Here is a 72,089-nt window from a genome sequence, read left to right as displayed (position 1 = left end):
TTACAAAACTTTGAACTTAGCATCATAACATGCACGAGGGATTATCCTAATACAAATATTGACAGAATCTCTCTATACATGAATAATTCGCTTCAAATTCAAATATTGGGTCCTTCTCTATCTCTCTCTCTCCCCCTTCTCCATGGATGGTACTTGACAGTGTCCGGTTATAATTTAATTTGCGCGGAAAAATCCCGTTTTCTGAGGTCATACTTTAGGTAAGTTTAATTTGCTTTACATGTATCATGATGATCCTTTTTACAATAGATGTTTAATAGCTGTCATACGGATTATGAAAATTAGTTAAAACTAATTATTCTTATTAAATATGTCCGCATTTTCAATCATTTTTTAAGATTACGCATTATTAACGAAGTTTATTAAATTAATGTAGTAATCGCTATCTCTATATAATTAGAGATAATGACAAATAAGGATCTTGTAAAAATATTAACGTCAAATTAATACTTTTCAACACTAATATTCCCAAATTTCGATACTTCTTTTATCATGTTTCAATTCTAAAATTCTCAATTTAGTATTAATGTTCTTATAAGATTTTTATTTGTCATTGTCGCATATAATTAAGGGTACTTAAATAAAATACTAAGTGATTGATATTTTTTGAAAATGTGTAAAGTCAATTGTTATAAAAAAGATAAAAAAACTTTTTGACAAATTATCTTTTAAAAAGAATTGGACAAAGTATATATATAACTAGATAGTTTCCTGTGCTTTGTATGAGTTGAATTTAAGGAACTTTAAACAATTATCATATATACCATTGATATTGATATATTTGAAATCGCTAAATTTTTTGAATTTCCTCTATTAAATCATTTTTCTTCTTCTTGGATATTTCATTTACACACATCTTCTCTTTGATTCTCAAGCCTATAGTGAGCTACATAGAGAGTTTGAAAAGGTCAAATATTTGATGATTTCATCATACATTATTGAGTTGCGAAAACTTCTGGATAGGTATCTTACATGTAAACTAAATTTTTTCTAGTCAAAGAATCTCTTTCTAGTTGCTTTGAAACAATTAGGAGTTTCTCTAAGAAAAATATGAGGTTCTATCTGCGACGACAACATGCTATGGGTTGATAATTTCACTTACGGGGTGAAATTAATTACAAAATAAAATGCCATATATGAATGAAATTTTAACAAAAAATTAATTATATCTTTGTGAAAATTAGAAGTTGGAAGGCCAAAGCATAATAGTTGTAGGTTTTTCATTTGACCACATTCTTCTTTGTCTACTATTGTCGTTCACTCGAAAAGTAAGTTAGAGAAAACTTTTTAATCTTGATATTTGAAAAATGAATTACTTGACATAAACTAAGGTTCATTAAAGGCTTCTTTGTCAACTACTTGCAAACATGCAACTTTTGAGATAATTAATTTTGAATGGATTTAGCTTCTGAAGAAGCACTGCAATGTCAATGAGAGACTTTTGGTTGAAAAATTAATTTTAGTAGTAAGAGTAGTTAGAGGGATTGGTGTAAAACATATATCAATTCAATAGTGAAATATTAGAAAAAATAATTTTGCAGGTTCCAATGAGATAATTAAGAATTTAAATATTTAGAATTTAATTTTTTCTAGTATTCAAAGTGATTGAGATTTAATTTTCACTGTCAAGCATTAAAACTAGTATTGACAAAATAGTTTTATAGGTTCCAATGAGATAGTCAATAATTTAAATATTTAGAATTTAATCTTTCCTAATATTCAAAGTGACTAAGATTTAATTTTTACTGTCAAACATTGAAACTGATATTTTACACACTTGACCATAAATGTTTATTAATAGAGTGATGTGAGAATGTGTGAATGAAAAATGGAATAATTAATCTTAACGAGTTAGCTATAATGCTTTTCTTTACAAGAAAAAGGATGAGTAATAATATAAATAAAGACAAATCTAACAGAGTTATAGTGGAAATATGGTTTTCCAAGTTTCAATTTTTGGTAATTGAATATTATTAGGTGGTTTTCATATTTAGATTTTAATGGAGGATTTTAAATTTAAAATGAAAGAAGCAACAAAAAAATATAAATTTGAAAGGCTGCGATTTTTCAATTCGTGCAAGTTGAGCAAGAAAAATTATTAAAACAAAAATAATACCTTTTATTTTATAATTGGGTTCTTGTGCTCTTCATCCGATATAGTAAAATCAATCAAACAGGTTCTTATGACCTTCAGTAAGATTCTTTAACTCTTCAACTTGATTCCATTATTTCCTAAATTGGTTGAACAAGGCTCTCTCAATTATGATTAAACCTACCAGACAATTTTTGAAATGAAACATATGTGAAAAAGAGAATGTTGTTGGGCAAAAAATCAATGATGGTTCTGAAATAAAACATCTGCGCAGACGAGGTGAACGTGAATAGCATCATTTCAAACACTTCCTTAAAGATTTTTAAGGGGAGTAAATCAAAAAAACAAAGGGGACCAAATGGAGTATTATTGGAAGAACCATTAGGAACAAGGAACATCATAAATGAAGCTAAATAGATGGTTGAAATAAATGCTCCCGTTTGAAATGAGAATCGATAGAGGATTGATGAAACTAGGAAAGATAAAAGAAATGGTACAAGAATAAGTTGACCGAATCAATTGCATAAAAGAATTAAATTAAGACCAAAGTAAATTGATCAATGGGATTGAATAAGAGTTTATCAATCAAAGTCCTCCTACAAGATTTGTTAATATATAATGATAATAAGAAAATTAAAGATAAAGGGAAAAATACTAAATTATGAGAGGCGCATGGAAAACTTGAGCATGACTTTGAGATTTTTTTTTTTTTTAAGCCAGACAGCCTTCAGAATATTTTGAACATAACACTTGCAATGAGTTGCACTGTGGATCATGCACTTCGGAAAGACGCGGTGTCATAATTACTTGGTGAACCGTGACTAGGAAAGGGAAGCGATCCATAAATCACCCTATAACAACAAATTTAAATCGTCTGAATGAATTTAGGATTGGTGAATTTTTGTTATGTTTTTTTTAAAAAAAAGATATAGAAGATTTTATGTTTTATAGAAGATAATAAAATGTATGAAAATATTAAAAAAACTTTACTTAAATTTATCAATCATAATTTCAAAAAACTGAAATCCATAAACAACATTACTAGCTGCCTCGGGCCAAGAAAGGGGGGTGAGCAAAGAAAAAAAAGATAAATAAAAAAAATTATTCTTGAATTTTAAGTCTAATATTGTATATAGATTATAAATTTTTTATTGTACAAATTATTCTTTAATTTTTAAAAATAGTATAATGTAACTCTTATCATTAATAAAAGTTAATTTTGATTATAAGTATTAAAAATTTTCAACAAAAAACAGAGAGAGTGCTTCATCATAACCTGTGTTAGTTTCTTTTTTTAAAAAAAAACCTAAATGGAAGAAAGAAAATGTCAAGAATGGCATTATAAGCATGATGTGTGTGTGTCTCTCTCTATAACGTGTTATATGCTTGCTAATTAATTTTTGCTCTCGACAACACGTTGACAAGTTACCGGAATAACAGACCCAACATTGTGAAAAAATTGCCCAAATGGAAAAACCTTCCATCTCCTCACATTCCACGATGAAATCAATATCCTCCCTTCCGTCCTTTTTTTTTAATTTTTAAAAATACGTCCTTTAAGGTTTGGTTTTTTTTTTCAGTTAAAAAAAAAAGGTTTGGTTTTTTTATTAAGGAGAAGTTTTGTAAAATTTAGACAATTTATTTTTTCCAACAATTAGACAATCATTGATATATTTCCTAGAATTCCCCCCCTAAAAAGGTGCTTTCTGTTAATTAAGATAAAGAACCAGAAGTCGAGAATTTAATGAAAACTAAAAAGTATGAGAAAACATTAGTGTCATGGGAACCCGCGGCCTGGATGGCACTTCGACCAGTCAAAAACCGGTTCCGTTATTTTTGAAATTTTTTATTTTTAAAAATGTTAATTGTTGTTTATAAACTACTTATACATATTTATATTTAATAAACATTGACAAATGAAGAAAAAAAATACGTACGCAAGAAATATGTATATTAAGTATTTATATTACATACGAGGCACTTTTCAGTTCAAATTTTTATTTTCCCCATGTTGTGGAGGACTATTTTCAAATTGATTCAATTCTCATTGATGATGAACCCTGGTCCTCTTCCAGGCAATGACGGATCCAGAAAAAATTATTAGAGGGGGCAATATTTGCATTTATATAAATACTAATATTTTTGAAGAAAATATAATTTTAAATAATAATTAAAATAATATTTAAATAAATAATATGAGAAGTCCGAAATGTCATAATTAATTTTTATTCTAAATTTATTTTTATATTGAATATAAGAGTATACAATAATTTTAAATATGTATGATGAATAATTTTAAACGGAATGTGGGGCAATTCATGTTTATGGAAGGCATGTGTAGTTTTAAAGAGGGGACAAATGCAATTTTAGCTCAAAAGTAAGTGTGATTTTTTCTTATTTTATGGGGACAATTACCCCCTCTATGTTCAATGTAGGTAAGTCCCTGCTCCATGGCATCCACAACAATGTATTCGCGTAAAATTATGTGTGTGAGAGAGATGTAAAACAAAAAGGGGAGAGTGGAAGGGAGAGAAGAGAAAGAGAAGGGAGAGAGAGAGGGAACGAGGGGGAGAGCTAAAACTATCAAAATCTCTTTTCAATAATAATTAAAGTTAAATACAAATAAAAAATCTAAATCTATTTATAAACCTTTAAAATAATAAAATAATAATAAAATCATTAATATACATCTAAATGCTCAATCAATTTAAAAATATACTGATAGTATAGTAATATACTATTTCATTGAACATGATAAATTTAAGATAATGATAAAATAAAATAATAAATCATAATTCTAATATATAGATATTCTTTTTTAAATATCCTTAATATATAATCCTAATCTCTTAAATAAACCCTAATTATCATAATTAATCATTGTCCCATATTTTATTATTTTTCACTCGCTTGAAGAACTCATCTCCCAATAAATTAAAATTAAGGCACAAATTACTCAAAGAGGGAGGGACAAGATAAAATTTTATCCACATGCATAAATCTAGAAATCCTTTTCAACACTGTATCATGTAGAGGACAACATTAATTATTTAAAATATATGAAAAAACTTTCCAATAAACAAGATATTTATTGAATCTTCCCATTAAGTGATAGGATATTCTTGGTAGGTATAACTTGTAGATGAGGTCAATCTATAGTAAGGTAAGGTTGGTCTGGCCAATCACAACTTGAGAAGGATCTAATTGTATAGCAAGTAAAGGAATTTTTGTTGCAACTTTTAATAAAGCTTATGTGATAAAGGTGCTAGGGTGGACAAACCACTCTTATGATTATATATGCTCCACAAGAGTTATATTTGACTCCTTTGATTCTAGCATTAGAGTTTCAACATATATGTTCATTGGCCAAATTTTGGTTACTCAGTGGCTCAGTAATCCATTAGAACATATTTATGAAGGTGCATTCGATGGTGATCAATGCTAAAAATGTGGTGGTTTAGGTAAAATCAAAGAGCTAAAGATATTTTGGTAAGGATAGTGGTGCGATGGCTAACGTTTAGAGGGTTGTAAACAAATTATAATGATGATGCTAGAGGGTGGAGTTTTTTAATGTCTTGTTTGATTTTGGGATTTCAATAGATATCAAACGAGAAAAGCAACATAGAAAAAGGCCAATTAATATAAGACATAGAGGGAGAGTAGAAGAGAGAGAAGAGAGAGAAGAGAGAGAGGAGGGAGGGATAGAAAGAAGGAGGGATAAGGTCAAAACTTTCAAAATCTCTATTTAATAATAATCAAAGTTGAATGTAAGTGAAAACCCTAACTTTAATTACAAAGCTCTAAAATGATAAAATAATAAATCTAAATCTAAATTTTAGATCTAATTCAAAAAGATAATAATAGGATGATAATATTTATTGAACATGAATAAATCTTAGATAATGATAAAATAAAATAATAAATCCTAATCCTAATTGATAAATATTATCAGTTAAATATCCTCGATGGATAATCCTAATATTTTAAATAAACCTTAATTATCATTGTTAACTATTATCTCATATTTCATCAATACATGCATGTATACAAGTATTCTTGTATTTTTTAAAAAGGCAAAAGAAAAGGCCCCCGTAACGACTACATGTGCTCAAGAAAAAATATGTGGTGTTTTTTCTTATTGCTGTCATAATTATTCCTTAACAAATATCATACAATACGAGTAGTGTAATGCACATTTTGGCTAACTGTCTCAATGAAATTGTCATGTTCCAGCAGTTGTGAGGTGCCCTACTTGTTAACGTGTGGAGGTAATTGCCACCAGCACCCCACAAATCAAGGAAAAATTTCATGAACTATCTTTGTTAATTGCATCTGCCCACCCTAAAGCCAAGATTTGTGCACTTAATATATTTTTGTTTAATCAAATCAAAATAGCTGAATTTTAATGTATTAACAATATTAGTAACAATAATTTGTTATAGAATAAATAATCTATAAAAGATATGTCTTGATTTAATTAAAAACAAGTACATCAAATATACAATGCTAAATATGTAATTTTTTTTCCAAAATTCAATTCCCCCTCTGTCCACAAAAAATCAGCTGCCCCTATAGGAAATAATTGCTCGTCCTCCCAAAAAAAAAATTAATTGACTCAAATCTTATCTATACATTTGGTGTTGCTCTCTCTAGTCTTATTTATAAGATGGAGAGAAAATATTTTTTATCCTATTTATACATCATTTTATTTAATTTTTATTATAATTTTTTTCATTTAACCTCCATTAAGTGTTGGAGAGAAAAAATATATTGTTAAAATATATATATATGTTAGAAACAAAATTAAAAAATAATTAAATTTTCAAACAGAGTTAATAAATTTTAAGATTTCTTTTAATTTTAATAAAATATGTTAAAAGTATTTTATAAATAAGATTGGAGGAGTATATCATAATTGAAGAAGAGTGTATATATTTTCAACACTGTTTATTTGTTTAATCAGTATAAAAATCGAAGATTGAACTGTTGGTAAAAATAAAAAATCGAAGTGTGAAAATCAGTTTTTGTACAAACACATCGATCAGCCTGATCTAGTCATGTTTTTGGTTGAATAAGGCCTCGGCTTCATCATTGAACCCGAGTTTGTGCCAGGCTGGGCTTTAAGTCGAATGTCAACTCGATCTAATCCCACCCATGTACATCCCTCGTCTTATCATTATTTAAGTGCACAATTCTTCAACCTCGATTCAATCATATTTCTATAAAAGGTCAGGCATGTGTCATGTTATATCTCAATAAAGGGTCTTGAAAATGTGCAATAAACTTTATCTTTATCAAAGCAGTATAATTTTTCAAACACTCAAATTTAATATTTGGTTTCTTCAATAACGCGGAACAATTTATTTCAATAACAAGGCAGAACTTGGATCGGGCTATAATTTAAATAAATAAACAATTCGGTTCAGAATTACATTTCCATCACCGATATAATATACAAATCTCTAATGAAAAGCATTATTTATAAATTGAAAATAATATAACTTAATGTTCCAATTCTGAGGTTCACATCTAACTTACGTGATGAGGGCAATTTAACTTGGAAGATAATTTTCAAAAGCTTTCATGCGACGAAGAAAAAAAATCTCAAAAGCTGACAAGCATTCAAGCTAATTATCCAGGAATTATGGATCGAGTCACTTAACTAATAAACTTTTCCTGTAATAAAATTAAAAGTTAAAAGTATAAATTTGCTCTTAAAATTTTTCTGAAGACACGACTGACATTTTAAAGTATTGAAAGGCATAATATCAGCCTGATATTTTTCAAAATGATACAATTTTACCTTGGATTAACATATTCATATTTTGACCATCAGTTCGACTATTATATGCCACATGGCATATAGTTTAGAAATTTGAAAAAAAAAAAAATATGAGGCCTTTCTCCTCAACTAGACCGTTCGTGTTCTCATTTGCTTTCTTTTCCCCGTTTGTATACCCAGGTGCCTCCTTTCTTTGACGCTGAAGAGCCCATTCCCTCCGTCTGTCTCTTCCTACGCTGCCACTGAGTTGGGTTCGTCGGTGATTTCCTTTGATCTCAATCTAACCTTGCTTTTCTGATCTCCAATTGATGAGGTGTGTGGTACGCAGACCTTGGTTTTCCGATCTTGATCCGGTGAGGTGTGTGGCCCACGATTTCTCTCAGTTCAGATCCAGTGACTGCGAAGCTACGCCAAACATTCAACCTCCTAGGACTCAGCAAAGCCCCTGTTCATGCCCTGCTCTCATCCTCATTATTGCCATTAATATCTTCTATGCGCTTCTCTTCCTCATTTGCTCTCTCGGTCACCTCTCTTCCTTGTACCGCCGCACAAAGTTCATCAAAGGTGAGCTATTTTTTATTTGTGATTTCTTTGTGTGGTGTTGTAGTTTTCCCCCAACTAGCTTCTTATATTTGCTTGCTCTCCTACTGGCTTGCCAATTTGGTTTTCTAGGTTGTTGATTATTGCTTGTGGATCAAGGTTTTTGAGTATTTCGATTATTGCTTTGTATTTCTTATGGAAGATATACGCTGGATTGTGTGATGTTTTGGTTCTTTACAATCTTGAGCTTGGATGCATCTTTGTTGCATTAATCTAGGGTGTGTGAGAATTGGGGTTGATGTTGAGCTTCCAAGTTGGTGATCTAGGTCCTGTTTGTTTTCAGTTTAATTTGTAAAAACCGTTTTTTTTTTGTCAAAAATTTAAAAACTTGTTTGCACAACTGTTTTGATTTAATTGTTTTTAAAATTATTTTTATTTTTTATTTTAAAAAATAGAAACAATTTCATGCTATTTTCATTTCATTTTTTCTTTCAAAATACAATACATTTGATTATTAAAAATTATAATTATCTTGACTAATTTATATTACATATCATTGCTATTAACTATCTATAATCATCACTTTCAATTTATTTTTAATTCTAAAATTATTTTTAAAAGAATTTTTATTTCATTTTATTTTGAAAAACAATTCTAAAATTTATATTACAAAATAGTTTTTAAAAATAAAAAATGAAAACATTAATCAAACAGGCTCTTATTGTTCAAGACCGTTAATTATTTGTGAATGGTAGGTTTTACTTTGTTTGGCCATTGAGAAAACTGAAATTTTCTTGTTTAGTTTGATTTACTCTAGTGTCTCATGCTCTTTGGCCAAGCTCTATCATTATCGGTGTCGGCGGATGATGATCGGTGAGATTGTGAATGATAGGAGAAAGATGATGATGAGATCGGGATGATGAAGGTGGGACTTACTTGTATTTATCATAATTATTACACCTCAGCTAAGTCTTAATACAAGGAGGAAGAGAAGGATGATGCTTATAACTTATGGGCATGCCACATCAGCTCGAATGGCTCAATCAACAGTCAAACGTTTGGTTCTACCACGACAAGCAAAAATTTGACTATTTTTAAAAATAGAGATAATATTGTACCTTTAAATATTTTTAGATATCATCAATTGTGCTTTGAAAAAAACTTAGAGGCTTATTTATACTTTAACCCAAAAATTAATTATTTCACCGATCAGCTACTACGTATTGAGAACCAAAAATGGTAATTTAGTATGAAATATGTATTAATTGATTAATAATTGTAAAATGGGACAGAGGGTTGGTGTTGTAGAGAATAATTACCAAAAGTCAAAAAGTTGGCGTCCTCAGCACTATACACGCGTCAGCAAGACAAAACTCTGCTGTCTCGCATTCGACATCTCCACTGTTTTCCATGCGTCGATCTCTCATTTGCAGCCTCCAACCTCTCCTAATATTAAACAACTAACTTTCCTCGTTTCCCTTGTGCTTCTTCACTTTCCAAACACTCTGAGGGTTAAAACTTAAGTTATTTTTATCAATTTTCTCAATAATAAAATAAAAAAATAAAAATGTATGAAATTTTAAATATATTTTTATGTAATAAATTTAAAAAATGATATCATATTATTTTTTTTAAAAAATAATTTTAAAAATATCTTTTAAATATTACTTAAAAAGCCACACCATGATTTATAAATGAAATCAAATAAATCTTATAAAATGTACCTTATAAGTGAAATTAGAGGAAGTAGTAACTACTATCTGTATTTCACTCTATATGTGTGTTTAAAAATATAAAACATTTTTAAGTGATACCTTTGATTAGTTTGTTAATTGTCATTGAAATGACACCATTTTTTCATGATTATACTCATTTAATATGGTATCTAGCTTACTTGTAAGTGACTTGGTGAATTGTTTATTAAGAATATTTTAAAAAAACTCATTAATTACGTGTTAAAAAACTAAAATATTTTATATTTTTAAATATTCAAGCCCAAAAAAATATTTTTTAGCAGATAAAGTATCATTTAAACTAGCATCACGCTCTCTCTTAGTGCACATATAAACTTGGAAACATTTCAATTAATTAATTAGGTCATGATTGGTGAAAAATAAAAATAAAATAGAAAATAGGAATGAACAATATTTTTTCATTAAAAAAAGCACTCTTCGCGTGCAAGCAGAAAATAGAAGAAATTTGCTTGCTTTATCTCATTGTTGTGTATAGATAATATGATTTTCTATAAATTTTGTGTCATGTGTTAATTGATTATCTTCATTTTGAAAGTAATTACGCAACATGTGAAATTCAGCTACATAGAAGAAAGCACACAGCATATCAAATCATTCATAATTTGCAAACCCTTCCCATTTCAATTGCACTCTTTAGTTATGTGATAAATATAGGCACGATCTAATTCCTATTCAGTGCATAAAATTTAATTTGTTTGAATGATAATTATGACATATTCTCAATAAAAAATTTAAATAATATGGAAATATAAAAATATATTTTATTGAATAAAAATAATTTCAATCGATGCTACATGTAATAACGAAATCATTTGAGTGTCTAAGATTTCTTGGGAGGTGTGTATGAGAAATATTATTTGAAAAGTGACAACTCTTTGAATAGTACTTAAATTTTTGGAAAGATTTAGTCTCACAGTTGTGGATTGTCAAAATACTTTCAGGGGAAAAAAAATCAGTTCACTGTTCGCTTACTCCTTATCTACAAAACATTATTTTTCAACGGGTTTCTATTTTTGAGACAGCCATTCTTCCTTTCACAAAAATATCCCAGGAGACTTTTATAGTTATAAAATTATATCTCATATTTCAACATTACTTATATCCTATTATACTAGAAGCATAATAAGATCTATATTTTGTCTTCTATTTAAATACTATTGCACGGACACAAGTAACAATAATGTGAGAATAGCTATAAATTCCAACAACGGGGTATTTGGTGAAGAAAGAAATAAGCGAACCAAACTTTCCCATGGAGGCACCAAGGCCACCCCATCCATAGTGAAAAAAGGCGCAATAATAAGCACCGTTCTTAGCTGCAAAAAGCGAAAGCGAAGGGTTATAATTAATATAATATAATCTCCTAGTACCAATACAAGGGAGAGAGAGAGGGGGAGAGGGGGAGGGAGAGAGAGAGAGGGCATATTTGATATTACATACGCAATAGGCATACACACTTGCTCACAGACATGGGACCATTGTCCTTCGCTTAAAATTTGAGCTTTTTCGTGGACGACACGATCCGAGTCTGCCGCTTCTCCCCTCTCCTCCTTCTTCTTCACTCTTTCTCACTGTCTTCTTCTCCTAAGGCCTCACTCCCATCCCAGCTTCCTCTTCTCAGCTTCCCCAGAATCCCATGGAAATGGAGGATCACCACAACAATCACCATCATCCCCAGCAATATGCCATGCCGGATCTCAGGCAGCTCATCAATGGAGGTCCCAGGTCGACTGCCACCCATTTCCCCTCCATACCTGCGCAGCCCACGGCGGAGCTCTTCCAGCCTCATCGGAATCTCACGCCCGCCCACCATCAGCACTATGACATGATGATGTTTGGTCGTCATGTCGCCGATGTAATGCCTCGTGCCCTCCACGACTTTGCCTCCGATTCACCTCCCGCCGCTGCTCCACCCACTAACAATATCACTGTAGCCACTCCGGCTACCACCGCCAGCGCTTTCACTCCTCCGCTCAGTGCCTTGGAGGCTGATACCCCGGGCTGCCTCGCTGGGGATGCCTCCACCGGAAGATGGCCCAGGCAGGAAACACTCACTCTTCTTGAGATCAGATCTCGTCTCGACCCTAAATTCAAAGAGGCCAACCAAAAGGGCCCCTTGTGGGACGAAGTCTCCAGGTTCTCATTTCCTTCTTTCTAATTCTTCAATATTCATTTCCAATTCTTCTACTCGCTTCTTCTGTTTTCAATTTCTTGTGCTCGAATAATTTAAAATCACTGTTTTTCTTTTCCAGTTTGTGAATTTGAGCTGCAAACAATTAATTCAAGAGAACCGCCGACTAAATTAAATACCAGTTTATGTATATATATCTATAGGCTGCAACTCCGTGACAATTAATTAGTAGCTATATTAAGATGAGTGTACTTTTTGTTAATTTAATCGGGGGCTGTGATTTCTGGAAACTGGGATAGCTATCGGGCTGTACAGTTTTGTCAACTGTTTCCCGCTGGAAACTGACAACACTGGCTTCAGTAGGATACCCAGGTTTTGTTTCTCTACTCAATCTGTGATTGTTGCTTGCGCGGTACTTGGAGCACTAATAAGTTGATACATGAAGACTAGTACGGTACTACCACTGACTCGTTTTCCGTTTTGAAAATTTGTACCCTTCATTTAAGTGCAAGTTTTCCCTTTTTTCTCAAGTTTTCAGTCTCTCACTGATCTAGAATTGATTGACCTCTTAGATACCTCTATGCACCCGTTTTCTTATTTTATATCGTCTGAAATGACATCAACCACGGGCTCTTGCTTCAAAATCTTATTTCAATAGCAAGTTGAATGGTCATATATGCTTGGTTGTATTTACCATAACTAGGTAACAAGAACGAACGATGGTAACGTCAGTGCATGGCATTTCTTAAATATTAATTAATTACCCAAGAATATCGTCACATGGGCCTGCATCGTAGGGATTATTTTTCGCCCACCCCTCTAGCTAGGGTTCTAATCATTTCCTACGATTAGGCTGATGATGTCTTCCTCCATCTCCAATTCGTTTTCACTTCTGTTGATGATGATCAGGATCATGTCGGAAGAATATGGGTACCAAAGGAGCGGGAAGAAATGCAGGGAAAAATTCGAGAACCTGTACAAATATTACAAGAAGACAAAGGAAGGTAAGGCGAGGAGACAGGATGGGAAGCATTACAGGTTCTTCCGGCAACTGGAAGCTTTGTATGGAGGAAACAGCAACTCAACATCAGTACCAGAAACCAATTATGGTAGCTGCGGAATTCGCTTCCAGACACCCTCCCAAACAAATCAAGACATGTTTCAGTCTCACAATCACAAGACTTGTGATAGCCTCAGCCTCACAAACTCAACGGATTTCGGGACTTCATCATCGGAGGACAACAATCTTTGCAGCATGGAAAATGATTCCACGGAAAAGGGGAGGAAGAGGGGCGGTGGAAGCAGATGGAAGGCAAAAATAAAAGAGTTCATTGACTCACAGATGAAGAAGCTGATCGAGAAGCAAGAGGCGTGGATGGATAGGCTCGTGAAGACGCTTGAGCAGAAGGAGAAGGAGAGGGTTTTAAGAGAGGAAGAATGGAGAAGACAAGAGGCTACAAGGCTGGAAATGGAGCAAAAGTTTCGGGCTAAAGAGAGAGCATGGATTGAAGCAAGGGATGCGGCTCTAATGGATGCCTTGCAGAAGCTAACGGGAAGAGAGGTAAAAGCTCAGTCTCCAGTTGATCAGGCTCTAATCATGGCTAATGAAATTCAGAATCAAAGGGAGAACCAGAACGAAGAGGGAAGTGAAATCCTAAATGGCAGTCATAGAGGCGGTGACAACTGGTCAAAAAGTGAGATTACAAGGCTGGTGGAGTTGAGGGCGGAGATGGAGTCCGGGTTTCAGCAAAATGGGTGTTCGGAGGTTCTGTGGGAGGAAATAGCCAACAAAATGGTTTGCATTGGCTACGAAAGGACTGCTTTGATGTGCAAACACAAGTGGGAAAGCATAACCAACTATACAAATGCCAAGGAAGGAAACAAGAAGCGCAAGGAAAAGTCTAAGAGCTGTTTTTACTTCGACAGCAACATCAATGACCAGCCATCCTTGTATAACCAAGGAACTGCTACGTTTTGTGATATCAACGATCAACGGCACGACAATGAGAGGCTACAAACAAACGATGGCTCTTCACCTTCCAATGCCAACGCGGTTACGGCTGACGTTAACTGCTTTCCCTTCTTTATTAGCACCGAAGGATCAGAAAATTTGTGGGAAAACTATGGGTTGAAGATTAATAAAGGAAGTCAAAACCAGTGAGTCAGATCATGGTTGAGTCTTTACAGCCACGGAGATTAATTTGGCACTTTTTTTCTGATATGTACGCAAGAGCCAACTGAGGATTTATATATATAGATTGATGAAAAATAGCCAAGTAGGCGGTCCATCCAGCTCATTATATATTAGTGGGCATTTAGGACAAAAATAACGAGTCCAACTGTTGTACGTTTTATGAGGGAGATGAAGTCGCACGGGTTCACTTAAATGTGTTCAAATCAAATGTGACTCCAATTCAGGTGAGTTTCTTTCAACCCATATTTTCCGTTTTCTTGTAGGCATTCGAATGGAGTCGCATTAATTTCGTGTTACTTGCACCATCAATTAATGTCTATATTAGTTGGTCTTTTTTCTTCTTTCCCTGTAAAGTCGAGATAAGTGAACTGTGCGTCTCTGCAGCCTGTGCCTGTGTACCGAATGAAGATGAACTGTGTATTTCTGCATCACTTCTTTGCCTTGTATGTACATATTAACGCAGTAATAATAAGATTGTAATTCAAGAACCAAATTAAGTGACATTTTTCTTACGAAAATGCTTTTTGTACCACACATGCAATTCCCGCTGATTCTGATTACGGTAGTGTAGTAGATATTTCTTCATCTGTTGTTTTTATTAACTGTCCAATAAAAATCAAATATCGATTAGTGTCTTTTTTTTTTGTTGCTAGAGTTGGGAAAAAAATATTCCTTTTATATTTTTATTAGAGAATTTGAAATATAAAGCTTTTTAAGGTATTGATTTCTTCATTTCCTGTCAAGCCTTTGTTTAACTTAATACATTGTGTACAAAGTTGGCGACCGATCCAGTACAATTGATCATACCTGCCATCAAAAGTTATATTTCAAATTAAAATCCTGTTTCAAAGAACAATCCACCGGATTGGAGTTTGGAGAGTTAAATTATGAATGCTGTAAATTAAAAAGGTTTCCAGATCACGATATTGTGAGCTTAATATTTGACTTTTTGAACACGATTCAACCAAAAATTTATTGCAAGTAAGCAACAATGTGATATATATATATATATATATATAAATGCACCCACATAATGTAGCTAGGAGTACACTGAAGCTCTCTCTCTCTCTCTCTCTCTCTCTCAAATTATGTTTGGAGTTTACCAGGAATGGAACCTAAGGCTTGAAAGATAATCAATCACTTGATGATGCCCTCCATTTACAAGTTGAGCCGAACCCGAACCCGAGCGGCATATATATGGCTTATGGTTAATGCCCTCCATTGCTCTGAGCAGAAAGTTTGTAACTTATAAGCCATAGAAGTAGGAGTGCTTGGTGCATTAATTAATTTTAAGCGCACAACAGCAACATCGATCAAGCAGAGAATACATGTTTTTGTGGGTGTGTGTGTAGGAACTGACAATAATCAGGATCATTTAATATTATTCAGCACACAGTGACGTTGCAGAAAGAGAACTCTTCGGTGATGCAGTCGACTGATTTACTAATTTAATTTTTTATGTGGTCCTATTGCTGACCATTGACCTACATCACCCAAACAAAACTTCGGGTCCATGCTGCACGCTTGGCTCACGTCTTTCCCGGACATTTGCTGGAGATTGCTTCTAGCTATCACGGTGTGTGTATGAAGCATAAATGCTCGCGCGCGGGGGCGCACATACACGTGTGTGTGTGAAACACAAGTTGATTGGACAGCAACAGTGTTTATTTTCATGCAGAAAAACAAATATGTATATATATATATATATATATATAAAACAGCAAGAAAAATATTGATCACGATCTGATCTTGCAGTCCATTGAATTAAAGAAAGATGCTTCACAAACTCTTTAGTTTTTAGTTGCCAGTCTCGGGAGAGGGTTTCTCTTATGTAAATATGTGTGTGTGTGTGTGTGTGTGTGTTTTTTTTTTTTTTTTTGGTAGGGAAAACATGTCTCTAAGTGAAACCCGACACAGAATGGGAGTATTAATGAATTGGGGAAGTAGCCCTTGCTGGGCATCAGAGTAATGACGAATGAATGATTGAGAGAGATGAAAAGTAATAAGAGGATAGAGAAGGGGCTTGGAGTGAAGTCTCATCTTGGTGTTGCGTAATAAGGCTGGTGGTGGTACCTCACGTAACGTACTGATCCGCTTACACAAATACGTGATAGAGGACGGTGGACGAGCAGTGTCCGTACTTGGGAAAGAGTAAAGAAGTTTCCTGCAAAAAGTGTTCTATTACAGTGTGTTTGGGGAGACATGGCAGTCAATGTCATCGCAGCTTTGTTGTGTGGATTCGGCTTTTTTCTTGTTGTTCTTCGCCCAGCTTGCTTGTCCCAAAGCCTGCAACCAGTTAAGTTGATTAGCGGTCAAAGCAAAGCATACGAAATCGTGTTTACTATATGTAATGGAAAGTGATGACCAGAATGGATAAAGCGAGCCATAATTGAGAGGAAAACGTGCTTTCCCTCTGATGTTGCTGCCATGACTACTTACTGAACCAACTTCCACCCACCAAAAATAAAATAAACTGTACCGTAATGCCAATAATTCCTCGCTTACCCTGATTCCAGATAGGAACTTACCCTTTTCCAGCCCTCTTTTTATATATTTTGGTCGTACAAAGGTAATCGTCAGTTCTTATCGCATTCACCAATCAGGTTCTTTTCTGGATTCTGCAGGGCTGACGCTGGGAGACTCTTGCGTCATATAAAGTGTAACATTTGACATTTCCGGCCCAAATAATCCAAAGGTGCGGCCCATCAAATACCCATAATCCATTGGGTTAGTACCCCACATGAAAATATGCTCTTTTTTTGGCCGAACACTTGTAGAAATATTCTTTTTTTTCCCCCAAGACTTGTAGAAATATTCTAATGATAGAGAATAATAAAAGAGATCATGAGGATAAAAATGACATGATCGCATATATTTTGTGTTTTGATCGAATATATATTGTCACTGTATGAATGTAAAATATTTGATTTTTTTTTTGGTACAATCATTCTTTATCCAAAGCTGACAGTTCTAATTAATCCAAATTTGAGTACTGTGAGACCCCAAAAGGGATGATTCTCCCAATCATATTTTCTCCTAAGCCGACAGCCCCCACTATAATATTTGATTTATTTCTTGTTCGGCCATCAGAAAAAGAAGTGGGCGTCTTTGTGGGTATAAAAAATAGATGCCAGAGGAGAAAACAATCATGTCGGCCCAAAACTGGTTATCAAATTTTGAATTCACGTGTGTAGAAAGATTGGGCCCTGACAGCATCAGATTGAAAGAACTCTCTTACGACAAGATTTAAAATTGTGTGAAAACTTTTCAAACAACAAAAACAAAAATTAAAAGAACAAAAAACGTATCAAGTCTTATTTAATATAGCCATCTGATTAGGTTATACTTTAACATTGTAAGGCCCAATTAATGGGAGCTCTTTCCATAGTCATTTTTCGCATTTACATAGAATCGAACTCAAGACTTTATGGTTATGTTTATACGGCTGTAATTCCTTTTACAGGGATCAATACTTGTGGCTAACTTATTGATTCGTTTATCTGTACACAATCTCTACTAGATATATTATAGGTTAAACTGAAATGTTAATTCGCTCTCTATAATTGTATAATTTAATTTAAATGCAGAAAAAAAGCTTTATTTGAAATAATTTGTAGGAAGAATGTTCAAAAAACCTTGACCAATGTATCTATTGCTGAAAAATACATGGAACATTAAGTCCTTGGTTGTCAATAATTTTAGGGGATAAATGACTCAAATGCCCTCGATAATAAAAAAAAAGAGAAAAGGTTGAGTGAGGTCATTTGTTGTCAATATGTCATATAAGGTCTTTTTGTGACAATTTATTAAGCACTAAAGCACAATGCCCTTTAATATCAATGTGTTAAACAAAGTCCTTTGGCGTTAATATGTCACATAAGATCTTTCACTGTAAATATGTCTACACTTATGTATTTACAGGAGTATCTTGCATATAACATACGAGTCTTGTATATGACAAAAGAAATATTGCATATCGTGGAAGAAATCTCATCTATAAAAGAGTATTGTATTTGATGGAAGAGTATTGCACATGATGATAGAGTGTTGCATATTTTGAAAAATATCTACATTTGCAAGAGAGTGTTGCATATAACGAAAGAAATGTTGTATATCGTGAAAGAAAAATATATCTATGAGAGAGTATTGCATATTCAGGTGAGTGGTTGCATATAATGAAAGAAGTGTTGCATATCGTGGAAGAAATTTGTATATGCAAGAGAGTATCACATATGCAAATGAGTATTGTATATAATGAGAGAGTGTTGCATATGTAGAAGAATGGTTGCATATAATGAAAGAAACGTTACATATAATGAAAGAAATATACATTTGTAAGAAATTGTTGCATGTGCGAGATAGTGTTACATATAAAGGAAAAAATTTTGCATATTATGAAAGCTTATTACATATGAACAAAAATGAATCATAGTCTTTGTTTCTTCAATTTTCATGAAGATGCAAATGGATGTCTTAAAAATTTTGTTATTTTTCACGAAAACGTGAATGGATATTTTGAAAAAACATGGATAAAAAAGAATCGAAGGCTCTATTTATCAAAACGTAAGTGAATACTTCGATTTTTTTTTTCAATTTTCATGAAAACACAAATAGGTATTTTGAATATTTCCTCATTTTTCATGAAAACACTAATAGATATCATGAAAACATAATGTTTATTCTACTAAATAAAATTGAAATGCAGTGCAAAATTTTATTTCAGAGAATAGCAATGAATTTGAGTTAGAAAGTATTACGAGTATGTTTTTATTAATATTCTTTTGTCCATTGACACTCAATTACATCAGCTCAAGTTCAAATAAAAAAAAATCATAACAAACCAAACTCAAGAAATAAAAAACAATTGGTAAAATAAATAATGATCTTCCCACTCCCTTTATTTTTGCACTGTTTTGACTAACTTAAAATCATATTATATTAACACCTATTCAAATTTTCTAGACTAAAAAGATATACAATTCGCTCTCTCTCATAGCTATTCTACTCTCTTTCTCTCCTTCCTTACAACTTCTTCATTTGACTTTTGTTAATTTAGTCTACAATCTTGCTTGTATAATTTGTCAAATGAGGCATTACTTGTATCTCCTTCTTTCATATTTGATGCTTGGCCCTTTATTGCTGATGAAAGCGAAGCCAACATTTTGAAGCTTTAGAAGTATTCAATCTAATTTATCACTATTACTTTAATCCTATCTCGCTGCTGAACTTTTATTTGATGTTTTCTCCCTATTCCAAGACAATTGACCACTTTGCTCTCTAATATTCTTGTCACATTTCTTACCCCCACTATAATGAATATGTAGATAAATAAGAATAACTAGTCAATTAGACCCCTACCTTTTCTCAACATAAGATATATAAACGTGTGTGTGTGGCAACAACTTACCCACTATGATTATCTTACCAAGCCATCCTATAACTCAAAAAATTTGCAACATGACTACAAGTCTACAATTACGTAGTAAAAGACTATGCTTAATAAAATGAAATCCAATTTTTTTGGAATTATTAATTCCCATCACATAATTGACACATTTAAATAAAAAAGACTTCACATATTCAAAATAATTCTCCATTCTTCTAGACAAAATATTATTGTAGAGTACTTTCATTCAATATATGTTAGTTAATTGATTTTGGATATATGTCAATTAGAGGAATCAATGCATGAAATGCCAAGATATGTCATGTAGCTTTTGTTAAGAACAAGGCAACTCATCAACTTGGGTAAATTTCAACAATGCAATTAGTTAAGGTATCATACAAAAGACCTGAAAACTTGGACTTCTACATTGTCTCAATGAATCATGCACCATGATCCAGTTTTCCTTGCTTAATAACACCTTAGAACTTGTCTTTAACATTGTGTATGCATCTTAGTAAGAGTGAGAAAGAACAATGTCTTTGTTTTGAACTACTACACCTTTACTGATTTCATAGTTGTCCGACACAAGCCTAAACTCAACATAATATTATAGCTGATTCAAATTATCTTGTTCAGTTCAATTTGCACTCCTCTACATCTTTTGTTTTCCTCCACTCTTTTGTTTCCTAAGGTTATATAAACATAGCAATAGGTACCTAACAAAAACATATAAAAAAAAAATATTTCATAAAATAGGAGGATTCGTGCAACAACTATCAAGCAAGAAAGACAAAGATGATGTCTTCATTAAATTGGTGAAATCATTTTGGCCTCCCTTTCTGTTCTAATTTCTAGTTGTTCATAGCATATTTCCAATGTCATGTGATACCTCTTGATACTTGATATCCTTCTCCTTTTCACAAATAAATTATAAAATAAATAATGAAGATGTAGTTGGGTTAAATTTTCAAGCAAACCTGCTAAAATATGTAGTAACCTCTCCTATCATGAGCATAGATGAATGATTCCTTTTCTAGTCCACTTAGTCAAAACTTAAATAGACACTTTAGAAATTTCAGTCTACATTATGAGATTCAATATCTCTATGGCTTCTGATTTCCACCTCTGCTTCATTATATTACTCCTTTGGGTCACAACAATGAATAAGCGGGTAGTGGTGTGTCAGGAAGAGAAGACACCAGGCCAAATTGAACAATCTAACATTGTTGGATTCAATGAGGAGTAGAAAAATTCATAGGGTTTGAACCTTATTGACTTACTCTTCTATCATCTTCAAAACCAACACTCACCTTACTCTTCCTTATCGCTATCACTATTAAAATCACAAAACTACAATAAAACAATGTTAGGAATCACATTGGATGATAGGAGGGAGAGGGACAGGATTTGGTGTGGGTAATTTAACACTTAAACATATTGACACTATAGGAATTTAGTCCTTTCCTAAATTTCAAGGCCTTTTCTCTGCAATAAATATCCTGGGGCCTTTTCTCTATAATAAATATCTTGGTGGAGTCTTTTTGTGTAACACACCTAATTTTTTTTAAAATAATTTAACTCAACTATAGTTAGGTTACAGCCACCCAATACATTTTATATCAATAATTTTAATATAAAAATATTTTATAATTGGCTTTAACTCTCACAATACAATATTTCAGCTAAATTTTTACCTCCCACATGCCATTAGGCTAAATCACATTTGTCCATCCTTATACTCCCAACAAGTAAACTAAATCACATTTGTCCATCCTTATACTCCCAACAAGTAAAATAAATAATTTAGTCAATTTTCAAAACAAGCCAGTTATTTGGCCTCATAATCATGCCATTTTAACCAATCCAAAGTAAACCAAATATTAAAATTACAGTCATCCAAAATGTATCAAAAATAGAAATAGTTTGAAAGGCATGATTACACTTATATATTCATATAATTATCAATAAACAAAAAGCCCTAATATTGACAATATAACACATTATAAATCATAAATCAAATATCCAAAAGAGACAGTGGATCTATGCCACTAAGCCTCTGGGATTCCTCCACGTGTCACTCGTGGCTCTTCTCCTGAAAATTGTTAACCACATAATGAGACTCAAAAGTCCCAGCAACCAAAGTCAATTTATGATAGTATGTACCAACAGTTAAGTGTGTGTTTATTAAGTGGGAATTAAAAATAATATAATTCCAACAAAATATAAGAAATATTACAATACACACAAATAACCATCTTTATATCCCTCCATTAACCTCAAGCCGTAGCCCTCACTCAGTGCTAAATTACCCGACCAAAGGTAGATTAGCTCGAATCCTTACAAGCCACCTATTGAGCTCCAATAGGGGCGTACCACGTGGCACATAAATACAACAACAATAGCAAGTCTTCCAACACCTTCCACAATAATCAAACAAATTCATAATAATATTGCACAATTATACAATATTACAAAATTCATAATTTTCTCAATAATCACCCAATTAACATGAAGTAATACTAATTACAAATTAAAAGTATTGTTACCTCATGGCTAATAAAATTTTTCTAAATAAAATAATAAAATAAATAATAGAATTAAAAACTAATAATAGAATTAAAAATATAACATAATTTCTAATCTCAATCTTGATACAAATCTAGAGTCAATACTATTAAGTAAAATTTTTAACTTCTCTTTTACTCATCAATAAACATTAATAATCTAAAAATAAACTTCTAAACTAATTTTTATTATTAAAATTTTCTTTTTATTTCATAAATTCGCACCTAAAATACCCAAAAATTAAAAATTGAGTCTCAAGCTTAGAATCATAATCCTATAGCCATAATAATTCATTTCTCATCCCAAATAATCATCTAAACCTCAATAAATCAACATATATTTTTCAGATTTAATAAAAATTTAGTCTAGAATTTAATCCATAAGCTACAAATTCAAAGATCATCAATAAATTTATACTCTAGAATATTTATTATACTAGTAACAACCTCAAAAACCATATTTATTCAACATAAATTCATCCATCTTCCAAATCTTAAATTTTTTACCATCACAAACTCATAAACCAAAGAGGAAGGATGGCTAAGAATAAATTTTAGATCACTTACTTATTCTTGAAAAACTTGAAATCACACCCTAAATATCCTATTAAAAACTTTTACCTTAAAAACTCATATCTCCCGCACCGGCGACTCACGCTCACTTTGCCTCAGCTCGCGCACAGAGGAAAGAATGAAGAAACGAAGGAAACAGGTGAGTTTTTATAAAAATTCAGTGGGTCCCACATTTTTTTCATTATTTCTTCTTTCCTCTCTCTTCTTTCCTTTTTTATTATTATTTTACATGTAATCATTACACGACCGCCGAAAGTAAACTTGTTCTTCTTGTTCTTCCTCCTTTTTTTTAATACCTTTCTTTTTTTTTATAATAACAATAATTTAATAATATTTTTTTATTATTATTTTTTAATTAATAATTTTTTTAATTTAGAATTATATCCTAAGTTAGATTTAATAATCATCTCCTACTAATTTATTTACCTCTAAATATTCTTCAAAATTTCTATTAACTCAAATTAACTATTAGAATTTAAATTGGGATGTTACATTTTGAGCAATTCCTTTAAATTTCTATATACTAGATAGTGGAAATCAAGAGGTTTCATCAATTGATACATAACTAGCATTAACATGTATAGGTTTTGCTCGATTTAAACTTTCAGTGCCTTTTTCGAAATTCCCTACAGTTTCTTTGAAAAGTTTGATCATGGCCTCTTTGCCCTGATAAAGGATTTATGAAAATGAAGTATGATGGTATTGAGTACATGAGCCAGAAGAGCCAACTCAGTTCAATAAGTTATGATCAATAACTTGATTCCACCATTTGATTCACATTTCAGTTGTACAAAAAATAATGTAACCCTCTCTAATAAAAGAGAAAACCAAAATGAAATTGAAAAAGGTAAAATATCAAAGTCGATACAGCTGAAGCTATTATTCTCAGGTTACTTATTTTAACCATCCTATATGACCTAAAAAAATAAAACTTTTAGAGTTTTATCCTATAAAATAGCATCTAACCTTAATGCCAATAAAGCTAATAACTTCAAAAACAAATGCAAATCACATCCACATACTACTTAATATTTGTAATCCTTGACATGGAGAGACTCCGAGGCACCCTCACTAAGTTTTGCATTGCCTTTGTAAGTTCCCAGAGTTGCTTCAGAGTTTGCCTTACACCTGACTAACAAAGTAGCTTGAGCCTTGGCAACGTTCTCCTCTTTACCAGCCCATGCCTTGATGGTGCTTTGTTGAAGTGCCCTTCCATAAGAGAAGGAAAGAGACCACGGCTTCTTCCCCTTAAGCTTGTTCATGGCATTGAGATTGACGGTTGCCTCCTCCTCACTCTGCCCACCGGACAAGAAAACTACTGCAGGGACAGCAACCGGAACAGTTCGCAGTAAAGCTCTAACAGTGTGCTCAGCAATCACCTCAGGGGTAACCTTTGGGGAGTCAGATCCAGGTGTCACCATGTTCGGCTTCAATAAAGTACCCTCTAGTAGGACATGGTGATCGTTTAGGGCCTTGTAGCAAGCAGCAAGGACACGCTCGGTGACGTCAGCACACTTGTGGATGTCATGAGGTCCATCTACAAGGATCTCTGGCTCAATTATAGGGACTAGGCCATTCTCCTGGCACAAGACTGCATAGCGAGCCAACCCATAAGCATTTTCATGGATGGCTAGCGGAGATGGCTCAGTAGCACTGATTTTAAGGACGGCACGCCATTTGGCAAAGCGAGCACCAGCTTCATAGTACTTTTTGCAACGTTGACCAAGATCATCTAGACCTTGAGTAGTTGTTTCCCCATTAGTGCCCGCAAGTTCAATAGTTCCCTTGTCCACCTTGATACCTGGAAGGACGCCTCCTTCCTTCATCACATCCACAAAAGGTTTTCCTGCATAATTGAATCACGAAGATGATCTCCTAAAGGCCAACAACATGGGTTGGACAAAAATGTAATAAATTCATGGCAAAACATCCAATCCACACATAGTACAAAATAAACAGAGCAAGAATACCTGTGGTAGTCTTTTGGTAGAGGGTTTCCTCAAACAAGATGACCCCGCTCAGGCAATCCAATACACCAGGGGCAGTGAAGAGGAGTTCACGAAGAGCATGCCTATTTGATTCAACATTCTCAACATTGATGCTAGCCAAACGCTTTCCAATTGTGCTAGTAGACTCATCGGCTGCAAGGATGCCCTTTCCAGGGGTTCCTATGTAAGCCGCATTGGCAATGAGCTCATCTACAATTTACAATTCACACTAAATTGATTAGAGAATTGAAAAGAACAAGAGAATGGCATTGACCCTATGCTTTACTACTATTGTAGTTCCGTTTAGCTTGTAATGAAGTAACAATTATTAAATATGTCTGAATTTAAACATATATTTAACATTGAAGTATTCAAAGAAAAAGGGGGTTAAGTTTCTCCATTCTAATTATCGATCGTTAAAATGCATGATCGAAACATCTATTCAAAGGGAGGGCTTTATAGAAACTACATCAAAATGATCAAATGAAGTCGAAGAAAACTACAAGATGGATAATCAAGAGTGGCAAATCAATGATGAAAGACATGAAAGGGAGACATCACAAGTGTCGTACCCTGGTATTTGCTCTTGAAGCAAGACATGGTTGATTGTGAGAGAGACAAGACAGAGGAGAAAACGAGTTGGGAAATTTGAGGGAGAAGAGGCTGTATTGAGGTGGAGCAACGAGTAGAGGGATTAAATTTATTTTGGAGAGGCAACGGGCGTGCGGGGAAAGCGAGTGGTTGTGTGTTGCCATGTCAGTTTCTCCTGTTTTTTACTTTTCCACACCTCTTGTTTTGCCCCCCACGACTTGCCCCTTTGATTACTAAAATAATAATAAATTAGAGTTTCAATTCCGCATCGACTAAAAATAGACTATAAAGTCTAACATGCTAAAACAATTATGGATATGAAAAGTAATATAATATAATTATTAATTTAATAATGTTAGTAATTTTAAATGCACAGTAGACAAAAAGAAAGAATATATGACGGTGGGTTGAGAATTACAAGGGGTGCATGGAAGGGGCGCAGGAGCACGCCGTTTGAAAAGGTCAAAGAGCATGTTATGATGTGGTTAAGAAAAAAGAAAGTCAAATCATAAGCATAATGAGAGTTTCTATTTTCAGGAAAAAAAGATGCAAGAAGGAGAGAAAGCAGTGGATGGACGTGGTAAAATAAAATGGGAGATGAGAGGAACACGGCTATTCCGGTGGGATAGGCTTCCAGGTTTGGCTTTTGTTCCATTTTACGCCACTTCCATTCCTCATTTCGCCTCCTTTCTCCAATCGACACACTGACACTTTCTTATCGTTATCATAATAATTATTTACAAGGTTTTAGAATGAAACCTTTCGTTTTGTTAAATAAGAGGAAAGTTATGAATGTACGATGTCACGTGGACGTTCATCAACTCTGAAAATAGAACTTCTCTATATGATTCCATTTATTTAATGCTATTATATGAGTATATCTCATTGCTCTGAGATAGATGGTTTTTTTTTTTTAAATATTTATTCCGTGTAACTTTTAAACGTTACGACATGTATAATCATGAAGACTATTTCTCCTTTACATAACTCTTGGGATAGTCTTTAAGGTTGAAGCCTTGTAATAGAGTGCATATACTAGATACTCCTTGTACCCTAATCCCATTCAAGAGCGCTAATGCAAGGTAACTCATAATAATTACTCAAAACTAACTTTGATGGCTTTAGACCGTAGAACAAGTCTAGAACTCTTTTCATTTCTCAGTAGAGTCTCCTCATTATTTTTATCCCGCAAGAACTCTATAGCCAGGACATAACTCTCATTCATTTCCTTCTCCATTTTCTAATTTGCATTACTTAAGCATTAAAATGTGAGCACCTCAAAATAAAAATTTAAACTTTAATTCATTATATTTCAAGAGACTGACCCAACTTAATATTGGTAGAAGTCTGTCATAGTTTTGTTAGTCAGCTGAGTAAAACCATTGAGAAAAGGGAACAGGTTACCTATGAGGCCGTTGGCGGTCGCGGATATTGGATTGGGCTCCAGTAAAAAGCCCAGGGATTGTCCAATTGGGAGTTCTTTTTTTCAGCCGCATTCCAATTATGAGCTCGAATAGGCAGTAATCATTATTATTAATTTACCAGAAAAAATTTGTCTTAAAAAAAAAATAGCAGAGAACATTACTTTCATCAGGTAACGGTGCACTGGCCAGAAAATAGCGACATAGTGTAATGTAAGGTGCCAGTTTATTGTCTCCCTTGAACCTAGAACTTGATTACTATCGACCCGCTCATTCGACAAGAACACATCCTACGAATCGGCAGGAAATGGATATTTTGTTGGGTTCGCATTTTTGTAAAATTAAGTTCCAACTTTTCTAAATCAAGTTCCAACTGAGCCTTTAGCTCGGCTAATAGTGAGCTGTAATAATCTAATTACTTTTAAACTTAGGAGGAGAGGACACATTTCTAAAGTGGCCCGGCCATACCGAGGAATATGATCCGAACTCAATTAACTAGGAGAACCACGGAGTGGAGCACATTGCAGCTGCTATAAATAAAGTCCGTAAGTTTCTTTCATAGCAGCACGAGAAAAGGCCCTGGAGTTAAAATGAAACAGAATGGTATGTGTGTATTTACACTGGAGGGGGAGAGAGATAGTACATTGACGTAAGGTGTATAATTCCAAACTATATCACATAAGCGATGCAAAAGCCAGGAGTTTTGTAGCCCAGGGAAGCAAGTTCGCAGGGCCACGAGTCCCATGATCCTCAACTAACCCATCCATTCTTTAAATATGAACTGACAGGATAGGACCACCAGAAAAACCACATCATGAATGCATAAATATAAAAAAAAATACATAATTAAAAAAAAAACGAAGGAGAAGAAGAAGAGGAAGCCGGTACTTTGGATTCTTCAAAGCCATGGAGTAAATCAAACAAACGGGGGGAAACAACAAAAGAACCACAGGGAAGAGATATGTAAAGAGAAGAACAAGAGGATGGAAGGGGTGGAACAATGAGTGCTCAGTCAGGGTCGTCGTTACAGGCACACAAGAGCAGAGAGAAGCCAATTCTGTGGGGATCCTTGAGTGCCCCTATAGTCTTCTCCTCCAACCACAGCCTGCTGTCCATGCCACTTCTTGTCCTGAACATGAACACGGCACTCCTGTTGCTGGCCTTGAATAGCCAATCATGAACGTCCCACATCATATCCACCAACAATCCGTCCAAGAATATCGCCTGGTTCCCTCTGAAATTCCACCGCACTCTCTTCACTTCCAATATCGTCTTCTTGTCTATACTCACGCACAGCACATGGCCCTTCGACCTGGACCCTTCTTCCCCCATCACCCATTTTATTACTATCTCGTGGACCGCTCCTGTTTCGCAGAATTGTGCCTTCGTCGAATAAATGTTGCCCCCGGAGAATCGCTCTCTCCGACAAACCATGGAAGAGTTTGCCCCTGCCATTCCTGCTTTCACCTCTCCCGATGATTCCTCTTCCTTGTCTCCGAGACGTAGACCCAGTTCCGAGTCCACATGGACGATGACATAGAACCCGCTCGCTGGCTCCGGCCCTGAGTCGTACTTAGCATCTGAGAGATCCCACTGGACTTGGATTTTGAAATCGTGGATTTGGAAGGTTTCGTTGCCTTTGTTCTTCCCTAGTTGCATAGAATTGGCGTGAGAAGTGGAGTTGGTGTTGCTGATAGCTATGCTAAAGCCTTGCCCCGTGAGTTTCTTGGTCCAGTTTAGCGTGATCAGAATCTGTTTTTGCGAGGAGACGTTGACTCTGTATGTGCAGGTGATTGATTCTCGAACGGAAAGACTCTGTTTCGGACAGAGGTAGGCCTGGTTTGAAGGCCCCGAACAATATGAGTCTGATATTCGAACGGCGTGTTCGTTGTAACAAGATGTTATGCTTCTCATTGTAAAATACGATCTCTTTCTGTCTCTCTCGATCAGACATAAACGGACATGAAAAAAGGCCTGGACTGTTCCTGATAAAGGTCGGGGAATGGTTGCTCTTGATTGCCTGAGCTAGAGAGAGAGAGTGAAAGAGAGGGACTAATTGAAGATGACAAAAAGGCAGGGCCCTTCTTCCTCCTGAGATTTTCCATGTGGGAATGTCCTTTCTGTTTTCCAGCGTACCGCTTAAGAGAAGGAGCACACGAGACAAAATAAAAAGGAAGAAACCGAAAATCCGTGTCGCTCCAATAAAATACAATTTAACCATTCATTTATGAAAATTCAAATACTTGACGAAACCGAAACTGCACGAGCTTCCTCGCCAGTTCACGCCCACACAAAAATCTAATTAAGTCACCATCCACCTGGTTTTGACCCCATCTCATCCAAGTAGGTGGTGTTATTTTTTTTTTAAAAAAAAAAACTTGTCAGTTACTTGTCGATTGACTATAATTGTCAAATAATAACAATGAATTATTTTACAGAAACTGATTATGTTAATCAACGAGTTTGTGTCACAAGCAAGGTCTTGTATGGCATGGATGAAGATGGGGTTGGCATGTGAGTTGGGACGACACTGACATAGATTTGATCAGGATAACGATGGTGATAATGAATCGGTCATGATAAAGAGATGAGAGTGATATAGTTGGACCCGCCGAGTAATGCTATGCTTCAAATTTACCACACGTTCGCCCAAAGGCCACTATGATTGAGGTTTCACTTGGGAATCCTTGTCTTATTCTTGTTTTTATGTCAGCCACCCACTACAGAGGTTTTCTTTTTGCCCTATTTTTCTTAACAAATTCTTTTATATCCAAAAAAAATTGATCAGGTTGGGTCTCATTTTTTTAAAAGAAAAAAGGTTCTCCCGACCGATGTTTTGTTCATCTACAAGCCATTGCTAAGGTTTTAAGTTACAAAATCTGATCCTTTTCCCTTGGATGCAATAGAGACAAAGGAATAGAGGAATGGCCATCCCCACGTTTTCGTGTCCTGTGATTCATAACGCTTTTTTGAAAGTGATATTGTTGAATTACGTAGGAAGCACAAATCTAACTTCCTCAATAGGGAATGGGCGTTCAGAGGTCGATGTATATTGAGAGATACTAATCATCCACTTTATTTTCTCATCAAACGAAAGGAGCATAGATTATAATTGATTATATTATACAATGAGATTATATATGAATATTTTTTAAAAAATTAATTTTAATAGAATTGAAAATGTTTGAATGATTTAATTATAATCAATTTTAGATATGCAAATTACCATAAAATACATTATCTTTTAAGATATGAATATTAATATAAATTGTATATAATAATATTAAAATTGTTACATTTTATTTAACAAATAAAATATGTAAAATAGTGATCCAATTAATATTTATATATAATATTTAACATATATATGATTAATTATGAAAATCATATTTGAAAATTATATTAAAATTTACACACTAACTCACAAAGTATCCAGATTAGCGAAATAATTGAAAGTTGGATTATATACAGGTTTTCTATTCTTTTTAGCTTGTCAGCGATTAGTGTAATTAGTCTCTTTATTTTTCAAATGAAAGATATATATATTCAACATATACACAATAATGAATTTAAACATATGCCCAAAAAAAAAAAAAGCAAGCAAGCAAGCAAAGATGTTTCGGTGTATCTGGAATGTGAAAACAAAGAATGATGAAGATGACAATGGATTTAAAAAACGACGTGTGAATGATGAAGATGGCAGTGGATATAAGAAGAAAAGAAGGGCACGCGGCAAGAGGAGTATATCCAGAAGATAAAAATTATTTAATAAGTAATAAATGAATAAACAGTAAAATTGATTCTCATCATAAGCTACTCCTATCAGCTTAAAGAAAACCATGGTTTTGATATAAATAATTGATTATTTTTTGCATCCAAACAGGCACTATATCACCCTCTCAAACCAAACAATCTGTGGCTATTTAGGTAACATGAAACCAACTTTTTTGGACACTCACATCTATTATATATTTCTATGATAGAAGGACTAGAGTTGAAGGACGAGCGGCAAGTAACTAGAATGATTGTACTTATTAATTTTTATCATCTGATCTTCTAATCTTATCCAACATATTACCATGCTTTTAAAAAGCTTCAGAATTTTCGGTCAACGTGCACAGAGATGAAATTGAAAATTGTTTTGAGTTTATATGAATTAAATTAAGCTGCCCACTTGATATATGAAGTGTAATTTTCTTTTTTCCCTCAAGGTGTGTAGATATATATATATATATATATATAGAGAGAGAGAGAGAGAGAGACATTTGTTATTCAATAAAGAGCAGTTGAGGACTTTTAGTGAGTCGGTCTCCCCGGCAGCACGAGGAGCAAGAGATGACTTGTTAATTAGCCAGCCAATCATATCTATCATAAAGTATCATTGTCGTCATCATCAGCATTATTAACGATAATGACGATGATGAATGATCATGAAGAGGAGGAGGAGGAATGGCCAAAAGCCAAACGGAGAGGAAAGACTAGGAGATGGGAGCATGTTGATAATCAACTTTATTAGCATTTAATAGCCTTCGACACTGACCCTGAAGGTGGTTGATCAGTATGGTAGAAAGACTTTGAACGTGGGACTAACGTGTCATCGCTTTCGTTGGGTCGAAACTCGAAATTAAACGAATTGTTCACACACATCCAATGGATCGAAACGCAGATGCAATCATACATGTCTGTCGAGGTAACCAGAAGCAGCAACAATGACTCGAGAACCACTTGCCACGTTCTAGACAGACCCTTTCTTGATGACTCCTATCTGCATTTATTCATAAACCTCCATCATACTACAGTACACATATACAGGGCTCCCAACACAGAAAAAGAACAGTATAAGTGGAGACCGTTGTTTCAGAATTTGTGTCTGTGATCGAAGGGGCCGATGCATTTTATAAAGAAAATTTATATTATGTTTGGATGCATATGGATTTTTATTTGAATTTGAATTTAAATTTCAACCAAATTTATTGTTTAATCCATTGTTGGATAATTAAATATGTGTGGATTTGAATTTCACTCAAATCTAAATCTAAATACTACCTCAATCTCTTTATAATTTAAAATCCTTTCTAAGACCTTTATTATTTCTAAATTGAAGTCTTTCTCTTCCTTCACATTCATTTGTTGACTTCACAGCCTTCTCCACTTTGATATCGTCAATCAAGACTAGATTGCCGATGACAATCAGGACTAGACTGTCAAAGCCACTTGTATTGGAGCATTGGCAACTGTTGACGCTGATTGAGACTAGACTACTAGCGTCAACTAGGAGCAGATCACTGGCACAAAGTAGGATTAGATGGCTAGCTTCGACCGACTGCAAGTGTCAATTGGGACCAAACTTGATCAGGTTTAGGAATTTTAAATTTTGATTTACTTTCAATCACCCTCCTCTGCCACTTGGTGTCGATTTGTCATCGTTGTCATCATTCGATGGCAATCTAATGTCAGTCCACTGCCACCCCTTGGTGATGGTTTGTTGTATCCTACTAGTCTCATTTTGCTTGCCTCTGTTGCTGTTTGAGACTATCTGTGATCACCATCTTCACTTCGTCCGCCTTTGTTGTTCGACGCCAAACGACGCTATTAATAAGGAATGGTTTGACGTCATCATCCAGGTCTAATCCATAGCCTTTAGACTGCTATCATCATCTCGTGCTAATTTGTAGGCATTGATGAAGACTAGATTGTTGATGTTGATTCAAACCAAACTGTCGCTGTCAATTAAGATTCGATCACTAATGTCATTTGAGTTCAGATAGCTAGAGTCAACCGAGATTGAGTTGTCACCCCTAATTAGAATCGACTCACCAACTTTGACCAAGATTAGAAAGTTAACGTTGTTCAAGTTGCTTTTAAGTTCAAACATAAAATTTAAAATTTTATTTAAGATTCAAACAAAATATTTAAAATATGAGATTTTAAATTTAAATTCTCAACCCACATACACCTTTATAAACACAATCTTAAAGTAAGATGAGATGGGCAGCCTGATACAGCACACGAGTTCTTGGCAGTGGTGGGACCAATGTCATGCAAGCAAGGCAAAGTCAAGAGAGGAAGACCTAGATCATTATAATTTTTTAGTTTTAAAAGAATCAAAGGTTTTCTTTCTGATCCTTGTTGCATGCCTTACTCCCTCTCTGCAGAATGTGTGTAATTTGTAAATATTTATGTAATAAGATTCTGGATGTATCTCATTTACCAATTACCACTGCAATTCAATACATAGGCTTGCTTAATGACACACAAGGCTTCAATGGAGAATTTTAATATTTGTCTTTTTAATATTTCGCTTATTGATTGTATAAGTTTTATGGCTTCTGACATTACCTGATTTCAGTCTTTGTGTGGTGTTACCGTGGCCTTATATTAAAAAAAAAAACAAAACAAAACATAGGCTTGATAACACACTAGCCAAAAAAAAAAAACTGTAGACTGGGGGGCAAAAGAGGAAAATCAAAAGAATATTCGTTTCTTATAACAACAGTAGCTTCCAGCAGTTGCAGAGGAAGCAGGGAATGCAAACGTTGATACGTTACAGAAGGTGGAGGTTTTATGTTGCTTCAAAGGATGGCATCCTCGACCACGATTGATTCCGGCAACCGGCTCAGCCTTCGCGTCACATTGTGTATAGGACTCGGTGAACATCTCGGAAAATGTGCACTTCATATGGTGTCCTTTTTAAAATTTAAAAAAAAAATCTTATTTGGATGATTCTTTTTTTTTTCCTTATTTTTAATCTTATATTTGTAAGTTATTACTAGTGCAATTTATATCTTATATTTAGTGTAACTCTAACAAAACAGTATAAATTACATCAATTTAACGCGTAAGCATGTCTAGGGAAGTTGTTTTGGTGATTTTTAAATTTCGTAATAATTTCCATATATTATTATACTTTTATTTAATGAGGAGACTTCATAGGTTCGTCATTAGGCGTGTGTTTGGTTTTAGCTCGTGTTAAATAGATACTCTACATGCTTTTCACATGAAACCTAACATAATATTATATATATATATATATATATAGAGCGTGCTAAAGTATACTTTTAATTATTTACTTTTATATAAAATTTTAATAATTATTTTTCAATCATTTAACTTTAACATCATTAATTTTAAATAATTATTTTTTGCACAAATCATCATTATTTTAAAAAATTAAACTTAATATATAAACACTTAAAAATATTGTACCTATATTTGAAGGTTTCATGTAAATTTTTTTTAATAAAACTAATAGTGTTATGATTAAAGTAATAAAAATATATTTTATAAAATTAAATTAAATAACTAAAATAACATCTTGTAAAAATTAAAGGATTATAGTAAATTTAAAAGAAAAAGAAAAAATCGAACACAATACTATATGAAGTATCGAGGGCTCTGTTAGTCTGTTCCGGAGTTCCGGTGTTACCCATCAATAGCCTTTCGTATCTTCATCCCTGACACAATGACCCATTAGAAGGCTGACATGGAACCCATGGTTTACGGCCCAACCTTATATGGTCCAACTTCTTTTGTCTTTAAAGTTAGCCAATTTAATTTGGGCCAAAAATTGGATCAGGTATGGGCAAGAACATAGTCTTGGATACAAGGGTAGCAAGAATATATAGCTGTATCTTTGTTAGAAGATAAGGTTTATAGAAAAGCTATAAGTTGTTTGCATTGAAATTGTAATTTTCGAGGCCCAGATCCAACCTAAATTAAAAGACTTTGAAATTTTTACATTTAATAATAATTACGAATATTTTAGAAAGAAAACCAAGTCAACAAAACAAGTTAAAGCTACGGAGGGCTTGTTTGATTTTTGTTTTCACTTTTTACTTTTTTAAAAAAATAAAATAAAAATTTGTTTGGTTATATTAATTTAAAAATATTTTTTAAATTAAAAAATCATTGATAATGACAATCATCGACAATTAATAGTAATGGTGCATAATAATAATTGGATGAGTTGATTGTGATTTTCAATAATAGAAAATTAGTGTATCTTTAAAAATAATAAAATAAAATAAAAATAATTTTAAGATGTTTCTATTTGTTTTTTCTTTAAATGAGAATGGTTTAAAAACAATTAAGTCTAAAACATTTATTCAAGTGAAATTTTAATATTTTTATTTCAAAAACACAAAACAATTTTTAAAAATAGAAAAGAAAAAAACAAACAAACGGATTCCAATTCTGTGCGGACCATGATGCTCAAACTGCAGGAAAGTGACCAAATTAACGCCGCTTCCTAAAGTCAAGGGACTGGAGATCACAGCAGGCCAAGCTTATGTAAATAGAAGAGAAGCACCCTTCCTCTGGACCCATCAACCATCAGTCAACGCAATTCTCGAATCAAGGGATTTGCAGTTCCCGAAGTGGAAAATTTTCAGATGGGGCCCTTAACTAAATATAATAAAAAAAAAAACTTTTGAATTTCTGAAACTTCAAAACTCAATGTGAAATTAAAATTAAATTTGTGATAAAAATAATAAAATTACTTTCATTTAAATGAATAACATATTATAGTTAAGACGTGTTCGTTTTTCTATTGTATGTTATTCATTTACTTATAAAACTTTATTAATTACCTAACGTCACTTGTTTATAACCCTAATTTTGCTTGATTTTATTTCAAGTGTTGATTTTATGATAAGATAACTTACTTATTTACATTTTACATATTTTTTATTTATTTATAGAATATTATCTGTTTCCCTACTTTACTTGTTTATGGCTCGTTAAATGAAATCAAGTAAAAGTAAATTTATAAACAAATAAAGTAAAAAAATGAATAATATTTCTTAAATAAATGAACAATATATGGTATGGGAACAAACAAATTATTTTATCTACGGTATGTTGTTCATTTAAATGAGAGCAAATTTTATAATTTCTATCACAAATTTAATTTCAATTCAGTATCGAGTCCTACAGTGAAATTTTAAAAATTTTGAGCTTCTTTTTTTTTATTATGATTGATCTAGGATTCCTCACTAAAATTTCTCCTCTTGAAGTTTCCTACATAGCTCTAGCTCTAGTCCATATTTAGTTTAAGTTCCTTTACATTTTCTTTATATTATAAATGCCTGTATTTAGCCACTTGCCAAATTTCACTATGACTGGAACCAGCACTCCATTTCACATGCACTCATTTTATCAAAGTTTATTTCTCTCTGTTTCTTGATTTCCTAATTTATTTCCAATTATGTTTTGCTCCTTGCAACTTGGAAAAATCATGGTAAGAGATCCCAAATTAAAGTGCCCATAGTTGTTTGAAGTCAAGTTATTTTTAATACAAGTAAGTTATTTTTTTAACAGAAAACCACAGAAAATTTGTGTAAAGAAAAGACAAATCAGGTCATATAAAAAATCACAAAGTTTCTACTTCCCAATGGAGGATTATTGGAAATCACAATATCAATGTTATCTCTAGATGCTTGGTGAGCAAAAAAAAAAGTAAATTTATTTGCCGCTTTGAAAATGTAATCAAAAGTAATTGTTTAATTTTTTATGAAAAAATCTCTAATTGTGTTGATATGAGATAGAGGGTGAATTTGACAAAAATTGTTCTAGATAAATGATAAAGCTTCTAAGAAATAAAAGTAAACATGAATTTTCACTACTATAAAATAGACTTTTTATGTCACATTTTTAGGCCTTTCCACGTCACAACTGTAGGGGGACATCATACTGGGCGACTTAAAATAATAGCTCATCCACGTCACAAATAATGGAGACGTGAAAAAAATAAACCACATCCTTTTAATATTAAAATAGAGGTCATTTCTATATAATTCACGTCCCCATTTTACTAGAAAGGGACGTGATTTCCATATAAACCACGTCCCCCCAAATAAAGGGGACGTGGCTACTCAAAATGTCAGAGAAACCACGTCCCCCCAAGTAAGAGGGACGTGGTTTATAGGAGAAACCACGTCCCTCATTCATGAGGGGGAAGTGGTTTCTTTGAGAAACCACGTCCCCCTCTATAATAGGGGACGTGGTTTGTTCCCGAGCACACATCTAGCTACGTCCCTCTTTTTAATAATGTGACATGATTTTTGTAATTTTTTATATACAATTTGTATTTGCTTGACAACTAAAATAGAATCTGTGAAAGTATGCCATAGAAATAGCCAAATTCATACAACAAAAGTTCAGCAAATAGCAACTCATTTACAGCCATTCATAAACTATCACAACAAAATATACCAAGTGCATTGGAATGACAAAACTATTGTCACCCATTCAAGTGTCAATATTTACAGCCAAATTCCAACAAACTACTTGAACACATTAGGGTTTATATCCTTCTATCTAACTATATGGATAAACTATAAAATCACACTATGTAAATATCTCTTGAAGAAGATAACCTGCTAAATTGTTTCGAATGTCAATTATGTCTTCACTGGTATAAGAGTACCCACTGTCAAAAAGCTACAAATTTTTATCGAATGTTCATTAGATATCCAAATTCTAAAGCTTTGTGAAACTAATATTATTAAAATAAATAATAATGTAACTTACCATGTGTAAATTTTCGTTAGTTTTGGATTGAATAATCTCATACATATAATGAATAATATAATATCCACACTCTGTACTCCCTATCTGGCGATGGCACTGAAAGTTAAGAATCAGATAATAAGTATAAACAAAAATATATATAAAAAACTTGTGAATAAAAAGTATTGAATTGAAATTACTTACGTTTGGAAAAATCCAAGTCGGTGAGGGATTTTTTTGAGATGTATTTTTTACTGGGCGTCGCTTTCCCCGGTCATATAATATATCTTCAATGCTCTATCATGATATTTAAATAAAGTATAAAGTATTAAAACAAAATAAATATCTAACATTTATGAAAATAATCTTAACTTACGTGTTGAATGTATTTTTAGTTTCAACACTCGGTTGCTTGCCCATGGAACAAAACCAATAGATCTCATGCAAATACGGGCATATAACACAAAGGGACCAATGGTAACTACAAAGAGACAAAAGAAATCAATACATGAAAGCATAAAAAAGATTATCAAAATAAATATATATATAAATGAACATAAAAGAACTTACCCCTCAAGAATTGGAGCCAGATAACAGGACAATTTTGTTTCTAAAATAGTATTGCCCACGTATCTCATCTTATCACTGATATCATTGTGGGCCGATATCAAAGAAGCTGGACACAAAAATCTAAATTGATCTTTCCGTGGTCTAGTACAAAGACTAATAAGAAACCTATTAATAGAATGACACAAAAGTTATTGCATATAAATTAAAATAAATATAAATGAGATAGAATAAAGGTAATAAAATTACAAGATCGATAGCATAGCCCATGAGATATCCAACTCCCTCAGCAACAAGAATTCCAAGATGTCTTTCTTGTTCATTGTAAAAGGATATGACTTGTCTATACCCACAATTCCTTTAGGCATTGTCAAATTGATAGGCTTTGTCATTGCCTTAAAAAATTCATGTAATTGTAATAGAGCATAACAGTCCTCACCCTCATCAAAATCCTAATAAAATATGAAATGAATAAAAGTTATATAAGTAAAATTAAAAGAGATAATCAAAGAATAATGAAGAGTTTTTCTACCATTGGAATTATCATCTCTGTGTCAACAAGTCTTTTATGCGATGAAATGAATTGTCCCAATGCTTCACCTAATTTTTCAACCTCATCAGTAGGGAATGGCACATTCACGTTTGGCTTAAGAACAACCTCAACCGTCACCTTCACTTGATCATCCAAAATATTCATGTTATGGATTGTTTCTGTGAGCATATATAGCCGTGCTGAACCAACAATCCTCTTCCAAGGATTATCCAAATAAAGAAAACAAACTTGTTCCTCTTCTACTAAGGGACTAGAGGCATGTAGTGCCATCTCAAGTGGATTACAGCTATCTTTACAAGCTTAACTCTTGATACAACTCCTGATGAGCCTCGTGAAATTGGTTCGAAATACTCCTTCAGACCAACTCCTTTTCCTACCCCCCTAACACGACCAGAATAATCTGACGTTTCAATTGCTGATGCCAAGATATCCATTCTTCCAGTGGATTGAAATGATCCTTGGGAAGCTTGTTCCTCAAGTGAATCCTACAATATTTAATAAATGAATTTATCTTAAAAGATAGGAACTAGTTAGTATAATTACTTACAATCCGTTGAGCAACTTCAGCAGCCTCTAGAGTAATATATTGGCCTTTCTTGATTCTGGCTTCTTTCCATTTCCTCTGCCAAGTTGGAGGAGCTGGGGGATGAACAATAATACCGGGGTTAGATCTCGCAGCTTCCTCCAATTGCTTCAAATCAACTTCCCTAAGTTTTTGGTCCAGCTTCCTATATCCCCCTCGAGACAAGTAATGCTGATATTTATTTTTGGACTGTCTCTCTTTATTTATAGCACTTAATTCCTATAATAAAATAAAAATAAATTTAGTTGTAAACTAAATAAAAATAAACTAAGTTATTAATTATATCAAAATTTACCTGAAATTTAGGATCATCTCGTGACCTCACAAATTCTCTCCAAGTATCTTCATCAATGAAATTATATTCCAAACATGGATTATTCTTCTTCTTTGCTCCTCGAATGTATTCCTTGGAAAGTGATGAATTGAAATCTTTCCACCGATCACGAACTTGTTGAAGCCAGTACCTCTTCATCTCATCGGTAGGAGGGATATCATAAGTAAGCTGCAATATGTCATAATTATAAAGTAAGATAATGGTATCTAATATAATTAAAACAACAAAAAAATAGAAAGATATGCATACCAAAATATCACTCCAAATCATGTCCTTCGTTGCTTCTGGTACTTCTTGCCAATTATGATACAAGATCCTAACTTTACTCTGAGCTATGAGACTTATGTAACTTACAAACTTGTCCCCTTCTGGACCAAGTGGTCTTTTACCACCACCAAACTCTAAATGCACTCTCTCTGTAGTGCCCTGACATAGTGCCAGCTCCTTCAATTTTGTACTTCCTCTACCTCTTTTCTTGTAAGTTGCGTTGGATGTGTCAACTACATCTTCATTAGAACCCTCCATGTGCCTGTTAAGATTAGAAAATAATACAAGTAAGTAACTTGCATTATAATTAAATATATAAAAATAAATAAATGAAACAAATATATGAATATAAAGAATCAATTAATTCAATGTTTTATTAAGTAATTCTTACTTTATTCATTCTCCCAAATTCCTTCATAATGATCATCTCTAATTGCATATTCATCATCAACCAAATCTACTTCAGTTGATCTAGGTAGATTTATAGTGAAAGGCGGGGTTTCATTAAGGTTAAAAGTTGAGTCGTCATCCTCTACATCAATAATTTATTTTTTGCCTAGTAATACAATAGAACGCTATTTATTCGCTGGATCAATGACGTAAAAAACTTGTTTTGCCTGACTTGCTAAAATGAAGGGCTCCTCTTTAAAACCAAGCCTTTTGAGATCAACTGAAATAAACCTAAATTCCTTATCCACTTCAATAGCATTAAAGTAAACCTACCTGTATTTGAAAACAGGTATTTTGAATTTAGTGTAATTCACCTCCCATATCTCATCAACCACTCCATAATAGTTCGTGCGAGCCAATAATGAGTTATTATCTTTTGAACTAGAAAAATGCTAGGCTTTCGCTTCTACCATTACCCCACTATTTTGCATGGTACTTTTATCATCTTGGGCTTTTTGTATAGAAAGAATATCCATTTATATCGTACCCACCCCAACACACGATCTCAAAATGAGGTCCCTCAGCTAACCACATTATTGTATCAGATACACTAGTCTCATTCATAACTTTTTACTTGAACCATTTTTTGAAAGTCTTGTTGTGCTCATTAGCCAGTTGCATTTCATTCTTTCTTGGGTATTTATCTTTCAACAACTTTTTATGAGCATCTAAATAAGGTTGAACTTCTTCCATGTTATTCAAGATGTACAAATGTACTTGCAAGACTTCTTCATGAGACATACACTTCACTCTAACCCCCCGTGTTCCCTTACCAGCAAGTCTTGTCCCCTCATGCCGAGTTTGAGGGACCCCAACAGCCTTTAATCCTTTTAGATATGTAGTACAAAATTCAACAGCCTCTTTCGCCACATATCTTTCAACAATTGATGCTTCAAGCCTGTATGGGTTTTTAGAATACCCTTTTAAGATTTTCATGTATCGCTTGAATGGGTACATCCATCTAAGATAAACAGGACTGCAAAGTCTTACTTTTCTAACTAAATGAACTATTAAATGCACTATAATGTCAAAAAATACTGGAGTAAAGTGCATTTCTAATTGACATAAAATAATATAACCCTCATTTTCTAATTCATCCAACTTGTCAGGATCTATAACTTTGCTGCATATAGCGTTGAAGAACATACACAATCTAGTTATCGTGTGTCTCACATCATCTTTCATAATCCCTCGAATAGCCATTGGTAAAAGTTGCTGCATCAACACATGGCAGTCATGAGACTTCATGCCTAGTAACTTCAAATCACTTATCGAAACAAGTTTTCTAACATTAGAAGAATACCCTTGTGGCACTTTAATAGCATACAGCATCCACATAAACTTTTTTTTCTCCTCTTTAGATAATGTGTGCGCTACTGGGGGTAAATAAGCTTTCTTCCCCTCTTTTTGTTGTGCATGTAAGCGTTTTCTTATTCCCATTTCAGCTAAATCAAGTCTGGCATTTATTCCATCCTTAGTCTTGCCACTTATGTGTAAAAGCGTATATTGCTCACCGCAAGTGCACGGGTTGTAGTAAGTAATATAAAATGAGTAGAGTATCGTTCCCTCGAGGATTTGTTTAGAAAACTATAATCAAGCAAAAGACTAAGCAAATTCAATCAAGTTGAGTTACACATAGTTAGGTGAAATGGTTTTGCAAATGAAACTAACACGAGAAAATTAAGAAAGTAAGTGATTCACAAACTTCCAACACAAATTGAGACCTAGGATTATTTGTCCCCCTTGCATTTCATAACACCAAAAATTACCTCCTCTCATAAATACTTTTAATGAAAATAAGTGCTAACCTAGGGTTCTAAAAATACTTGGACAAGCTCTCTCAAGTCATGAACAAGTGTTTAGTTAAATTAATTGCCTAATCTTTTGTTACAATTAATAAAACTCAATTTTAAACACCAACCCTAATGTGGCTATGCAAAGCTAGCAAGTATATCTCTATTTTACTAGCAAAACCATCCATTCAACATGCAAATATCAAGTTCTTACATAATTTTACCCAAGTTCTACACTCAACCTAGCCCTCTCAAGCATCAATTAAGTGAACCCAACATCTAAATGGTGGCCAATCAAGTAGAAGCATTAAGGAAAGAATAAAATAAACACATAGATATCATTAATCACAAAAAGAGAGGAGAAATATAGTGTTAATCCATACAAGGGTTCTAAATAATCCTAGAACAAAGGGTTTAGCTACTCATAATCATCCACAAGCTACAAATATACAAAATAAGTGGACCCATTTCAGATTACAAGAAAGGAAAGGGAAGAGGAATAGAAAAACCAAAGAAAATGAGCTCCAAATGTCTTCAAAGCTTCAATCTCTTGATCCCAACTATTCCAATGCCCAAACCCTAGCACAACCAAGTTCCAAAAGTGTCTAAAAGTCTGAAGAATGCATTCTGGGTCGAGCTCTCAGCTTATATGTATCCTAGCCAACTAATTTCGGATAAATGAAATACAGCATTTTTCTGACAGCGGTGAAAGTCGCGAACGAAAGTCACGACTTTGGGATGACTTTGACAGTTTTGCATTGTTTTTACAGCTAACGAAAATCATTCAATTAGCTCTTGATTTCTTCATCCAAACACCTTCCAAAAATATTCACAAACTCCAGAAATGCTTCTAATCAAAATAACATGAAATTAGGTTAAAAATATCAAATTAAAGCCAATAACACAAGCCCAAAACAAAATGTACATTTTCCTAAATTGGGCAATAAAAACATATACAATTAAACCAAAATGGACTAGAATCTAAGGAAAATGTGATGAAATAACATGAACTTCTAGAGGTTAACAGCATACCAATAAGACTATTACACACATTTTTCTCCACATGCATCACGTCAAGACTATGCCTCACATCTATACTCCGCCAATATGGAAGATAAAAAAAAATGGACCTCTTTTTCTACAGATTCTTATCACTTACATTCCTTTTATTCTTACCAAAAATGACATTGATTCCTTCCACACACTGATAAACTCGGTCTCCAGTTAAGGCCTTTGGAGCCATTTCATACTACTGTGAGCCATTAAAAGCCTTCTTCAACCTACGGTAAGGATGATACCGATCAAGAAATCTTCGATGACCAAGGTAGACTGTTTTTCTTTCATGTTTAAGTTGGTGGTAGTGTGTGCCTTCTTCACATATAGGACATGCATTATGGCCTTTAACACTATATCCTGACAAGTTTTTATATGCAGGAAAGTCATTTATTGTTGTAAAAATCATGGCACGCAACTTGAAGTGCTCTTGCTTATAAGCATCAAATACATCTACACCTTCCTCCCATAGCATTTTTAAATCCTCAATCAAAGGGGCCAAGAAAATATCAATATTGTTGCCTGGCTGTTTTAGTCCCGAAATCATCAAAGACAACATTATGTACTTACGCTTCATACACAACCAAGGAGGTAGGTTGTAAATAACTAACAAAACTGGCCATGCACTATGTGTGCTACTAAGATTGCCATATGGGTTGATTCCATCCGTACAAAGTCCAAGCCAAAGGTTTCTCAAATCACTTCCAAATTGAGGAAATATATGATCTATTGTCTTTCATTGAGGAGAATCAGCTAGGTGTCAAAGTTTTCCATCAGATAGTTTCTCATCAAAATGCCATCTCAAATTCTTTGCTTCTATTGGATTAGCAAACAAACGTTGAAACTGTGGTATTATTGGAAGATACCACATCACCTTCACAGGAGGCCCTTTAGTTATGATCTTATCACCATGATCAACATCATCGGTCTTTTTACTTTGTACCGCAAAGTCCCACATTTGGGACACTTGTGTAGCCCTTCATACTCATTTCTATATAGTATGCAGTCATTAGGACAAGCATGTATCTTCCTATAATTCATACCTATTGGACACAGGATTTTCTTTGCCTCATACATACGTCTTGGAAGTAAATTATAGGCTAGAAGCATTTTACTCAAGAATTCAAGTAACTCTGTAAAACTCAAATTGGTCCACCCACTTCTTGACTTTAAATTCACAAATCCCAACACAGCTGTCAAGAGCGTAAAATTAGTACACCCCGGTATAAGGGTTTCTCTGCATCACTACGCAAGTTGTCATATGCATGTGATTGTGCAAATGACGTCATCCCAACATCACAAATCATATCCTCTATTCTATCATCCCAGTCATTCATAATTCACTCATTTTGGGACATAGAAGTTGTTCCTGCCTCCCCATGCCATACCCATCTTGTATACCTCAAATTTATCCTATCACAAATTAAATGCTCTTTTATTTTATCAATACCCAATTCAATCTTATTCATGCAGTTGACATAAGGACAACAATACTTTCCATTTTTGCTAGGAACATTTTTCCTAGCAAATTCAAGAAATTAGTCCACACCATTCTCATACTCCTCAGTCATTCTACTAGCATTCATCCAACTACGATTCATTCTTTTTTTACCTAATAAATCATCACAAAATCTATCAAATTAACAATTCACCATCTTACTTGTACTTCAATTAGACTCATTTTTTTCAATTTCACATTCATTAAAAAAATGATAGTTATATCATTAAAATTATTAAAATTATATATTTTTTAATTTTACTCTTCTTTCTAATTAATAATCATAATAAATAAGCGAGGGGTAAAATTTAAAAAGATATTAATTACTTTAACTTTCTTGTATATTAAAGATAAAACAATATTTTTAAAATTTGTCATCATAAAAACCAGAAAGAATATAGGCATGAGTGTGTATTCTCACTGTAGCAGGAATATTGTGGTTCATGCCATTTGGATCTTATGAAGGTATTGGACACGTTGTTATGTGCTTAAAACTAGCTCATCATCATCAATCCGAGAGGGAAATCAATAAACGACGGAAAAAAAGTGCCTAAAGTTTTCAATGAACCTTGAAAAATCATTAAAACAAAATTATAATGATCTGCAAAAGAGTTTGGGAAGTTGATTGTATATAGAGAGAATGTCAGACACTCACAACACCCATTTATTGCATAAGATTAAATTAACCTTTTACTATACTTTAATTTTTGTTATAATCACATGCAAATAATAATAAATAAATAAAAATTAATGAAAGTAAATGATTTATTTATATGGGAAGACTTTACTTCAAAGACAATCCTAGGGTCTACACACCCTGAAATGAATTAAAATTCACATAATTTAAGGGTATTATTATTTAAGTTTTCTTATGTATTTTATATATTAATGAAATATTATATAAATCATAGATTATATCAGTAACTATTATTCACTAGCTTGGGCCAAACAAAAAGTTTTATCACCAGAGGAAACATTTTCTTGAAAATAAAATTAGCAATGGTTCCCATCCCTTCTACTTTAAAATAAATACACTAACACGTAGATTTAGAAGAAAAATGTCAAACAAATCAATTCTACTTCTTATACCAACATTTAATAAAGGTAGCAAGGAAATACAAGAAAATCAAAAGTTTTCCTTCCTAAATAATAAAAAATCCAGTAAAATATTTTACAAAAAATATTATAAATATATAAATTATATACAAATATTATATATAATACTATCTTTTATATATATATATATATATATTATAACGTTTTATATATAATGAGCAAAAATATCATTCACTCTTTTATACTCCCTTTTTCTTTTTTTGCTAGCATATGATAGCATTTTCTATTTCCATATTCAGTTTAACAGGATCTCAAGTCTAGACCAATATTGTTTCAGCCATGCTTGAGAAATATAGACCTTGGGAGTTAAATTCATTCTATAACTCCATAAGAAATGACTGTGAATTTGAGTAGAGCAGAAAAAAAAGCTAGCAAATTGAACAGACTCATGAATTTAGCTAGTGAAAATGTAACTAGAAAGCACACAATCATTAAAAGCATTTCCTAATCTTTCCATGTTTTTGTTTTTTATGTTAAGACAATCTGAAGTTAATTTGATATTCAAACATGTGACAGGTCTATTAAAGTAAACCATTAAAGCACACAATCATGCATATATTCGGTTTCACTTGCAGACAAACCCCAACAACGAAGGGAGACCATTTTCTAGCTTATGGTAGAAAATGAAACCAGAATACACACACACACACACATGAATGCAGGCATAAAGATGTCCAAGTTAAGCTTGAATAATAATATCTGTACAGGGATGAAATTCTATTGATACTCACGATTTAAAAGCAAACATAGAAAATCTAAAAATCTAATTGTCCTACAGACTTCCTTTTCTAACAAAACAGAACGGTGGGTTAGCTGGAAAATTCATGAGAAGCACTAACCAAAATATTGGTGAGAAATGAGAAGCATCGAGAAGCAGAGCAACTGTTCCTGCTGGCCAAGAAGCTGAGAAGCACCGAGAGGCGATCAGTAAGATGAGATCGAGAGCAAATGAGAAGCTGAGAGAGACGAACATAGAGCCAGCAGAAAAATGAGACCGAGAAGCTTGGTTGAGACCGAGAAGCAGAAAGATGATACTCTGATTAGAGATAAGGGCAGGCACAGTAGACTTTGAGTGTTCTTTTGAAAAACTTGACTGGCACGGGGCTTAAAAATTGAGTGAGAAGGAGAATACACGTCCCCCAGAGAGGAGGGGGACGTGGATTTGAGAATCTACGTCCCTCTCCTCTCTGGGGGATGTGTATTCTCAAGAAGCCACGTCCCTCTGCTCTCTGGGGGACGTGGCTTCTTACGTCCCCCAGAAAGCAGAGGGACGTGGCTTCTACATGAAGCTACGTCCCCCTTGAAAGGGGGACGTGGCTTCTGCATTCTGCAAAGCTAGTTGGTGCTGTTAGAAGCCACGTCCCCCTGGAGAAGGGGACGTGGCTTCTGCAGCAACGAGCTGTTAGAATCCACGTGCCCCTCTTCAAGGGGGACGTGGCTTCTTCACAAGCCACGTCTCTATCCTAAATGAGGGACGTGGATTATGAAGTACTCTTATAAAGCCACGTCCCCTCAAGAATTAAGGAGACGTGAATTATTAAAATTGTTTTGTTAAAATAAATTTTTTTCAATTTACGTCCTCTTTTTACTTGGGTGACGTGGATTGTGTTCTTTCTAAGTCTAACTTTTAAAATGAGATGTAAATTAGGGTAATAGAAATACTTTTTTGTAGTAGTGTTTGTTGAATTTGACATTGCAATGAAGATTGATTCCTTCCAATATAATATATTTAGGAGCTTCGTAGTTATGTAAGGATGATATTAAAGATATTTGGAAAAGTTCATAATCCAATTTCCTTAATTGTCATGTACAATGCGTCCACACGCACGGATCTATTGATGCTAGTTGAACTATTAACATCAAGTCTAGCTTGCTTCGAGGGTTTTCCCATTTTGGTTCAGATCCTTGATTTCCCTTACTCAAGAGGTTGATTGTAGACTGGTAAGGTACTTGAGATCCCTGGCACGCCTGTTGAATTGAATCTCACCAACATAAATAGTACAGCGCATGCGAGAATTCATAATTTAATTATATGACTCTACACTGATAAGGTGACCTTGGTATGATGAAATTTAAAAAGATAAACCAGACCATCGCTAGCGATTAAGGTTGTATTTATGTCACGCTGGAACTGCGAATTAATGCAGCTTTATGAGCAGTGAAACAACTTATCAGTTTTTTATGGTAATTCTATGAATGACGTGTTATCATGGCATCGGCATGTTGGATGGAGTTTGATGGGATATAACGAAGGCCATAGCTTGGGCTGTTTTGAACTATACAAATTTTGGAGTTATTAAGTAGTGGCACCAAACAATAGCATGAACGAAAACAGTAGTAGTTAAAATCTGTCACAGACAAAATGAAGAAGAGCACAACGGAGGAGACATGATATTCATGGAATTGTAGTGAGGGCAGTAACGGATCCATGGAATTGAGTGATTGAGGCTCATAGCATGTTCTTGATGGAGAAGGGCGAAAATATATCGTGATTTGACTTTGAAACTTGGGATGTGGCTAGCGACACTGTCCTCTCCGTGGCTGCCTTATTCGCTCGCCAATAATTGCCTGAATGGTCTTTCTGGGCCTCTGATATTTTGAATTCAACCGTGCGTCCGTGCGAGATCCATGCCCATCCCGGTTCTTTTCCCGTTCCACGGGACCCACCACCACAAACACCAGAATATTATCTAACATCCCGCTTTTTGCCCCATCCCCCCACCATCCCTTTCCTGTCCCCCATATACAGTTGCCAGTCAAATTATACCCTCCTCTTGCGTCACCCCTTGCGTCATCCCAACCCCCATTACTGGCTGCCTCTCTCCCTCTCTCTCTGCTCTTTCGGGTCAATGGCTGCTGCTCATCTCGATCGACCTAAAACTTGCGGATGCCAGATTCTTATACGGGCCGGATATTACCCGATCCTCCTCCTCCACCCCTCTCCTCCTCCTCCTCCTCCTCCTCATCGTGTAGCTTGCCGCCCCAATCACCCCCATCATAGCCACAACTCCCCCCACTATCCCCACTGACAGCCCTACTCTCCTCCTCCGATCCCCCGCACCTTTCCTTACCTTAAAATAACCCACCTTGGACTCCAACCCTGTCCCGACCATCGTCTGGATCGGATGCTCCACCACATAGCAGTACCCGGTTGCGTTGTAGTACAGAGCTCCCCAACACCTGCAGTCCTTCTCGCACATGCCCTCGCACTCCTCCACCGACGACGCCCTCTCTTGCCTCGTTAGCTCTTTATGCGCTGGCTCCACCCCTGTCCTCCTCATAACCCAGTACTTATCTTCTGCCATCCCTTCCCCGCATAAGTCTCCGTACCCTTCCTTCATACAACCCCTCGCTGAATAGCTCGTCCGGTTATCCAGACACGAGCATCCCGACCTCCCCGGCGTGCACAGACCGTAGGGACCGCAGGGATTCGGCAGCTCGCATGTATCGTCTATGCCCTGGTAGTTCAGTAACCATGTTGATCCGTCCCAGCAATAACCCTTCAGGTTCCCGTCCGGTTCTATGCGTACCATTAGAAACAAAGGGTGCGGGCGTTGAAAGTTGTTGAATTTCTGCACGTCCACCGGTTTGGTGCCTGTCTGGTACATGCCCAGATAGCCGTCGGGGCTTATACGGGCGTAAATGGGTCCGTTGCCTTCCACTATTTCCGCCTTAGCTTCCAATGCGGTGTGCTTCCAATATAACTCGTCCGATCCTCCTCCGTGCTTGGCATATAGACCCATGAAGTCATTCCCCATCCGCAGCGAATAGAGCCCGTTCGACGACACCAGAGCCGTGAAATTTTGATCCTGAACGACGGTGTTAGTGGGAAAGTCAAAACTCTGCCAGATTACCGAGCTAGACTCCCCTTTCTTCTGTACTTGCAAGTTGGAGGTGTTGAGGAGCACGACGCGGTCACCGTTTGTGGCAGTTGACCACAAAAAGTCGGTTTCAGGATCCGAAATGATCAGACTACCGTTGAAGAAGAGTCGAGTGGATTGGGACCACGATGCCAAGTGAGTGGGATTGGCGAGCCAAAGAGGCTCGGAGGATGCAACGTGAAGGACAGCGAGGGCGAGCTGGTTACGGTTCAGACGGAGGAAACCCAGGGAGAAGTTGCCAGACTGATCGCTGAGAATAGGTTGAAAGGATGTCACTGAAGAGAGTGGAACTGCAGAGAACCCTTTCAGAAGTTCTTGGTTGGAAGTGACTGCAAGACATGGCCGCGTTGTTTCCGACGAGAGAAAAAGAAGCACGATGAGTGCAAATTGGAGCCGAATCGGAACCATGCTGATGCACAAGCTGGACATGAAGCAAGTTGAGGGTGCTGTTGGGGAGATTTATGAGACAAGGCCAGTGGCCTGTAAAGAGACAGATACAGAATATCATAACAATTGCTCAAATCAATTGTTAGTGCATCGCTAAATTATCAGCGGGCCGGGAATACGCAAATCTTAATTTAAAACTCAATTAATTAAAGATCTTCGAGAATAGGTTTGATCAATAAAATTGAAAGAAGCATGTGGATCACGGGCCAACAATTTTGATTTTGAGGTTGATCGTTCTAAGAGTTATTTTCCAAAATCTAATTAGGTTGTTTAGTATTATTTTAGCAGATTGATGGAGAATAATAAAAGTATCCCCGTGTTTAACTGTAGATTGATGTCCACTTAATTGCAATTTATATATATCGATTAACCTTAGGTATGTCCTGGATTTGAATATACTAATAAAAGCTGCCTATAGCCCTCTACAGATCAACTAGGTGGAACTATATAATATTTAAATGTGTTCGTGTATCCACATCGCGTCGGGTGGCTTTCAAGATGTTCACTGGTTTCTCAATTGTTTGTTGTGAAGATAAATGAACGTCGTTAGTGGGTAGTTAAAAAATGAGAGAAGAATGAATGGATCAGTGGCTGTTGGGGGGTTGACCATGTATCACATAGAAGATGAACCAACTCTAACTCGCGCAACACCCCCCCAACCCTGGACCATCAAATGCCGTTGGGGTTCGGTTCAATAGATATAGCTATAGCAGAATGGAGCCAGACAACATAAGTCAAACACTAACCGAACAAAAAAAGTCAAAGTTTTGGGAGGTTCTTCGAAGGTCTTAAATTTATCAACAACGCCAATGGCGCCATTACTGTGCTCTAGATTATATATATATATATCTCTACGGGGGGAAACGGTCTTTGGTCGGATGCCTTTCTTCGTTAACGTAACAATCACTCATTCCAATTTGCCATCTAGGACGAAAAGGTTGACGAATGGCGACTGACCTGCCATAATTGGAAGTTAAATAGTATAATAATATACTACAATACTACGGGACTGCTAATCTTGAAGAGATCCGAGACAAATCAATTGTAAGACACGAGTGGAGGGCTTTATAGATTCAGGCCCCCTAATCAAGTGCAGAGTTTGCGATGGTTCTAACAAAAATAAGCAGGGCAGCATGTTGTGGACTCCCGAGTCCAATCACCCATATATATACCTACACAAGGGTGCATGTCTTTATGAATATAACTGAGGAATGGAGCTGACTCTACTTCCAAGTTGACTTTCTGAAAGAGTGCATGCGCATGCATCGGTCAGGATCACATGCCAGCTCGACTCTCCAACTTGGCTAATTTCAGGAGCGCCGGCAGCTGAAGCCTGAAAGCCTGAAACCCACAGCGCGAATATGAATTAATGAATGATCCTGCAGTACAGGCAGCATTGACTTTTTCTTTTTTTTCAAGTCTTTATAGAGGCCAGAACAATAAGTATCGTTACAGGGGTTCGATGATGCATGGCACATGCATAAATCATTCACGAGAAAAGGGCTTTGGATGGTGGAGAAAAGTTGACATATAGGTCCAAATTTTTGTTGGGGACAGCCATCACTGAGGTAATAGGAACCATTAATCATGGGCTTGTATTCAACTGTGTTGGAACAGGGGGATTCGAAAGATGGTGTGCAGAAGTTCTTGAAGTGATAATGATAAACACCCCACAAAATATTGTAGACCAAGCTAAAAGCATAGAGAATGGTATGTGACTGTCTGGGTAATATTCATATCTCTGATTAATCATCAACATTTTTTCAGAAAAAAGTAGTGGATGATCACAGGAGATTGTCTCTAATTATCAATTAGATTAGTTTGTAATTTTTTTAATTAATGAATCAATGTTTCATTAAAAAAATTGGTCGGCAACATATAGTTAAAGACAAAAGTTACGACCACGGAATCCTGACATTGCTGCTTCCGTAAATTTGGCAGAGCTATTGTCATTTTCCTTCTGCTTTCTGGGCCACACCCAAGCCCATCACCATGTACTATATGACAACACGAATTGCTCTCTGAAAAAAACACAGGTATTTAAATTGTACAAGTTTTTCCACGTGATGTTTACTCTTCTAAAATAAAAGTTGTCATTTTTTTTATAAAAATATAATAGATTACGGTTATATTTTTAAACATAAATATCCATTATTATAAATATTTCTCTTAAAATTTGTATTGTAGAATATTTATAATTTTAAATAGAGTAATATCTTGAAATATAATAATATATATTGATATTTTTGTTGACAGGACTAAGTCGAGCAAGAAGGGCAAATTTTTTAAGTGATGAATCAATTTTTTTTTTAAGAGGTGGTTACCTTTTAGCCTTTAATGACCAAATGTGTCTCAAATATAATTATTTTCAATAGAATGATACATGTAAACAATCAAAATATATATATTCATATTTGAAAAAATTAAATTAATAATATTTTTAAATATAGATGATCTTTTTAATAGAAATACGCGTGATTTATTATTTTGTGTTTATATATTATTATTTTCAAAGAAATTGACGTTAAAAACCTATCACTGATGCAGTCGACTTTTTTGGTGACAAGTCAAGTTTCTTGTCATGTTTTTGGGTTTGCTGGCCTACAGCATTCAACGTCCAAATTGGGCCCAATGGGTCATTCCTCCTTTTGGACGTACTGCGAAAGGGCTTGTCACTTTATAGGATGCGTGGCATATCATGTTTGCTTGACAGTACATTCGAAAGACTGAGAGGGGCGAGAGAGAGAGAGAGAGAGACAATCATACAAATACTTTTACTTCCCTTTCTCGTTGCACGCAAACGTATCGTGAGGGCATTTCAATCACCGTTCAGATGGTTAGTCGGGGGAAAAAAAAGAATCAACATTCAATTGCACGTCATGCATTAGCGGTACTAAAAATATACTCCAACTGGAACCTGTGACATTAAACCAAATTTAATGGCTAATCTGATTTGACAGACACACTCTGATGTTTTCACACACACGGCACCATCAGGTGCATCTTGATATTTTGAAATGTAATTTTTATAAAATAATTTTGTAATTTTTTGTAACATTTTACAAAACCTCGTACTCTAAAGAATTTTGAATTCGATCGATCGGATTATTGGTAGGCCACATGGATTTCACTGGCTTCCACGTTAAATTTTTTGAAGTAAAGTGAATTGCTTTTTCTTCTGCTGGGATCAGAATACACTATTTCATTACGACATGAACAGCTAAATGTGCAGTCCCACTCCATCTCCCCTAACTTTTTGTCTCTTACTAGTTTGTTCTGTTTACCCAACGTCGAATCACTCACCAAATCACAGCATTACATGTATTCTTTTTCTTCGGGTAAGTAAATTGCATGCATCAAGCGTCATATGTGGCAAATATTAATTAACGACTAACGAGTAATGCATTCGACGCATAAAATTCTCATGTAAGAAACAATTATACCTTTCATTTTGATGAAGAAAAAATAATAATCTTAAATAATTAATGACGATGAGTGTTATAATTCATAATTTATTAGCGAGGCGGCGTCTAATTTATAGGAAGGCACGGATCAAAATACGATGGAGAATGTGTCAACTTCAATTGAATTATATGATTTAATGGTAGTGGTGGGTATATTTGCCTGGTCTCTTCCTCTTTGTTTATGCTCAGGTTTCTATGATTCCAGTGCATTTAGGAATTTTGATTCCTAACGTCTTGTATTGTTTTTGGTTTATTTCTTCAGCTTTTTATCGAAGTAATTATGATTATCACATTATTAACGATTACACGTTATTATTAAACATAAGTAGTAGTATTCATCAAATTGGAAGCATCAGTGGGCAGTCCACAGACAGAACTTTGATGCTGATGGCTGGACATCCACTAGGTGAGGGATATAGTGCGAATTAATGATCTTTTTTTCTTTCCAAACTTCAAGATTCTTCATTTTAGTACCAAGAAAAAGGAAGAGAGCAAATACGTGTAAACTCTTTTTAAATGGCTTTGTTTTGTAGCACCTTATTGGACCACCATGATGGCGACAATCCCTCTTCTCTCTGCCTGTCTTCTTGCTCAAAGAAACGCTTCTCTCTGCATGAAGCGAAGCCGTGCTTGCTCTCATCACATGGACGCATGTATTCTCTAAGTTGACCAGAGCAGGCGTTAAAATTTGTAGGCCCCAATGGAACTAGAAACTGCCATTTTTTCTCAGAGCCTCCTCGTGACTGTCATCCTCTGCTCCTCCATTTATCCCCTTTCTTCCACCTCCTTTAGACTCACATCTTTGCTACTTTCTATCACTCTCTTTAGCTCACTCTAACCTGCAACAGCCCATGAAGAAACCAGGCTTTCATGTGTTCTTCGGCGTCCTTTCTCTTCTGCTTCTCTTTCATTTCTCAGCGTCTGCTCTCCTGATTCTACCCAATCAAGGTAACTCCAACGAACAATACTTGTTTTCTTGATGCTCCTTGTTTCGCTTCCTCTTTTTTGCCGTCAAATTCCTGAGATCCAACTTGATGCAGATGAAAAGGAAGTGAAGACCATTGATGTCGCTCATGCTCGCTCATCCACTGAGCTTCGATATGTCGTTGAAGTAAGATAAGCTTCATCTTTCTGCCTCTACAATGTTATCCCTCATCCAAACGGGATTAAAACACAAGCTACCAAGTTTATCCGGATTGTTTTATTTGGTTTCAGCTTGTTATATTCTCGTTGGATGCAATATCATGCAGGTACCGGAATCAGATGAGTGCGACGACGATGAAGAATGCAGTGAGAGGAGGATGATTGCCGAGGCCCACTTGGATTACATTTACACACAGCACCACAAGCCGGCCTATAAACATAAACCTTAATACAAATTCCCGGCTTCTATTAACTAGAGACGAGTCCCACTAGGGCTACGAAATATCTTCCTCCCGTTCGGCCATATTTTATGAGGATGAAATGTGAAAGCTGTATCCATGATCTGTCTATTTCCAATCTTATAATTTGTCATAAAACTAAATGAGAGCGGTTATGCTAAGCCCTGATATGGTGCTATTACTCGACATTTATAAGGAGCTTAGGAACACAGCGCAGATAAAATCCAGTTTAACAAAGTAAACGATTTCGGTATAAGTTCATGACTCACCTACTTCAAACAATACGACACTGAAGCTCGGAATCTCGTTAGACCAAAGTTGATCGATTTGGAATTGACATTGGCAACAAAGATTGGTATGCGTTAAAATTTAAGTCATCAGCGTCATATAGCTTGGTTCTTCAATATTTGAGCAAAGAGAAATTGGCGGCAGGTTGCCTTGCTAAATTAGGGCAATCGACGCGTATAAGAAATCATAAAAGCATCCAAATTAAGGCATAGAAAGATGTTCTCACTCTCTCGTTGGAGGGCAGGCGCAATTTTCGACCCACGCATGTATAGCTGGTTCAGGGGGAAAAACGAAACACATTCAAAGCAAATGAACTTCAGACAGCCAATTTCACAATCAACAATCTCACTAGTCACTACTAACCACAATCCAATCAACAGATTATTTGAGACTAGGTAATGAAAACACTGCTATTATTTTATCCCAGCACAGAATCAATGCCCCCTCTCCCATTTTACCAGAAAAGTGAGACGTGCAAGCGCGCATAGAGTAAGATAGGGGAAATGGGAAGAGGCAGGGAGCAGAGTCGTTGCTGTTGGGCGATACAGAGAGGGCCATCTAGCAATTGTGACAAACATGGCTGCCAATGCCCTGGCTTCGTATTAGCACCAGATGCTGCTAAAGTGCAAATCCATTACACCATAGTAAAATAAAGGAACACAACCACGTCAATGGGCAAGTTGAGCTGCAAAAACTTTCTGCCATCTATATATTGAATACTATGGATTTTCCCCCCAAACTACAAGGAAAGAAAAAAGAAAGAAAGAAAGAGAGCACAAAATTTGTTCGATGGCTCTATGCCCAGTTAGAGGCAATCATCAATCAATTCAGAACGAAAGAGCCATGAAAATCAAGTAAATGCCAAGTAAACCTGAGTGCCCTTCGAAAGCTTCTGACAAAAACACCATCGATCAGATGATCTAAATTAAAGCTCTAATCCTGTTCCTGCCAAAATATAAAAGGTTTAATAAATCACAAGCAAGACGGCTGCACACGGCACTCAATTTGAACCAAGCATGTAACGAGGGTGAAGTGGCAAAACAAAAAGTAACAGCAAAAAAATGGGGGGGAAAAAACTATAACGCAACATATCCAGGCCTGCCATTTGCAAGGATAAAGTAGATAACAGGACCTTCATTTCCAAATTCCAATATCATCTTCCAACCAAAATACATTTGCTCCTACCCAAAATATATTTCAGAGACAATCACTATAGCATCTCAAACATCAAAATTAAAAGATGACCATTCTATTCACCACCATCAGACAAAATGCCTTACCTTTGTAGGTGCTCTAGATATGGAGCTCCTGATAAGCACCAAGTGTGAACAATAGGACCCCTTTTAGTACAGACATCAACATACATCTCACTACCACCACCGGAGACAGGAAGGTAAACCGCCCCTTTGAACATCCACTCATCCCTTTCTTGACAATAAACATCTTCAAACAGCTCACCACACAACATACATAAGCACTGATCTTCATCAGAGGGAACTTCAGCATCCACTTCACTTCTGTCTGATTTATTGCCGTGTAAATCTATGGAATCAATACCCTCATACTCAGATGAAACTTCATCCTTGCCGACAATCCAGTCACTTGACCTCAAATACCATCTCCTTGAGGCCTTCAACATATCATTTTGTTCTCTTTCTCTCATAGCATGCCACTCCAAGTGTCTATTAAATTGTTCCTGATGCTTAAGCCTAAGGCCACAACTGCTGCAATGATGGGGGAAATCATCCAATAGTTCTCTGATCACAGGTAAATGCAATTCCCGGATTACACTGGGCTTAACTCAAAGCCAATTAGATTTTTAATTTCTGCAGGGGTTGATTGTGCAGAACTTTTTGCAGGTTGATTGTCTCTGGTAGATAAATCAGGAACAGTTGCAGAACCAGTAACTGAAACAGCCGGCAGAGTACTGCTGGTGGTGATGCTTTGGCTCTGATCTTCCAATCGAATCAGCACCTCAGCAGGCACCTCAGTAGACGAATCTATTTTTGCAGAAATCAAACCCTTTGCAACTAACGAGTTTAAAAGGCTTGAAACTGGATTAGATTTATTATTGGTGGCATTTGAAGTCTTGGCTGAGGCACTACTCACAGTAGAGGAAGATGGGGGTAGAGCAGGCAGGCTTGACAGAGCTCCAACCTTTCCTTGAGATTCTTTTGGCAGAGTAGATAAGTCATCATTAGAAGGACCTAATTGAGATGGAGATGCAACCCCAGACCCTGAAGAAACGGACGTTGTAGGAGATGATCCACTTGGCTGCGTAGGCTGAACCCCTGATTTCGATGTCAGGCTCCTTCTATCCATGAAACTTGTACCGGGCTGACCACTGCTGAAAATTCCACTCTTCATAACTGCAGCTAACATAGTACTTGTAGTTGACTGCTCTGAAGCTTCTTTAGTTTCTTTAGAGAGGGCTGTGGTTTCCTTCATCTCAGAAACTTCAGTATTAGAACCAAGATTCTGCAGCTGCAAAGCAGCATTATGATGTCTTGGCTGAAAAGTAGACACTAAAGACAATGGACCTTGCAAGTCCTTTTGATGCGATCTCTGTGAGTTACCAACCTGAACAGTACGTGGGAGGATGGATGATGAATCTTGAATATCTTGGCCCTGTAGACGTCCTGAAAATTGAGCCATTTTAAGAGTCTGTGGATGGTCTTGCTCAGCCAAAATCTGCATTTGATGAGGACGGTGGACATTAACCGGAGGTGATGGAGAATGTTGTCGCAAAGGTGACTGCCTAGAAGGAGACTCTGCTCCCACAGAATGAAATTGCTGTTGCTGTGCTGTTCCTACTGATCCTAATGTGGCACTTGACAAGAAAGGCCGATTTCCCATTTTGACATCAGAAGGATTCACAATGTTTGGCAACCTACCAAGAGTGGATCCAATGCCTTCCGAAGGACATGGCCTATGATTCGGCTCATCAAATGACTGCTGCTGAGATTTCCAAGATAATGATGGCCGATGACCAAAACCAGGCAGGCGTTTTGTTTCAGTGGATACTTCTCTATCTTCCTGAAACATGCTTTGAAGGTGATCTTCAACTGCCTGCGAGTAGAGGAAAAAAGATCAGTCAACTAAACCAGCCTAGATCTCATGTCAGTCATCAAAATATGTTGCTAGTTAAATCCCATTGCAGCACATGGACAAGTGATATGTTATCACTCTTTATCCAAACATAACCATCTGAATTAGAAATGGGCCAGCCTATTTTGCCTAGTTATTGCATGAAAAACTGCTAATTCATACCAATCAGATGGCCATTCAATAAAGGGAAAAGGTCAACCCCTTGGAACATCTTTCACTATACAAAGGTTTTAATGGTTTATGATTACTCTGGGGAAAAGCAAGAAGTTACTTGGAGTAGCCTACAGAAAGAGTGGAAGACTTGCCCAAGTCAAGCTAAATATTGGGCCAAGCTATATCCATTACACACTCACAAAATTAAAAACAACGTTTCCATCTGCAGGCAAGACATAATAATGAAAAACCACAGGATGATCAGGCCTCCAACGAAAACTTGTGGTTATTTGAATATTGGCCTTCAGTATACAACACTGTCAAACATATAAACAAGCCCTCATATTTGTCTTTTAAAAGGCCTCTTCAGATCCTAAAAAGATGTGTCAAAATAATTTACAAAAATTAATTGGGGATGGGGCACCTGTGATCCATTGATCACTTGTCTCCAACAGCGATATCTGACATCATTAACTAAAATTAATTTAAAGTCAACTCTTGCATTCTAAGGGATAAACCAGTAATGGCATTCAAGAAAGAAAATCTCAAGTATATCATCTGCATTCAACAAAATCTCTCAACATATCCTCAATAAAGACCAAGACCAGACAAATAATCAATAACAGTGAGTGAATGAAGTCTTTGATTCTAATGTTTAACATTTGCAAGCTCACCAAATTGTTATCATCAGCAGTCCAACAATCTTTGCTCAAGTTGCTAGAGGCATTGGATGCACCATGCTCAGTCAGTCCAGCATTCACCTCATCCCACATGTACTCCTCTTCCTCAGAATTTTTCCAGCTACTTGACAAGACACTACTCTTTATGCTAGTTAAGCTTTGGGTTGGCTGATTATGTTCATCCAAAATGATGGACTTTGGTGCTTCATGATTTGATAACCTACGCTTGAGACCGAAACCATTCCTTTGGACAGACATCATGTCTGCAGCATTGCTGCCTGCTTTGTACCAAGTTTTGTCACGTGCTAACTCAGAGGTCCTGCCACCAGCTCTTCCAATACCCAAACCTGAACTCCTTGAAAGATCAGGACCATATTCATTGCCTCCGTAGGATGTACCAATGCCCTTTTCAGGAACAGAATCATTATACGAATCTCTATTAGAGCCCTGAATGTTCTGCAATTCACAACATTATGATAAGGACTAGGACATATATATAGCATAAGGGGGAAAATACAGGAAAAACGAAGAGGCGGGAAGTAAAAAATTACTTATTCACATACATGCATGTTAGCGCTGGAATCCATCCATGGCCGTGCAGCACCCAATGCTCTATCTGGCCTTTCTGCACCATCACTAGAGTTTGTAGTAGCTCCAGCAATATCATTAGCTGTTCCTTTAATCTTCATAGCACAAACAAAGACAGAACACAGAAATCAATCATGAGATATATGACGTTAAAACAGGCATGTATGTCAACAAATATAAACAAGTAACATGACAGCAAAGTCACTGCTATAACTAATCATAATTTTTGCGCCTGCACAGTATAGATAAAATCCTTAGATCAATAAAAGTTACAATAGTTTTACTTTCTGACATCTCACCCCCAACTTGCCAACTGAGGAGAGGAGAAGAAAAGTTCCCGATCCCCAGTGTATATCCGCAAGCTCAGGTTCCTTAACAAACCAGATTTCTAGGCAGTTTAGCTTTGGAAACCTTGGCGTCTCATGGTTCTTAGGCTTTGAATGACCAGATAAAAACAATAGAAACCATACAAGGTGAAATTTGTAATACCCATCTGCTGCACGAATATCATAGAGCCCCAACAAGCAACAGACAAGATTAGGACATGGTGCCAAACTATTCCAGACCAAGTTTCCACATGCAAAGAATGCATGTCGATGACCACAAATTTTCTAACCATCGCAGCATAAAGAATGCTCAACTTGACCTATCCCAAAGATATCCAACAATCTGAACTAAAAGGATAATTTTGTGGGTGGGAATGCTTCACCTACCCTGGCTGACTGCTGAAGACGTTGCCTCTCCAGATATTTAGGATTCACATGGATGCTATGCTGTGGTCGTTGTGACTGTGAATCACTCCTCAGTGTAGATGCAGAAGATGAACCATTGACAGCAGGAGTGAAGCTGAGTTCCTTCTCAATCATCTGGAGGGTCTGGGGTGGAAAGACTCCTTTCCAAGTTCCGAAAAGGTGCCTCATACTTGAGTGGACAGAAGAATCAACCTGCCTGTATGCCTTGCAGAATACCTAAAATGTAAAGGAGTAATTGGCAAGTACCTAGTTAAAAGTAGGTGTGTAAAATCAGAAAGATATCTGTGGAAAAATGCAAAGTAAAATCTTGCCACTTTGTATATTAAAATAATCATTTTTCATTGTAAATGGAAACAAAAGCTCTTACAAAACCATTACCCTCGTAAATCTAAATTTAAATAGTTAAAAGTATAATTTTTTTATCTTCACAATATCAAGAATTCCCTTTAAAATATGTTATTAACAAGAACATTTCAAATAAAGGCATATAGATCAATGTAAGGATGAGCAAAGAATAGATATCTGACCTCAGGTAGTCTAGCAGCAAAGTATTTTATATAGTCCCGCCCAATATTCTTAACAATACTGTCTAAAAGATAAAGAGATGGGAGCTTTTGTTCAGTGGGAACCTGGAAAATCAGAATTAGATGCAACATAAGTTTCTATGTATAACATATAGAGTTTAATCAAACTAGAAAACCAACTGCTCGGAAAGATGTAAATAAGGGAAATATTTGAACCAGCTAAACATAAGCCACATGGCAGTTGGCAGCAAATTACATCAAAAGAGAAGTAACAGCAGATTGACAGTAGTAAGCTCAAAATGACAAAAAATAACCATCAGTCTTGTCTATTCAAAATTAAATGTTATTCCATTCCTTATTTTTAACCAGCTCTACCTGCCTATGTCATGTAATAAGGAGACTTGTGACACAATTAGAAAATAACGAAAACAAAATTAAACAATTCACTGTTACTGATTATTAGGAAGAGAGGTCCCACTCCTCAAAATATGTAGATTATTATGACTCTTCAAAGACTCGGGTAAGATGAAATTTCTAATTAAATTGCAGATTCCATATCCATCAACAAGAGTCACTCGTTAAATGTAAGTTCAAAAAATGAATCATAAATATTATGTTCTTTTTTCGTTTTTCACTTCTATGGGCACAAGGCAGACTTTTGACATCCCTTCTTTCCTTATTAGAAAAGAGATTCACCAGCTTTCCAACAATTCTATGCTGTTCATCATATTTAATCTGCCTTCTCATCTTTTCCAGCAAATTACATCTATGAGCTAAAAAATGACCTGTTTATCACTTATTTTCTTATAATATAGAGAGACGTGCCCCTCTAGTCATTCTATGAACGCAAGCATTTAAGCCAGTCCCTGGAAGACAAGAAAAGTGATGCAGCACATAATAAATAAGGTTGCAAATAGGGAAAGCACCAAACATCTAAAAGCACTATTCAGTTATGGATTCTACTTTGTGCTCCAAAAGTCCGGCACCTCAGTCACAAATCAAAATCTTACAACAACAACAAACCTTATCCCACTAGGTAGGGTCGGACAAATCAAAATCTTAATGCCAACAAATAAATCTTGCATGATATTACTTATTATAATAAATAGCTCATTCACTCTAGCAGCTCTTTGGCTTGGAAAAATGAATGTGCAAATCTGTCATATCTTTAAACCTGCTTTAATTCACTTCAAGACACTAGCATAGAATTGAAATCATATAAGCTCAATGCCGCTATGCAACTTGGCTTGGTAAATTACGTCTCTTCCATGGAGTAAATAGATTCTCAACATAAAATTCAGCTGCTTTGTAATTCACCAATTTCCAATGAAACACGAGCTAAAAACTTGAGAGGCAGACAAACAATCACACATTTGCTTCACAAAAATAAGGCAGCCCTACCATTCACAACATGCGGCAGATATTCTATAACCTAATTGAACAAAATTAAAAAAGAGGACTACAACAATGTTTGGGATTGCCAACAAACTTGACACGGGGAATTAGAATTCCTATCTCTAATAGTAGTGCTGTTTATCAGATGAAATTACAATCACTTTAATATTATGCTCTCATGAAGTTGATCGAACTGATAGCAGAAGGCTGAAGGGTGGTTTCCATAATTTTTTTATTTTTTATAAATGAAGTACAGTTATTATTTTTCTTATGTGGAAAATGTATAACTTGAGAATCGCAACTACAGATGATCTTCAGCTAAAAGCCTCAGCAAGACCCTGGGAAAGAAACCAAATGAAGCATAGTGTTAATCTTTATCTAGCTGATAAAATAAGCATCATCATCATTTAAGCTGGAAACTGCAATGTTCCCACCAATCGTCATTATCGTGCAGGCATGCTTCAAATTGAAACTATTAACCTTGGGGGAAAGTGGTACTTCAAAATCATGAAATTCAACTAATTTCACGCTTGTGGTACACAAAAAGTTCCTCATTTTACTTCCACTAAAATCTTGGCACAGACACGAAGAATAAGTGATAACGCCACCAATTATAGTGATTTCAGGGAGATCAAGAATTAAAAACAATCGCCCTTTTATTCCAAATGTCTTACAATTCAATATAGTCAGCAATTGAGAACATAAACAGCTACACAGTTTAAACTGGGTTCACCTCTAGAATGTTAGCGCAAACAGTGGCAGCAATTGCCTTCGCGGCATAAAGATTCTCGCCTGCAATTATAGTCAAGTTGGTAATTATCGGTTTAGAATTGAATGTTAGCTCAGCAAGTGCGGTTTTGTACTGATTGACAAGCTCTTGGTGAGCAGTTGGGGCTGGTATCCGCCGCGACCAGAGTCACTGTTTTCGGAATCTCTGTCATTTGTCCTAAACCTTGCTGGGGCCAATAAATTAACTCCAGAAGCCACTTGTCGCTGAGGAAACGGTCGAAGACTGGAACTTGAGCCACGCTCGAGCTCGTCGGTCAGTCGGGCTTTCTTGATACCCGGCTCTCTTGATCTATCGAACGGTCTCCGCGAGCTGTCCATGTCCATCACCGGATAACAAATCTAAACCCTAATATTAACCCTAATGCAATGCCTATCCTATGCGCTATGGCTAATTTAGACAACACAAATAAACAAATGTCATCGAAACATTACTACTCACGTGTATATTTTCGATTGAATCGACTCATAATAGAGGAAACAAATTAAATAACTCTATTCTCAAATTGTACAATAAGAATTGAATTGAGATAAAACCCTAATCCCGATACACAAGAATTATCAGAAAACATAGAGAAAAAGAGGATTGAATACAGAGACTCGAATCTTGATTCCGGAGTTACATATAAGGCGAAGACGATTCCCTAGGGATCGAGCGCACAAACGCTGTAGTGTAGTGAAGCTCGCTCGCTTCAGAAAACAACCATTCAGTACAGGAATATATAATATTAATATTATTTTTTGCTGTCAGAAATCAATCGAGTGACCTAAAAGATTGGCGGAGGCGGTGTGCTTAAGGGGGCGGGGGGCATTGTCGTTTAGATAAATTTATTCTCCAATCTCATTTGCTAATTTTCAGGGGAGGGAAACAGTTACCTTTTTTTTAACCAGCAAAAATTATGCATTAAAATGATGATTAAAATTATTAATTAAGATTTAAAGAATTAAACCTAGATGTTTAACTTCCATTTTCATAAAAATCCTTCATATAAAAAAAATTAACCAACCAATTGCCTTATGGTGCAGCCTGTGTAAGCTCCCGTATACATGAGATGAAATAGATTTAATGCCGCTTGTAATCTCTAACAATTATTGCCATAAAAAATGGAATTAACCAATCTAAGCAAATAATAGTAATAAGACAACAATTGAATTCTCACTAAAAGGAAAACAATCAATTGAATTATTAATTCGAACTTACAACTTCTCCCGTCTAAAAGTGTCACAATGTCATCATGCCATTTTGGCTATTGCTAAAGAATTTAAACCCTCTCTTCCAATACAATATCCTCGTCCCATGAGTCATGACTTGTGAGTGCCAACGATTTTTTTTTTTTTGTCAAAGTACAAATTCGCCTTAGATGTTTACAAAAAATTGTAGTCAACAAAAAATAGTCTTAACATTTTTAAAGGTATAATATCACCCAAGCATTTTTTTAAAATAGAATAATTTTGCCTTACCTTGATAGTTTGAAAGCTTTGACCATTAACTTTTATTTTTGACCATTAAATGCCTCACTCGCCAGCCATGTGAGAACCATTATGTTAAAGTAGGACCAATTTTTATTTTTTTTATTCAATTCTTTCTTCTTCTTCTTCTTCCTAACTACATTGTCCTAGAATCTATGTTGCAAATATTATCTAAACCATCAAGCAAACTAAGAACATATCAAAAACCATAGCGCACGAGATCGAAAATTAATTGAACAAGGTTATCCAACCCACGTGTCTTGGTGATGAATCTACCTATTGTGCAATGAATTTGGTCCTATAGGAACCATTTTTTGGTCTTGTAAACTAGTGTCATTAACATTGTTCTTGGAGCTGCATAAGTCGAAAAGGCTTTTGCATCTATCGACATCCCTGACATTTAAATATGTTGATTCATACTAGCTCTTAATTACAGTATTCTTTTTCTTTAACCTGTCTATTAACGCAATCACAGGTAGAGTATTCCTTGCTACTATGCTATTATTATACCAAAAAGAGTGGGGGGAGATGGCAATGCTGTGAGAAGCCAAAGTAAGCCTCATTGTGGCTATTACTACAATTCGACAGCAATCTCACGCTTCTTATCAAAACTAAGAGACCCTTAACATTTTTCATATTTTGTTCATAATTTTAGCTATTGTTATTCATTGTTCACTTCAATTTCCCATTTTTCAATCTTTGAAACCCTACTCTTCTTATAAATTTCCATATAATTTGACTCTTCCACGATTAAGACAACATATGGGCTTTAGATCTGAAAGAGGAAGAGAGAAGATGAAGCTGTAGAGCTTCGTATTTGAAAGACTGATTTTGACAGACATTGATATTGGCTTCTTCACCTTTGTAGCCAAATCAAAATGTAACCTCCCTGAGGTTAAACCATATTTAACTTCAAATCATGATAATCCAGGATTTTAACCTCAAAGGATTACCCAACTGTAGGGTTTATAAAAGGAATTTCACATAATATGTTTTAAAGGAATTCCAATCTAGACAATTCAAATCTCAAACATGCTTTAATAATCCCAAATCAAAGTTTTGAAAATAAAGTGAAAGCTTCAAAATCAATTGGGATCCAAATAATGAGTTTTAAAACTCAAAAACAGATTTAGGGTAAAAAGTGATATGTGTGCCACAGCTTACGGCTTGTGCATCACGACGTGTCTTCTTTGTGCCATGCATCGAGGCATGAGGCACCGTACGTCGTGGCGCATTGCACGAAATTTGATAGATCAGTGCTGTTATTTGATAGCTCGGGAGGTGAACTTTTGACACATCCTAAATCTCTGTCTAATATTCGATTGATGTGGTTTTGATGTCTCCATGAAGTTTTCTCCTAACTCTAGCTAATGGCACCATTTTCACATTCAAACTCATTTTCTATACAAAGTAGGACACCAAAACCCATTTTAACTACTTTTTTCACAAAATCTCCCAATGGGGTGTCCCAACTCAATCACATGTGCTAATAACTTACACAAACCATCCGACCACACTCAATGGACTCTTACAAACTTGTGCAACACACCACACAGAACCAAAAATGATTATTTCATAAAATTACCACTCAACTCCAATTTTTACAAAAACATAAAGGGGGAGGAATTATTACACAAACTCAACCATTTCATTTTAAATTTCACAAAATATATATGTTTCTACTTGAACAAGTATTTTGGCCCTATCCATGGGTTCACAACTAAAATTCCCTAACTCAGGGCACAAAATACACTAGTTATACACAAAATCATATAAGTAGTGCATAAATCATGTCAATTAATCCTAGTTGGCAATTACATTAACAAATACACATGAAATCAACTAAAGAGAGGCATATAAAGGATTTACTCCATAAATTCTAAGCCTTTGTGTGTTTTTCCTGACTAGGATCCGATGAGCTAGTTCCTGAAAATATTGAGAATTGAGGGGTGAGTACAACCACTCAATAACCAAGTTTAACTGAACCCATACAGTTGCATATCAATTGTAAATAGATACAATTAGGCAAATAAGTATATATATCACATAACTCTCGCCTACGGTTCACAAAACTAACAACCATATGACTGGGCTTGCCATAAAAACACTTTATCAAGTTCTTAGCTAACACAGGGTCGCAAAAATAATAACCATGCACCCTCAACACATGTCGGATCATAAAACTAACAACCATGTGGCTGGACTTATATGCATGATCAGATGCCAACCTTATATCCTCCTGTTACCTTCGATATAAAACCAGTGGCTATTATGTGGCTACGTCCTTCACAAACTAACATAGCCTTCCACTTATGAGGAGTTACCGAGCCAGGGTGAACTCACTCACTTATATAATCCAGTTTCCCCCAATACTAAAACGATGAGGTGTCGTACCTCTAATCTAGCCTCTTCATGAACCGACGGAGACTAGTTAGGTTTGAGTCCCTTATAAAACCAGTGGGATAGTCTCGAATCAACTATAGAATAAGGGCTACCTCCCAATTCTAATGGTTGGTGCCAAGGCTAGTTCTCAATTCGAACGGTCACTGCCAATATCACGTAGATTTCAACCAATCTACTCCTCTCTCTAGGCGAACTCTCGTCAATGATCATACTATGCACATTTCTCACATGATATGCATTTCAACAATCAATTCATAACACATAAGCTCAAATAACTCAACTACTCCACGCATTCAACATATTATATACTACAAATTTTCACTTTTGTAACATGCTACAAGTAAACCTTTTAAATCACAAGTAAGTGGCATAATCATTTCTTTCCCAAAATCATTTCACTAATCAACATTGCCAACATGCATCACACATTTAAATCATTCACCATGTTTCATAAAACACAATTAATATTCAACCATAAATGTAAAGTTTTTCCTGATTATCTCAAACCTTTAAGAGGTCAAAGGTTTATCCCTCACTAAACCAACTTCTTAAAGCTTCAACAAGCTCGAATGGTGCCGAAATGAACCTCTTTACAAACATTTCACAAGAATTTCATTATTGTCTAACTCTTGAAGCTTTATCAACATAAAACTCCACACACTCTATTTTAATCAACTCATAATTAACCCATTCATACCCAATGGGCTCATTAGATTTCATTAATGCACATTATCATTAATAACACTTCAAACCATCATTAATGCACATTAATCTCTCTCAACTACTTTATAAATATTACTTTTCGAATAATAAATGCTCTCATGGACCAACCACTTCTAAAATCATCTATGTGGTGTTTCAATACATTAAACAACTCCTATTATACTTATTTTAACCAATAGAATTGGACCCATATTCCTATGGACCAAAAATCTATCTTTCAACTCAAACCCTATCACAAGTCATCATAAATGAGGGAGGGAAAGGAAGAATAAGACTTAGATTATCTATCTTGAGTGTTTGGGAGCTTCAATCTAGCCTCAATAGAATCCAATGTTGTGCCCTAGCAGAGTCAAAACTGAGCTCTTTATTTTTCTTCTTCCTCTTCTTTTATTTTTCTCTTGCAAAACAAATCAGATATATTTAATTTTTGATCGTGCGCCACCCTCCACCGTGGCGTATGGCACTGAGGAGCTTGTTACATTTAAATTGTCTCCATGCACCGCAGTGGACTAACCACGCATCGTGGCGGGTGGCACAGAAAATAATTCTTTACTTTTTCATCCTTTTTCCTTGCCTGGGTGGCCTGCTATCGATTCGGACCCACTTCTAAGGCTAAAATCACAACAATTATGCTAAGTTAAGCCCCTCTGGCCACACATCTCATTAACTCACTAATTACCCTCATCAGGTTAATAAACCAAGGTTAAAATTTGTTCGAATGTTAAACAAAGAACATGACCTTCTTCACCTTTACAGCTTGCACATGGTAGGGCTGTGGGGGCATTGACAAATCCAGGGGAGGCATGAAGATTGTGGAGATGCAAAAAAGATGTCGATGGTTAGCGAAGAATTGAACAACGTTGAGAAATTGAGAAGCCACATGAGGATGTATGGGAAACAAGTTTTAAGCCAATCCAGACCAAATAACCTGCCATATGTGCAGATCTTGGTCAAAATGAACGGTTTAACAATCAACATAGGTCTTCTGTCATGGTAGTGTAAAATTGTAATATTTTGAAAAACATCATGTCAACATTGCATCTTTTAAAATGTTAGGATATCAATTACACTTTTTTGAAAATGTTCGGGGAAATTTGTGCTTTGGGCCTTTTTTTTTGAAAATGAAACTTTCAATCTCCTAAATCTGCTCTAGTTATAGATTTAGCTCTCTAAGTTTAATTTTTATTAATTTAGTCCATAATGTTTTGTTAAATTATCATTTGAGTTCTTTGAGTTTTTAAAATATAAATTGACTTTCAAAATACTCTAACATGTAAAATATATTGATGACTTAACACACACACACACATGTTGTTACATAAAAAACAAATTAACCTTCAAATCAATTGATTTTTATCAATATAGTTTCTTAAAATATGTCTTATTCTCTTAATTTTTGAAAATTTAAAGTATGTTTTATCAATATAGTTGTTATTTGGCTGTGCTCAATTCAAGCTGGCTTATTCTTGTTCAACTTAGAGTATCATATCATTTAAAAAAAGTCCATATAGTCAAACCCAACCTTAACTTTTTTTGGCCAAATTCGAGTTAGCTTGTCAGGCTTGGCCAAAATCATTGACTACACATGCATATAGAGCCAGTAATTCCAACAACCAGACTTATTCGAATCAAGTTTAAAATATTCTACCTTTTCGAAAAAGCTCATATAACTAAGTCTTGCTCTAATTTTTTTGGAGAGGATTTGAGCTAGCCCGTCAAGCTTGGCTCATATTACCAGCATTACAATTAACATTCTGTTACCTATATCAGCAAACTTTAACTATTTTACCTCATTTTTAAACAATGAGAACCAAATTGATAATTAAAATAAACTTAAACAATCAAATTTATAAAAATTAAACTTGAAGGATCAAATTAATAACTGAGAGAAACTTGAAGAACTAAAAATTTTACACCATCTCAATTTTTTTCTAGTTGTTAAATGTTAAAATTATTTTATATAAATAATAATTCAATAATTGAGATTCTTACTTATGCGGAGTCATGCTTGTTTTGTATAAAAAAAATGATGAAAACCACTTTAGGAAGCTATAAATACATGTTAAATAAATCTGGGTAAAATACAATGACCTTCCTTCCATTTTATTAAAATGAAAAAGGCCTCTCTTTATTTTTGAAACCTACACTTCATTCTAATTTTTAATTTAATAGCTTTAGAAATATTTCATTAAAGATTCTGGAATACTTAATTTTTATTTGTAATTATGTTGAAAAATTTAAAATTATTAATTTGTTCTTATGATTTAATTGTCTATTCTCTCATAATTTAAAAAAACTTTAAATATTGAAGTATGCCAATATTTAAATAAAAAATTTAAAATTTTAACTCGTTAATTTTTTTTAACCACATGTTTGAATTTTTTAAAAAATTACCAAATAAATACGTTTACATAACAAGAAAATTAAAATATAAATAAAAAATTAAAAAATAAATGTATATGAATTTTTTTGGATAATTTAAAGGATGTCATGTTTATAAAAGAATATTTTAGTTCAATACATATAACTTAATGGTCAATTAATAGTTGATTGGATGGAAATAAAATATTAAAAATGAAGAGAATGTTTGTGTTTTGTAACTATTCATATTAGGGGTAATTTGTATAGGTTTCAAAAATTAAAAAGAAGATATATATATATATATATATATATATATTAAGGTAAAATAAACAAGGTTTCAAAGTATTTTACTTTAAATCTATTGAATGTGCTTTGACAAGGAGAATTACTTAGACTTTGATGTCCCCGGTAAAGACATTTAAGTATCACAGGTGCTTTGACAACTTAGTAAGAGAAAAGAAAATGAGATCCTGTTGTATTCAAGTTGTCTCGTTAAATTAAAATGTTTTTAAAATCACATGAATAAAATTTATACTTTTTACTTTATTTAGTTTATGCAGAATATATTTTATCATTAGCATCATTATTTTCATTACAATGTTAATTTTAAATAGAGTGACGAGTTCATTTAAATGCAATAATTTTTAGTTTAAACAAACTTCATTGGATTAAATGAACGAAGATAATAAATCTCGTTTTCAAACAGTTAATATTTTTGTTAGATTAGAATTTAGATATACTAATTTTTTTATTTATCTTTTCAATATACATCTAACGAATTTACGCACCAGCTAATATATTAGCATTAGTTAACGTTTAAGATCAGCCACTTGAATTCAAAATTCTTGTAAAATAATTTCTTAATTTCCCAAGTATTGAGCTAGGAAAAAGATAAACGAGCATGTTATTCAAATTAAATAATGAATTTTTTGTACGGCTTAACCCTGTTACATGAACAGCGTTAAAAAAGAATCACAATTGGGTTGGATATGCTTGGTGCGATAAAAACATGGCACTACATCATCAAGGACTCGTTCAACATCTGATAAAATTAGTTAAGGAATTTCGAAGCCAGTATACACTCATAAATCAACCTTTTTTTGACCAATCAGCAATACTAATATATTCAATGAGAACAGGACAAAGGTTTAAACAGAAACCATAAGCCCATGGTAGAGGCACAAAACAAGACAGGGTAAAGACAAAAATACTAAAGAAAAAGAGACAAGCAGCCAATACTAGCAAACCCCATACCCTGCAGATTAAAAGAGAAGGGACTAGGTTTTTGTTTCCCATGATCACAAGGAAAAAGGAAAAAAGAAAAAAGAAAACGTAATAGGGAGTGGATGTCCCACAACCTTTGATGTCAAAACTGCAAACATCATTGCTAAAAAGGAAGCTCCTCTTACAGGGAGAGGACCAACAAACTTCTAAAAGTTGAAGGTAACTTTCAAAATTAGAAAAATCATAGTAGACGCAAACCAACTGCATCCATGAACAAAAATAATTCATAGAATAATAAAACTCCTAAAAATAAAAAAAACAAGTTGGAAAGAAACACAAACAGACACACAATAGAAAATAATCCTAGACACCGCTAGGGGGTGCTAAGATAATCTAAGCAAAACCAAGGAGTCCCCCATCCCTAGCCACACCACCATGAGTCTCTTGGTTTACAGCCAGCAAAAGGCTTAGAGTAAACAGCCAAAATCCTCAACAATTGACTTAGTGTACTTGGCACATAAGTAATGACCTCAAATATTTGTATCATTGGATTTCACCAAAGCCCCAAATCATCTACCTTCACGACCTTGAATTTATCCACCACAATTTTGGTTTCTTCACCCAAACCATCCTTTTGCTTCCATTTCCCAACCTTTGAATGTAGGCCGCACAGGAGGCAGGCGTGGATAGCGACACCTGATTG

The 72,089-nt window shown here is 34.9% G+C and overlaps 6 protein-coding genes across 6 annotated transcripts; 2 read left to right on the top strand and 4 right to left on the bottom strand.

The window, feature by feature from the left end:
• The first annotated feature begins 11,580 nt into the window (after window positions 1-11,580).
• LOC129304640 (trihelix transcription factor PTL-like) lies at window positions 11,581-14,942 on the top strand. The gene is made up of 2 exons (XM_054944365.1): window positions 11,581-12,322; window positions 13,227-14,942. The coding sequence occupies exons 1-2, from the start codon at window positions 11,823-11,825 to the stop codon at window positions 14,476-14,478; spliced, it is 1,752 nt and encodes a 583-aa protein (XP_054800340.1). The 5' UTR covers window positions 11,581-11,822; the 3' UTR covers window positions 14,479-14,942.
• An 8,907-nt stretch (window positions 14,943-23,849) lies between these two features.
• LOC129291105 (fructose-bisphosphate aldolase 6, cytosolic-like) lies at window positions 23,850-25,690 on the bottom strand. Its single transcript, XM_054928271.1, has 3 exons — window positions 25,595-25,690; window positions 25,005-25,232; window positions 23,850-24,880 (listed from the first exon to the last, which is right to left on the bottom strand). Exons 1-3 carry the CDS (start codon window positions 25,620-25,622, stop codon window positions 24,060-24,062), a joined length of 1,077 nt encoding a protein of 358 aa, XP_054784246.1. The 5' UTR covers window positions 25,623-25,690; the 3' UTR covers window positions 23,850-24,059.
• A 2,214-nt stretch (window positions 25,691-27,904) lies between these two features.
• On the bottom strand, window positions 27,905-29,222 carry LOC129290525 (uncharacterized). Its single transcript, XM_054927315.1, has one exon. The coding sequence runs from the start codon at window positions 28,946-28,948 to the stop codon at window positions 28,043-28,045; it is 906 nt and encodes a 301-aa protein (XP_054783290.1). The 5' UTR covers window positions 28,949-29,222; the 3' UTR covers window positions 27,905-28,042.
• An 18,857-nt stretch (window positions 29,223-48,079) lies between these two features.
• Window positions 48,080-50,284, bottom strand: LOC129303446 (PAN domain-containing protein At5g03700). The gene has a single exon (XM_054942767.1). It carries the CDS (start codon window positions 50,065-50,067, stop codon window positions 48,604-48,606), a length of 1,464 nt encoding a protein of 487 aa, XP_054798742.1. The 5' UTR covers window positions 50,068-50,284; the 3' UTR covers window positions 48,080-48,603.
• A 3,839-nt stretch (window positions 50,285-54,123) lies between these two features.
• Window positions 54,124-55,092, top strand: LOC129310948 (putative phytosulfokines 6). Its single transcript, XM_054952853.1, has 3 exons — window positions 54,124-54,497; window positions 54,590-54,660; window positions 54,800-55,092. The coding sequence occupies exons 1-3, from the start codon at window positions 54,401-54,403 to the stop codon at window positions 54,920-54,922; spliced, it is 291 nt and encodes a 96-aa protein (XP_054808828.1). The 5' UTR covers window positions 54,124-54,400; the 3' UTR covers window positions 54,923-55,092.
• A 455-nt stretch (window positions 55,093-55,547) lies between these two features.
• On the bottom strand, window positions 55,548-63,971 carry LOC129310940 (uncharacterized). The gene is given in 10 exon segments (XM_054952842.1): window positions 55,548-56,164; window positions 56,500-57,019; window positions 57,022-57,703; window positions 57,800-58,288; window positions 59,155-59,616; window positions 59,724-59,843; window positions 60,462-60,716; window positions 61,028-61,129; window positions 63,153-63,307; window positions 63,310-63,971. Coding segments are annotated over 10 exon segments (3,033 nt in total). The 5' UTR covers window positions 63,533-63,971; the 3' UTR covers window positions 55,548-56,139.
• Window positions 63,972-72,089: the final 8,118 nt, after the last annotated feature.

Source organism: Prosopis cineraria, unplaced genomic scaffold (assembly GCF_029017545.1).
Source record: "Prosopis cineraria cultivar Desert tree isolate PC_DT_omini unplaced genomic scaffold, ASM2901754v1 PC1, whole genome shotgun sequence".
In the NCBI taxonomy this organism is placed as follows: Eukaryota; Viridiplantae; Streptophyta; class Magnoliopsida; order Fabales; family Fabaceae; genus Prosopis; species Prosopis cineraria.
Note: the sequence above shows the minus strand (reverse complement) of the source record. Positions and strands in the feature narration are given on the sequence as shown.

Excerpts from the sequence above, each read along its gene's own strand:
- LOC129310948 (XM_054952853.1), top strand. The coding sequence starts at position 54,401 with ATGAAGAAACCAGGCTTTCATGTGTTCTTCGGCGTCCTTTCTCTTCTG. Across the intron at positions 54,498-54,589 it reads CCTGATTCTACCCAATCAAG|ATGAAAAGGAAGTGAAGACC; the intron begins GTAACTCCAACG and ends AACTTGATGCAG. Across the intron at positions 54,661-54,799 it reads AGCTTCGATATGTCGTTGAA|GTACCGGAATCAGATGAGTG; the intron begins GTAAGATAAGCT and ends AATATCATGCAG.
- LOC129303446 (XM_054942767.1), bottom strand. The coding sequence starts at position 50,067 with ATGTCCAGCTTGTGCATCAGCATGGTTCCGATTCGGCTCCAATTTGCA.
- LOC129290525 (XM_054927315.1), bottom strand. The coding sequence starts at position 28,948 with ATGAGAAGCATAACATCTTGTTACAACGAACACGCCGTTCGAATATCA.
- LOC129291105 (XM_054928271.1), bottom strand. The coding sequence starts at position 25,622 with ATGTCTTGCTTCAAGAGCAAATACCAGG. Across the intron at positions 25,233-25,594 it reads CTTCAAGAGCAAATACCAGG|ATGAGCTCATTGCCAATGCG; the intron begins GTACGACACTTG and ends TGTAAATTGTAG. Across the intron at positions 24,881-25,004 it reads CTACCAAAAGACTACCACAG|GAAAACCTTTTGTGGATGTG; the intron begins GTATTCTTGCTC and ends TCAATTATGCAG.
- LOC129304640 (XM_054944365.1), top strand. The coding sequence starts at position 11,823 with ATGGAAATGGAGGATCACCACAACAATCACCATCATCCCCAGCAATAT. Across the intron at positions 12,323-13,226 it reads TTGTGGGACGAAGTCTCCAG|GATCATGTCGGAAGAATATG; the intron begins GTTCTCATTTCC and ends GATGATGATCAG.